General features: G+C 43.8%; 2 protein-coding genes across 2 annotated transcripts; both read left to right on the top strand.

Moving 5' to 3' along the window:
* Window positions 1-30,877: 30,877 nt before the first annotated feature.
* Window positions 30,878-49,888, top strand: LOC148477230 (indolethylamine N-methyltransferase-like). Its single transcript, XM_088457044.1, has 4 exons — window positions 30,878-31,025; window positions 40,932-41,139; window positions 41,440-41,945; window positions 49,731-49,888. Exons 1-4 carry the CDS (start codon window positions 30,878-30,880, stop codon window positions 49,886-49,888), a joined length of 1,020 nt encoding a protein of 339 aa, XP_088313170.1.
* Window positions 49,889-51,837: 1,949 nt separating this feature from the next.
* LOC148477229 (nicotinamide N-methyltransferase-like) lies at window positions 51,838-60,617 on the top strand. Its single transcript, XM_088457043.1, has 4 exons — window positions 51,838-51,985; window positions 55,753-55,960; window positions 56,284-56,789; window positions 60,484-60,617. The coding sequence occupies exons 1-4, from the start codon at window positions 51,838-51,840 to the stop codon at window positions 60,615-60,617; spliced, it is 996 nt and encodes a 331-aa protein (XP_088313169.1).
* Window positions 60,618-72,089: the final 11,472 nt, after the last annotated feature.

Raw genomic sequence — 72,089 nt, 5'->3', positions numbered from 1 at the left:
TATGTGTATGTTGAAATCAGCAGTAACAGGTAAAGGCAATCGGCAAAATCCCCAAAAGTGTAGCCAAAAACCCCAAAAAAAGGAACCACACATGATTACATACAAACAGTTTGTGTCGATAAAAAATCGCAAAGAAAAACATACCGGAAGATACAATGCCAGCTCCGGAAGGCCCTCCATCGTCCTCCTCGGAGGTGCCTCCATTCCCCAAAGATCGGGGCAGGGTAATTACCGACTCCGGGGAGGGGGTAATTCTAAGAGGGGTGGTTGGAGGAGAGGGGGAATTGGGATGGAGGGGAAGGAGCCCCAAAATTTCAGCCAGAGGGTCTTGGAAGGCTGGGGAGGAGTGGGGAATAGGGGAATTAGTGGTAGTGGAGTGTTGGCTGGGGGTTGGGGAGAGTGGCCGTGAGCGCCGTCTGGCCGGACGATGACGGCGTAGTCTTCGCTGGGCCCCTAAAAGATGTGAAACAAATTGTGGTTAGTTTCAACACAAATCCGCGAAAAACACCATTTTCGAATCCCCCCCCCAAAAAAAGGACCATGCAGATATGAGTACAATGAATAAATATGAAATACAGGGAAAACATGGCCATGCAGATATGAGTACAATGAATAAATATGAAATACAGGGAAAACATGGCCATGCAGATATGAGTACAATGAATAAATATGAAATACAGGGAAAACATGGCCATGCAGATATGAGTACAATGAATAAATATGAAATACAGGGAAAACATGGCCATGCAGATATGAGTACAATGAATAAATATGAAATACAGAGAAAACATGCACACGCAGTTAGGGCCACAAAAACAAACATGAAAACCACAGTCCATAAAACTTACTTTCGGCGATCTGCATGCGAAAGCATGCCAGCAAGCGGGGCGTCCGCCGTTGCAGGTCCGACCACCTGCGCTCCAGCTGCCCGATCCGGCGGCGTGAGCCGAAGGACCGCAGGCGGGCCCGTACCTCCGCATATGCGGAACGCTTTTCGCGGTTGGTGATGGGTGGAGGCTGGCTGGTGATCTGCCTATCCATGACCTCCGTTTGCACCAGCAGCTCGCGCCTGGTGAATGCGGAGGCTCTCATGATGGCAATGGTGTTTTTAATAAAAATCATTTTTAATAAAGTGCCCCAAAATTTTTTGATTGGCTAATGTATTTGGGTAATTAACAGGACCAATTCTATTGGTTAGTGTATGAGTCATGTGTTCAACAGGGCCAGAAATCTCTTGAGACTTATGATAGGCTTGATGCAGTGACATGTGTAAGCAAATTTAAATAAAGAAATGAACTCCGGGAAATATGCGGATAGAAAAACAAATAGAACAATTATTTAATTTGGGGCTAACATGTATTTTGACAATTAAAAGCGAATGTTTAAGCCGTACGTATTCTGCGGGTAAACACAAACACGGACATGAATAAAGTTTATTGCATTGTGTTAAAAAAAAAAAAAAAACTAATTTAGCAAATTGATATATTGATTGGCATGATACGATTTAGGGAGGTAGGCAGAATAAACGAGCAGTTAATCGAAATCTGACAGTCCAACTTCCGGGTAGTACTAGTGCGTGCGTTCCCTTCAAGCCACTTCGGGGATGTACGCTCGCTATTTGGCACGCTCGTTAGTTAGAGGAGGGGTCGCTTGAGTTTGGGGAGGATGTTTGGCTGCGTGCGAAAATACGAGCGAGTGCTTGAATTTAAATATTTTTTTACGTACGCCGAACGTACGAACGGCCACTTGCGTCCGGGTCTGAATGAGGGCCAATGTTTGGAGTTGGATACACATATCACAATACAGGTAATGTCTCTAGACACTTGAAAGCCATATTAACCAGCCTACTTGCTGTAGTAAGTAATACAAATTTTAAATGAACCTTAAGGACATCCGGATGAAAGGGCATTCTAGATGGCCGATATTTACTTCAGTTTTGCTCTTTATAGATGAAACCTGCAACTGATACTACTGATTCAGTCAACAAGTGACCGTTACTATATCACCATACTCTCTGTAGTACATCTCTGTCTCTTGTTCATCTATTGACTGCATTTAATCTCCCTCCTAGTCCCATAACGGTGCTAGTCTACCATCTGGGATCATCAACCAGCAACAAAGTGACAGCAGCTGGCAGAGACCCTGAGATCTCCAAAGATTTCTATGTGAGGTGAGAACCTGACAGTTCCCTTGTGGTTCTAATCCTGACCATTGTGGAAATCTTCAGCTGACTACACTGGCTAGAGCCTTTTCTGCCTTCCCTGCTACTGCTGTGGCTATTAAATGTCTGCCATTGTCCTGCTACAGTATTTTAGTTGTGCAGCCTCTAAAGCAGGACCCGCTCTGCTGCTATAGACTTTGGGCTATATCCTCCTTATTTCCATGAAGTTATACAAATTGGTCTTGTGGCTCTTTCAGCACATAGGGGCATATTTGTTAATTATCGGCTTTTAGACTTGATAATTATAATTCCTTATCACAGCAATAAAAGATTAAAGATCACAGGGATCTACCACTGATCACATCCCAGGACATCACTGTGATGTGTAAAAGAAAAGAGATAGATAATTACTTTCTCCCTCTGGTGACTGTCATGGGCATGTGCAGTTAGCAGGCCACGCATGTCGTGGAGGGATTATACAGATCCCTCTCCTGATAAACGATTAAATATATAGCCCATAGTTTACAAAGGTAAATGCTGTGTAAAGATGAGGTTACAGTAGCTACCGAGGCCAAGCTAATAAAACTCATTAACAGCAGCCCCCATACAAACCTATGAGAGCTGCTATTGTGCTAAAGACTTTTCTCCCCAAGATACATTAAGGGTATACGTTAAATTTGTGGATATCACCTGCAAATTTAATTTGATAATAAATAGGCCCAATAATGAGCCTCAGTGATCATCCTGAAGAGCTGCTGCCCTACTAACTTTGCCGGTCTTGTCTTGTACTTCCTTACCACCGTATGTCACCTGTCCTTCATCCCTTACCTGCTGTTCCATTGCTGCATTGCCTTGAATAACAAGCTCCTTCTCTAAGTACCCACTCGTCCATTCCTAGTGGTGTTACTGCGGGGGCTGAGGACTCCTGTCAACTATTCGCTACTGCCTTTGTTGTATGGGAATTAATCAGAGGTGTTTCCGGAAACTCTGCAGACTGCCCTTCTTACCCAAATGTATCATGTTCTGTCCCACGCAGTTTGTGTTTTCTTACATCTGTAACCAAGAAACTTGTGGCTGTGTTTTCCCCTATGTTTATTCTTCATTCCCCCCATTTCCCTTCTGCTCCCTCCTTACCCATGTGTGTCCTTCCTTACTCCCCTTCCAAAGCCCTATCTTTGTTCCCTTTTTACCCATAATATTTACAGAGAGTCCCAACTGTTTTGGATTCTCTGTCTATTCTGTATCAGGGTGAGAGGGTGATGTCCCCTTGTGCATCTGAGTTCCTGGGTCTTACCTACCTGGAAGAGGCTTTCACCAACTATCTCCTGTGTTTATATGGAGAAGAAATATTTGGACTGAAAAATATTATTTGTTTTTGGTTTTCATGTAATTATTCCTACTGCTAACTTATTTGACTATTGTTTTTTATTTTTGTCAGTACATCTCAATTGCTATTTTATTATTGTATTTTGAATAGTAGGCTTTTATGGCCATCTAGTGGTCTCTTTTCCCCAAGGTCATTTCCCACAGTAATAGATTTAGACCTTTGCATTTCTCCTGTTATATAGTGCATTTATTTAGTATAATTCTTACAATTAGTCATACCTGTAATTTAGAGGAAGACCATTTCTTATCTCCAAGTCATTCTTAGTGCCATTATTTGTGTGTTTAATGTTTTTGATTTTTAAGTTGAATGCACTTCAGGGCTGCAGACCTGATTATAATTACCTACATACTTGGACTGGTTAAGTCTACAATATTTTACCCTATTTTATATAGGATAGTACTAACAATTTCCAATGCACTTTACCACGGCTGATAGAATCTGGATTTACCTGGAAAAGGAATTTAAATGTTCCAGATTATTTGTCATAAAGTTTATTCCAGTTTTTTATGTTATATTACTGAACAGTGTTAGTATTGTTTATTTATCTTTTTATTTGTTGCTTAATAACATTTTTTTGTAATCAACATGGATTATGTTTTATATAGATAATTTTGTGTTCCTTAATTATTTGTGATATCATTCTTTGAAGTTAATGATTTTAGATGCCATGTACAGTAATACTGTTTTTGTTTTCTTGATAGCACATCTAATTACACTGTTAGGGGTATATTTACTAAAGTTAGGGATTTTAGAAATGGAGATGTTGCCCCTAGCAACCAATCAGATTCTAGCTATTATCTTCTAGAAGGTTCTAGATAAATGTTAAGCAGAAACTTTTGACCTGGTGTGTGTATGGAATCGGTATGAATTACCGCCGAACCCCTGCCCGGCTGTTGGAATCCCGACACCAGGAGGCCGACAGAGGAGGAAATCTCGATCGTCTAAGGTAAGTATTTGCTAACCTAATTCTAACCCCCTAACCCTAACCTTCCCCCCCTAGCCTAACCCTAATCCCCCTCTAAGTGCTTAAACCTAACCCCCACTTCCCCGCTGCCTAAACCCCCCGGGGGGGTGCCTAACTCTAAGTCCCCCCCGGGGGTGCCTAACCCTCCCTCCCCCTAGCCTAACCCTAACCCTCCCAGGGGGGTGCCTAACCCTAAGTACCCACCAGGACCCTAAACCTAACCCCCCCGTGGCTGTCCGCTCGCGGTGCCCAGCATCCATTCGATCGGGATGCCGGGCGCCTCTCTCCCGACATCAGGAAAATGACAGGCGACTAGATATAGATGCCTGTCATTTAACCCATGCCGGGATAAAGCAGTCGGTAAGCCGGCTGTCGGTATTAAGGCAGCCGGTTTCCCGATTGCATCCCATGTATAAGGTTTCCAATGCGGCTTGTCCACGGCTGTGATCGGCAAGGTGTATTGCGCAGTTAGCTGATTTAAAAGGTTTCTTCCCCGGCTGGGGATTTCTTTAATGTGGATCCCGACAATTAATGGCTTTCTTTTGGGGATTGCTACAAAATTATTTGGTGATTAATTTTTCACATTACTATTTATTACCAACATCAAATAACCTATTCAGCCAAACGCGGCTAACTGCTTAACAAGCTCTAAGGTTCTGTGGATTATAGTACATATATTTCTTCAACCACAACAATAAAAGAACCAATTCCAGGAGAACTTCTATTGTGACCCTTAACAAAAGGGTCTTCAGCAACCAGCTGAAACAATGTATTAATGTGTGATTATTAATATTTTACTTTGATATTTAGGTTTATACATTGTATACATGTTTTAAGCAATTAGAATTAATACATGTATTCATTTATTTGTCTATATTTACATTAAATATATATTTTTTAAAGTAATTGTTACACGGCGCTGATGTTTTGTAACACATTAGAGCGCGGTTATTGTTTTCTTTATTCTTAAAAAAACATTTTGCAGCGGTGCTGCACGCTGGCAAGGGGGGCGCAGTGAGTGCCATCAGCCTGGAGCATAACCAGTGGGGGGGCTTGATCAGCTTGATCACTCCCCCCACAGGCATAGGAGACTGCTTAGCAGCCGCAAGCAGTCTCCCAGTGCAGCCCAGTACACAGCAGCATGTGCTGGGCTGCTGTGATGTAAGAGGTGGGGAGCTGTGCCGGACCCGGGCCCCCGCTGGGCCCCTCCAGCAAGCCCAGGCCTGGATAATTAGTACCCGCTCCCCCCCCCTCTTGGCACCCCTGACCTATACTACTACATCAGGACACAGACTTTTGGATCCACCCTCGTACATGACCTAAAACTGAGATACTTAAAAACTAATGGCGCTGCTGACTCAAACCACAGCACACGCCTGCAGCTGTCTCAGGATAATGCTATTCCCAACAAACGCAAAAAAAAAAAAAGAATAACAGCGCTGGATACAGTATGTGGAAAAAGTAGAATCCAATCATTATAAAAATTAAAAGTGAATCATTAGCAATAAAACAATAGATAAAAGTTTAAGCGCTTAATGTTGGCTGAGAGGACAAAAACAAACAAATGACATTTATATGTTTATACTCTTTTGGATAAATTGTGAGAGTTTGAGGCTTGCTGGTAACTTGCCAGCACTTCTTTAGGTGATAGTCAGTGTATTGGTTTCTATCCTAACTTTCCCTTACTCTACCTGAGAGTGTCCAGTAGTTGCGGCGATCTTTTCCCTTGCACGGGGGTGCCTTCTACTTCCAGGTCCAACTCTGCATGCCACCATGTGAAGATGACAGCAGCCACTGGTTGAGGCGATCTTCTCCCTCGCACGGGGGGCCTTCTCCTTCCGGATCTCACTCTGCAAGCCGCGCTGTGAAGATGACAGCGGCAGCAGGGTATCGAGCGGGCTCGAACGGATGGGAACTGCTCCACGTGACCTCACACTCTCCTGCTCCTACGCATTTCAGACCTCGCTGGGTCCTTTGTCAAGGATAGAAACGAGGCTGCTTGTCGCCTCTATTTGTACTATTCTTTATTGAACAATTGATTTAAAACAGGAAGTCTCAAAACGGAACTTCCTCCTTCTTTTTGGTGGCAACCATATGGTTCCATAAAGATAAAATAAAATACATTTGACAACATACATTTGTCATTCGCTTATTTCTGTCAGTTATCCGCTCATTCTAAATTGTATAGATATATGCAAAAATTATGATAAACATAAATCTATGTGTAAAATAACATGTCTATGTCTAAAAATTTTACAAGTTCTTTACTGTAAACTGACGTGAATTCTAGATTCAAAGTGTTTGTGTTCATCATTAAGTGGAAATCAGACAGTTCTTCTTTTGTGCCGTCCCATATGAAATAAATGTCATCTATATATCTTCGCCATATTTTAATTTTATCTAAGAATGGATTATTCTGCCAAATGTGATTGTCCTCCCACCAAGCTACAAAAAGATTTGCGTAGGTTGGTTCCAATGATGTACCCATGGCAGTACCTTTTACTTGCAGGAAGAAGGTGTCCTCATACCAAAAATAGTTATTTCTTAGAATAAAATCTATGCTGTCCATGATGAAATTTATCTGCCTGTTTGGAATTTGTGTCACTGTCGATAAGTGGTGTTGGGTTGCGTTGCAGCCATCTTGATGGTTAATTACTGTGTATAGCGACTTAATGTCGCTCGTACATAGTATGTAGTTGTTTTTCCATACTACGGTATCTAGTATATGAAAGATGTGCATGGTGTCTTTAAGGAAACATTTTTATTGTGATACTAGATGTTGCAAGTAGTGATCTACATATTTGGATAAGTTGGCCGTCAATGATCCAATGCCCGACATGATAGGTCTTCCCGATGGTTTTTCTAAGCATTTATGGATCTTCGGTAGATGATAAAAAGTAGGGATCCTCGGATGTTCTATATTGATGAAGTCATATTCCTTTCTTGTTAAAATGTCCAATTGTAAGCCTTCATCCAATTATAATTCAAGGATTTCTTTGAATTCCTTCATAGGGTCCTTTTTAAGTTGGATGTAAGTTTTTGTGTCAGAGAGGAGGTTGCTTGCTTCCTCTTTGTATTTTTCCACATCCATAATTACTACACCTCCTCCCTTGTCTGCTGATTTTATCATAATTGTGTCATCTTCTTTTAGTTCTTTTAGGCTTTTTATTTCTTCTATTGTAAAATTATAAGATATTTGTTGTTTTTCCGGAAGATTTGTAATTTCCTCTTCTATTAATTTTTGAAATGCAGTTATGTGTGGTCCTTTCACATGTGCCGGAAAAAGCATTGATGGAGGTTTATAGTCCGTGTGTATATATTTCCTTGTTTGACTGGTAATTTCTCTTGAGGGAGCATCTTTCCAAAAAAAAAATTCAAACAGTTTTCTAATGAATTTCTGTGTATCAATAAATTAATTACATTTATTGTTACTTGACTGAGGCACAAATTTTAGTCCTTTTTTTAGGACGTTGGTTTGATCTATTGTTAGTTTTTTCTTACTTAGATTGAAAATATTTTATTTTATATTTGTTTCGTAATTCCTTATTATTCTGGAGGATTATATTCTTTTATATTCTCCTCTTGTACCTCGTTTAATTTTGTTGAGTTGTTTCATCTCTTTTTGTGTTGAGTATGTGCATAATCTGGTGGTTTTTCTACTCCCCAGCTCATGTCTAAAAAATTAACATCATCATCGCTTTCCAGATCTTCTGTGTAATTCCTTTTTAATATATTCTTTCTTGGTATTTGTTCTTTCTTTTCCTCTTTGGTCTGCAATAATGTCCAATAGTTATTATGTTCTTCTTGTTTTGCTTCTTGTGTCCCCCTTTGATACAAGTCTATTATTATTTTATATGGATTGGGTTCATTATAAGTGAAGTTCCTCCAATTATATGGTTGATAGTTTCTCTGAGTTCTTTGTGTTTGTGGTATGTGTTTAAATAATGGTTCCTTTTTCTTATGATTAACTTGTGTTCTTGTTTGCTGTTCAATTTTTTTCTTTTGGATCTGTTTTCTATTTTCCCCTATTTTCTGGTCTCTTCTTTAATTTTTCGTTCGGGTGTACATTTCTTTTTCCTCCAAATATCTCAGAAATTTTCTTTTTTTATGTTGGATTATGTTTTCCTCTAGTTTTGTAAATTTATTATTTGTCATCTCTGTCAATTTTCTATAATCCTCCATGTTTTGGAGGGGTTAAAATTTTCTCTCCAATTTGTCTATTTGATCATAAATGCTTCCTAATGAAAGTTGTCGATCTTCAATAATAAGCTTTATAAGGTCTTGTGAACATTTGTCCAAGACATTGTTCCATTGTTGATAGAAGTCGATTTTGCATAGTTCAAACGTGGTTTTTTCTAATATCCTCAATCCCCTAGGAATCAATCCTTGTTCCAAATATTTGGAAAGGGTTGTGATCTCCCACCACTGTCTCGTCTCTTGTATATAATATTTTTCTAATTTCATAAATTGATTGCAAAAACAATCTTCTTCTATTTCAGGTTCAATTATAATTGATGTTGAAAATATTTCTTCTAATTTGTTTCTTTTTTGATTATGTGTAATGTAACATGAAGTATATGTCATAGCTGCAATACCACTCAATATAAATATAAATGTAAAAGAATAGAGTGTCTGCGCTTGACTAGCTACTTAAATAAACATTGAAATGAATAGAAAAAATTTTAAGCACTTAATGTTGGCTGAGCGGACAAACAAACAAACAAATGTCATTTATATGTTTATACTCTTTTGGATAAATTGTGAGAGTTTGAGGCTTGCTGGTAACTTCCCTGCGCTTCTATAGGTGATAGTCAGTGTATTGGTTCCTATCCTAACTTTCCCTTACTCTACCTGAGAGTGTCCGGTAGTTGCGGCGATCTTCTCCCTTGCACGGGGGTGCCTTCTCCTTCCAGAACCAACTCTGTGTGCCACGATGTAAAGATGACAGCAGCCGCTGGTTGTGGCGATCTTCTCCCTCGCACGGGGTGCCTTCTCCTTCCGGATCTCACTCTGCAAGCCGCGCTGTGAAGATGACAGCGGCAGCTGGGTATCGAGCAGGCTCGAATGGATGGGACTTGCTCAACGTGACCTCACACTCTCCTGCTCTTATGCATTTCAGACCTCACTGTGTCCTTTGTCAAGGATAGAAATGAGGCTGCTTGTCGCCTCTATTTGTACTATTCTTTATTGAACATTTGATTTAAAACAGGAAGTCTCAAAATCGGAAATTCCTTCTTCTTTTTGGTGGCAACCATATGGTTCCATAAAGATAAAATAAAATACATTTGACAACATATACATTTGTCATTCACTTATTTCTGTCAGTTATCCGCTCATTCTAAATTGTATATATATTTGCAAAAATTATGATAAACATAAATCTATGTGTAAAATAAGATTTGTATGTCAATATTTAAGATATTTTTTTTAAAAAATTATAAAAATGCTTTCAGCTCAATATCTATATAGAGTCCGTATGGATCCAAAGTTCTCAAAGCATATATCCATTTTGTCTCATTTTTTTTTAATAAAGTTACTATGTTTTCACCCCTCCAGTTTGGGGTTACTTTTTGGATCTCCAAAAATGTCAAACCTTTCGGATTCCTATTGTTATGTTCACTGAAATGTGCTGAGACACTGTGGATCATCAATCCCTTCTTGATATTGTTAATATGTTCGTAAATTCATGTTTTTATTTTTCTCTTTGTTTGTCCCATGTATTGTGTGCCGCACGGACATTCCAATAAGTATATGGCCCCCTCTGTTTCACAGGAAATTGCATTCATAATTTTGTGTTGTTTTTTAGTTGCTTTTGAGGTAAATTCAAAAATAGCTTTTGTGTTTGTTTGATTCTTCAGCCTATACATTTCGTGCAGTAATGGAAACCTTTTTTTCTCTTTGTTTCTTGTGTTATTAATGTTTGTAGGTAGGAAACTTCTAGTCAATTGTTGTTTAAGATTTCTTGCTTTAGTATATATTATTCTCGGTTTTTCGGGAAGTATCTTTTTTGCATCTTTATCTAAGAGCAAAGTCTTCTAATGCTTATGCAGAATCCTTTCAAAAATTGTATGGTTACTGTTATATTGTGTGATGAATGATAATGGTCCATTATCATCTTGATTTTTTGGCTTATATTTTATAAGATCTTTTCTATTAAGTTTGGACACCTTATCGATTTCAGATTCTAGTTGTTCTTCTTTGTATCCTTTTTGAACAAAATTTCTCTTCATTTCAATGCTCTGTTGTCTGAAGGTATTCTCTTCCGTACAATTTCTTCTGAGACGACAAAATTGTCCACCCGGAATATTCCTGATCCAATTTTTATGATGATTGCTTTGTGCTGATAAGATGTTATTGCCATTCACCACTTTTACATGATTCCTTGTTTGCAGTTGATTATCCTTAACAAGGATTTACAAATCTAAAAAAATTACAAGTTCTTTACTATAAAGCGACGTGAATTCTAGATTCAAAGTGTTTGTGTTTATCATTAAGAGGAAATCAGACAGTTCTTTTTTGTGCCGTCCCATATGAAAAAAAAGTCATCTATATATCTTCGCCATATTTTGATTTTATCTAAGAATGGATTATTCTGCCAAATGTGATTGTCCTCCCACCAAGCTACAAAAAGATTTGCGTAGCTTGGTGCAAGTGATGTACCCATGGCAGTACCTTTTAATTGCAGGAAGAAGGTGTCCTCATGCCAAAAATATTTATTTGTTAGAATGAAATCTATGCTGTCCATGATGAAATTTATCTGCCTGTTTGGAATTTGTGTCAATCTCGATAAGTAGTGTTGGGTTGCGTTGCAGCCATCTTGATGGTTAATTACTGTGTATAGTGACTTTATGGCGCTCGTACATAGTATGTAGTTGTTTTTCCATACTACGGTATCTAGTATCTGAAGGATGTGCATAGTGTCTTTAAGGAAACTTTTTTGTTGTGATACTAGAGGTTGCAAGTAGTGATCTACATATTTGGATAAGTTGGCCGTCAATGATCCAATGCCCGACATGATAGGTCTTCCCGATGGTTTCTCTAAGCATTAATGGATCTTCGGTAGATGATAAAAAGTAGGGATCCTCGGATATTCTATAGTGATGAAGTCATATTCCTTTCTTGTTGAAATGTCCAATTGTAAGCCATCATCCAATTGTAATTCAAGGATTTCTTTGAATTCCTTCGTAGGGTCCTTTTTAAGTTGGATGTAAGCTTTTGTGTCAGAGAGGAGGTTGCTTGCTTCATCTTTGTATTTTTCCACATCCATAATTACTACACCTCCTCCCTTGTCTGCTTATTTCATCACAATTGTGTCATCTTCTTTTAGTTCTTTTAGGCTTTTTATTTCTTCTTTTGTAAAATTATAAGATATTTGTTGTTTTTCCGGTAGATTTGTAATCTCCTCTTGTATTAATTTTAGAAATGTAGTTATGTGTGGTCCTTTCACATGTGCTGGAAAAAAAGTTGATGGAGGTTTATAGTCCATGTGTAAATATTTCCTTGTTTGACTGGTAATTTCTCTTGTGGGAGCATCTTTCAAAAAATATTTTTTCAAACAGAGTTTTCTAATGAATTTCTGTGTATCAATAATAAATAAAATTTATTGTTACTTGACTGAGGCGCAAATTTTAGTCCTTATTTTTAGGATGTTGGTTTAATCTATTGTTAGTTTTTTCTTACCTAGATTGAAAATAGTTTCTTTTATATTTGTTTCATCGTTCCTTATTATTCTGGAGGATTTTTTGTTCTTTTATTTCCTCCTCTTGTACCTCGTTTTCTTTTGTTGAGTTGTTTCATCTCTTTTTGTGTTGAGTATGTGCATAATCTGGTGGTTTTTCTACTCCCCAGCTCATGTCTAAAAAATTAACATCATCATCGCTTTCCAGATCTTCTGTGTAATTCCTTTTTAATATATTCTTTCTTGGTGTTTGTTCTTTCTTTTCCTCTATGGTCTGCAATAATGTCCGATAGTTATTATGTTCTTTTTGTTTTGCTTCAAGTGCCCCCTTTTGATATGAGTCTCTTATTATTTTATATGGATTGGGTTCATTATAAGTGAAGTTCCTCCAATTATATGGTTGATAGTTTCTCTGAGTTCTTTGTGTTTGTGGTATGTGTTTAAATAATGGGTCCTTTTTTTTCAGATCCAAGTCAGGCGGGAAAAGTCGAGCCTGACTCGGATATGGCTCGGATCGGGGGGGCTCGGGGGGGTTCGGATTTCAGAAATCCGAACCTGCTCATCCCTAGTATTTATCGTTGTGCTTTGGTTTTGGTTTTTCAAAACTACCCTCAAGTGTTTTTGTTTTGGTTTTTGATCTGGATTTTAAAATTAAAAAAAAGTTTTTGAAAACAGCTGAAATCACGTAATGTTTGCAATCCAAAATGTAAAATCCAAATTCCGAACCATTGGAAGATCAGAACCGCGATTTGGATTTATCCAGATCTCCTCAGGAGATTAGAACCGCAACTCAGATCTGTCTGGATCCACGAAATTCGCCTGGGTCCGGATTTCTGGAGAACTGAACTGCACATCTTATACGCTGTATTACCATCTGATGCATATACTGTATGTGTACCCCACTCACCCTGTGATATTAACATCTTCAGCACACATTTACAAATACATACTGTACAATCCCTTCACTTTAAAAACAAATCATGACAAATAAACAGCCACATGTGTACAAAGCAAACAAACATATTTTTCTAGAAACAAAATCAATTAATTAAAAAACGAAAAGATGCAGAAAGCAAAACAAAATTACTTTATGTGTTGAATCTAGAGATGTGCACTGACCCTCGTGTTTTGCATTTGGTTTTGGTTATGGATCTGGGTCTCCCCTGGTTTTGGATCTGGATGGGTTTTGCCTAAAACCTCACCTCCGTATTTTGTTTTTCGGTTCTGGATCTGGGTCTCCCCTGGTTTTGGATCTGGATTTTTCTTAAGAAATCATAAAAACAGTTAAAAACACAAACTGGACTTTTTTGTTCCTACAGTATTATTAACTTCAATGACATTTATTTCCACAAGTTTCCAGTCAATTTTGACCACCTCACAGCTCACAATAATGATTTTTTCATCTAGTCAAAGGCCTAACGCTTGCATCCAGCTAGCTGGCTCAAAACTGAGTGATAAATACAGTTGAGGACTGTGCAAAGATGAGGATTGAAGAATTGATAGTTGGTGTAGCCCCTGGCTGAAGAATTAATAATTGGTGCAGAAACTGGCTGATAAAATTAATTGATAATTGGTGCAGGCCCTGGCTGAAATGATAATTGGTGCAGCCCCTAGCTGGCTGAAGAATTAATAATTGGTGCAGCCCCTGGCTGAAGAATTGATAATTGGTGCAGCCCCTGGCTGAAGAATTAATAATTGGTGCTGCCACTGTCTGAAGAATTAATAATTGGTGCAGTTACTGGCTGAAGAATTGATAATTGGTACAGCCCCTGGCTGGCTGAAGAAATGATAATTGGTGCAGCCCCTGGCTGAATTGATAATTGGTGCAGCCCCTGGCTGAAGAATTGATAATTGGTGCAGCCCCTGGCTGGATGAAGAATTGATAATTGGTGCAGCTCCTGGCTGAATTAATAATTGGTGCAGCCCCTGGCTGAAAAATTGATAATTGCTGTAGCCCCTGGCTGAAGAATTGATAATTGGTGCAGTCGATGGCTGGCTGGACTTGATAATTGGTGCAGCCCCTGGCTGAATTGATAATTGGTGCAGCCCCTGGTTGAATTGATAATTGATGCAGCCCCTAGCTGGCTGAAGAATTGATAATTGGTGCAGCTCCTGGCTGGCTGAAGAATTGATAACAGGTGCAGCTCCTGGCTGGCTGAAGAATTGATAATTGGTACAGCCCCTGGCTGAAGATTTGATAATTGGTGGTGCAGCCACTGACTGAAGAAATGATAGTTGATAGTTATTTGTTGATGCAGCCTCCGGGCTGAGTAGTAGTGGAATACAGAGCTATGAATAGGAAGTCTTGGCAAGTTGCGGCCATTACAGCCTTGAGGGCTGGTGAGGAGTGCCCGACAGGTGGCCTTTGGGCCATGTAGCAGGATGCTGCCTTTGGGTCATGTAGCAGCCTTAAGGGCTGAGAACTCTTGGCTGAATGTCACTGTTGTGCGACTTGTGCCATTGGGTTGACACAACAAGCAGCAATTGGTTCAGAATTTTCTTTTTAAAAAATGAAAGGGGGCATGCAGGAGATGCTGTCTGTGGTCATTTCAATTTCTGGACATTCATAAACCATAACATTAAAAATGTCAGGCAGCAATTCCCAAACCAGCACATAAAGGAAAGGAAAAAGGTGCAAGATGGAATTGTCCTTGGGCCCTCCAACCCACTCCTATGTTGTATTTAAAACAGGACATTCACAGTTTAATAAACCAATCACTCCAGTGACAGGAACCTCCACTTGAGGCTAAAATGATTGGTTTGTTTGGACCCCCCACATAAAAAGCTGACAATACGCAGTGGACATTGGTGGCAATGATCCCATACACAAACTGCTCTTACAATACATTAGATGTCATCATCGTCATCCTCATCAGTATGTGCATCCTCCTCTTCTTCATACAATATGAATTTGTCCCCGCTGGAATCCACCATTACAGAGTAACACGCTTCTGTATTTTTTGGACTGAAGTGCTGGTAAAGGTCTTCCTCATGGAATTTGGAATTCATTTTGATGAACATCATCTTTTCCACATTTTGGGGAAGTAACCTCCTACACACTGGAGGGTGGGCAACTTAAGTACAGCAAAGCCAGTTTGTGTAAAGGACCCCAAATTGCCTCTTTTTTTCCTTCCAGTAGTGAAATGGACTATCTGACATGCCTATTTGGATGCTATCCCTAAAATAGTCCTCCACCATTCTCTGAATGGTGACCATATCAAACAAAGTTATGATAGACATGTCACTCATTGTAGGCAGTGCTTTCAGACACAACCAGATGTCATTAGATTTTGCTCGACTGATCTGCATCACCACCAGCAGTGGGTCACTTAGGAAAATGTAGTTTTTTCCTGGCAGCTGTAGAAACTGAAGGAGGAGATGCTGCCGTGTCACATTCTGCTTGAGCTGACAATTTTTTCACCACCAGTTCTTTGCATCTTTTCAGATTTATGTCCATCCGAAAGAAAGACACAGGTATGACTTAAACCTAGGATCAAGTATGGTCGCCAAAATATAGTGATCTGATTTCAAGAGATTGACGACCCTTGGATCCTGTCGAAGCGAATGAAGGGCTTGATCTACAAGTCCCACATACTTAGTGGAATCACTCCGTTTCAGCTCCTTCAGTTTCTCCAGCTGTTTTTGCAAAAGTCTGATGAGGGGAATTAACTGACTCAAGCTGGCAGTGTCTGAACTAAGTTCAAAGGGCTTGAGAACCTTGCACAACACGGAAATTATTCTCCACTGCGCTTGACTAAGGTGCATTCCCACTCCTCTCCCTATGTCATTGGCCGTAGTGTAGCCTTGGATGGCCTTTTCCTGCTCCTCCATCTGCTGAAGCATATAGAGGGTAGAATTCCACCTAGTTACTACCTCTTGCTTCAGCTGATGGCAGGTCAAATTCAACAGTTCTTGCTGGTGCTGCAATCTTCGACACGCAGTTGCTGAATGTCGAAAAATGTCCAGAAAATCTTTTGTGCCACGCAGAGCATCTCCTGCACGCCCCTGTCATTTTTTAAAAATTGTTGCACCTCCAGATTAATTGTGTGAGCAAAACATGGGATGTGATCGAATTTGCCCACATATAATGCTTGCACAATATAGCTGGCATTGTCAGAAATCACAAATACAGAAGAGAGTCCAAGTGGGGTAAGCCATTTTGCAATGATTTCCCTGAGTTTCTCTAAGAGGTTCTCAGCGGTATGCCTCTTAGTGAAACCAGTGATGCATGGAGTAGCCTGTCTCTGAATGAGCTGAAATTTGTTAGATGATGCTGCTGTTGGTGCCACTGAAGGCAATACACCCACCCAATGGGCTGTTACAGTGTTTGCTCTGTTCCACTTGTCCACATACTGTATCTGTGGTTAAGTAGACAGTGGATACAACGGCATTTCTGAGGACATTAATTAAGTTTTTTTTAACATCCCTGTTTTTCTAGTGAAGTAGAATCTAGATGTGATTTGGACACAGAACCTCATTTAACTGTCTAAAACCCACTACATATTGGCAGATATTGGACTCACATCTAATACCAGCATAGATGTGATGGCGGCAGTGATCCGCTGTGCAACTGGGTGACTGCTGTCATACTTCCTCCCCCTTGCAGAAATGTTTATGGCCACAGATGGCTTCCCTGCATGCCCCTTTAATTTTTAAAAATATTCTGAAATACCACGTTATTTTTGTGGGCAAAACAATGGACATATTGTTCACCCATGCTCTCCCCTCCTCCCTCAAAATTTGCTCCTGAATCAAAAAATGAAATAAAATTTACTACGAATCAACCCTTCCTGTCCCTGCCTTCAAATACATACATACTCCATCTCCCATTGGCCTCTTGATGAATGAAAATATATGTTTCCTTATGTGGGGCGTTGAACTGCCACGCATTTGTGCTGCTCACTGCTGCCACTTAGCTTAGTCAGCCAGCTAGCTTGGTGCAAATTTTGGTCCTAAACTGGATGAAAACTATATGAGTTGATCAAAATTGACTGGAATTGAGTGGAAATTAATGTTATGGAGGTTAATAATACTGTAGGAAAGAAAAATGCTTAAATTATGCGAATTTAGCATTTTTTATTCATTTTTGAAAGAAAATACAGATCCAAACCAAAACACGCAAGGGTGGTTTTGGCAAGAGCAAATCTTGATCCAAAACACGAAGGAGATACAGATCCAAAGCCAAAACACGGGGGTCAGCGCACCTCCCTAATTCAGAGTCCAATTGGTGTAAATGTCAACATTTCAACTTAGTATACTGTATAAATGGAAGTTCAAGATGTCATAATGTATATCTCATCTTTACATGATGTATTTCCACTCTAGATCATGCCACTCAAAAGAGAGATAAAACATAGTGCAACCCAAACATAAATGTATTCAATTTAATATTCCATTACACTCACATGAAGGTGGTGAATAAAGTACATATCAATCAAGGTATACAGGGTTCCCCAACATGATGTGCTTGTAACAACAGCAACTTTCATATGAAAGGGGGCTTCAGCCTCTATCACTTTCATATAGTGTAGATTATAGATACCAGGGTGTATGGTTCTTCTGTACACGGTGTGTTTCCACTTTAAACCATGTAACACAAAGAATCCATCTTTCTATCCACATGAAATTTGCTGCTTTGCTTATGTATCCTGTCGGGTGAATCCTGTATGCTTTTATTGATATGCACTTTTTTTACTTCTTTTATGTGAGCACAATGGTTTATTACATTTTACCTACTTTGCCATTTTGAGTTGCACTATGTTTGTCTTCTATCTTTTTTGTGGCATGATCTAGAATGGAAATACATAGTGTAAAGAGGAGATACTGTAAATGCTCTGACATCTCGAATTACCATTTATATATCAAGTTGAAGTCTGGACGTTTACACCAATTGGACTCTGAATACCCTAACAAGGTTGTTTTGTTCCTGTGTTATTTAAATTCTAAGGGAAAGTCATATAACCTGTTTTTTAGCGCCATTAGATTTCACACTTTTATTATATATACTTGTTCAAAGGAGTTGAGAACCTTGATTTAATCTGGATGCTTAAAATAGGCTCATTGCACACAATATAGGGGATTTTTTTCGTCATTTATTTTTCGACATTTACTTCAATACACTTCTCCCATAGATGCTCCAACCTCTTGATTCCATTCAGGAAAAAGTCCAGTGATTGGTCCTCAGACCAAAGCTGTACAGCAGTCATGACATCATCTTCAGACACAAAAGTCTTCCCACGAATGTGTTCTTTGAGTTTGAGTGTGAATTTTCAGAGGTGTCATCTTGCAGATATTTGCAGATATTTATTGATGGCTTCATTTTCAGATTTGTCCATTGTTCAGTATTCTCCATTTTCATTGTCAGGAACCATATGGAAAGTTCTTCAGGTGAGGACAAAAGCCAGGGGGTTAGGGTGGCTAGGGAACAAGCAGGTGAGTGACAGTGCTAGGTCTCCCTATTGCAGCCAATCGATAGATAGTAATCGATAGTTGGTATGAGATGCTGAATGGCTATGGTAGTCGATAGTTGGTATGAGACACTGAGAATCGATGGTAGACAGCACTTGGAATGAGACACTGGGAATCGATGGTAATCAGCACTTGGAATGAGACACTGAGAATCGATGGTATGCGATGCTAAATGGCGATGGTAGTCGATAGTTAGTCGATAGTTGGTAAGAGACACTGAGAATCGATGGTAATCAGCACTTGGAATGAGACACTGAGAATCGATGGTATGCGATGCTAAATGGCGATGGTAATCGATAGTTGGTGTTAGTCACGAGGAGGATTCACTGGGAAGGAGTAATGCAGTACCTGAGATGCAGTCACAGTAGAAACCACTATAGCAGCAAAGTAAACACAGGGATGCAGCTAGACAGCTAAATTAGTAATTAGCTTGAAGGCTGACACATGTAACACAGAGAGGCAGCTTGAGAGCTGAGCAGCACACTGTAAGACAACACAGGATCTGTTACATGATACACTGGAGTTCATTGAGAGAGCTGAAGTAGCACGCTGAAAATTAGTATGGGAACTAATACAAGTAACACTGGAAGTCAGCATGAGGGCTGAAACAACACACGGGAGATACTTAACGGAAAACACCGGAGAGCATAACAATCACTGGAACAGTGAAGTTGAACAGCAGTTTCCTGTTCCTGGAGTCAGACTTAAATACCCTTTGGAAGCTGTTCATTGAATCAGAGGATGAGCTGAGTGACCGCGGGACTACAATTGGGAGAGACAAGTCACGTGATATGGACCAACATGGCTGCGCCCATGCCCGGCACCCCGGGAACCAGGACACATGCACAGGAATACTCAGTCACCACTCACCTCCACTCCCAGCAACTAAACACCTAAGCTCAAGGACGCCGGCGCAGAGGTGAGTAGCGGCCGATCCCCATCCACATTCTGACATTCATCTTTTAGTGATGTTGTTCTGTTTATTATTAAATATCTGCCAAATAAAAACATAATTGTGCTGTAATTTTCCACAGGGTTCTACTGTGACCTCTAGTACATACATACATACAGAGAATTAATATGGGGTGACCTCTACTACTACATCAGGACACAGACTTTTAAATCCACCCTTGTAAATTACCTAAAACTGAAATACTTAAAAACTAATGGCGCTGCTGACTCAGACCACATCACACGCCTGCAGCTGTATCAGGATAATGCTATTCCCAACAAACGCAAATAAAATAAGAAGAATCCAATCACTATAAAAATTAAAGTGCATCATCAGCAATAAATCTAAAATGTTTGGTACCAGAAGTCTATAATTTGGAATATGTACATAGCATAATGAGATATCATGGGAATGGGACCCAAATCTAAACACCGAATGCATGTTTCATATAAACCTTATACACACAGCCTGCAGGTAATTTTATACAATATCTATAGTCATTTTGTGCACCAAACAAAGTTTGTGTACATACACAGAATTAATTTATGTTTCATATGTAAACACCTCATGCACAATGCCTGAAGATAATTTTATAATAAACAAAGTTTCTGTATATTGAACCTCGGGAAAGCAAAGGTTTCGTCCTCAAAAAATTCTATATTTTGAAATATTTGGATATAGGAGACTCAACCTGTATTTACTATACAGTATAATCAGCACGGATAATAATTGACATCACTACACCTGTCATTTTTAATACTTTTGAATCCTGTGAGTTGTGTGATTATTATGATTATATTAAAGGTTATACAGTACCATATACATACATATAGACCATACTTGCCTATCCTCCCGATTTGGTCGGGAGCCTCCCAAAAATCGGGTGCTGCTCCCGGCCTCCCGGTAAGGCAGGCAAGCCTTCTGTAAGCTGCCGACCCCTCCTGCCCCCCCCCGTGATTCGTGATGCGATTCACATTGAATCGCGTAATTTTGGCCCCGCCCCCTGCTTCACAATGCCGGGATTATTGACATTGTGTAGCAGGGGTGGGGCAAAAATTATACGAGTGCATGTCCACGCCCCCAACTCCACCCACAACAGCCAGCAACACCCCGAAATTTTGCCAATCTGGCTACCCCCTCCCAGAAGAGCCAGCCAGAATGTCGGCATCTCACGATATAGACATGTGTCTTTGACATTATTTGCATTTATTATTAGAGATGTGCACTGACCCCGTGTTTTGGTTACTGGATCTGTATTTATTAGGGGTGTGCACCAGCCACTTTTCGTGTTTTGGTTTTGGATCTGGATCTTTCTTCATGTTTTGGATCTGGATTGGTTTTGCCAAGACCACCCTTCCGTGTTTTGGGTTCTGGTTTTTGAGTTTTGGATCTACATTTTTTTTTAAAAAGCATAAAAACAGCTAAAATCACAGAATTTGTGGGTTTTTCTGCTCCTATGCTATTATTAACCTCAATAACCTTAATTTCCACTCATTTCCAGTCTATTCTGAACACCTCACACCTCACAATAGTGTTTTTATGTCCAAAAGGTTGCACCGAGGTAGCTGGATGGCTATGCTAAGCGACACGAGTGGGCGGCACAAACACATGGCCCATCTAGGAGTGACACTGCAGTGGCAGACAGGATGGCAGTTTGAAAAACTAGGCCCCAAACAGTACATAATGCAAAGAAAAAAAAGAGGTGCAAGATGGAATTGTCCTTGGGCCCTCCCACCCACCCTTATATTGTATAAACAGGACATGCACACTTTAACAAACCAATCATTTCAGTGCCAGGGTCTGCCACACGACTGTGGCTAAAATGATTGGTTCATTTGGGCCGCCACAAAACAAGCTGGCAATTAATCTGTCCCTGCACAAACTGGCTCTACAGAGGCAAGATATCATCCTCATCCTCCTCATCCACCGATTCCTCACCCTTTTCAGTGTTGTGTACATCCTCATCCTCACAGAGTATTAATTCGTCCCCACTGGAATCCACCACCACAGGTCCCTCTGTACGTTCTGGAGGCTGGTCTCCCTGGAAGAGTTGATAATTCATTTTTATGAACATCATCTTCTCCACACTTTGTGGAAGCAACCTCCTACGCCTTTTGCTGACAAGGTTCCCGGCTGCTCTAAACACTCTTTCGGAGTACACACTGGAGGGTGGGCAACTCAGGTAAAATAGAGCCAGTTTGTACAGGGGCCTCCAAATTGCCTCTTTTTCCTGTCTGTAAAGGTACGGACTGTCTGACATCCCTACTTGGATGATGTCACCAATGTAATCCTCCACCATTCTGTCAGTGGTGACAGTATCATATGCAGTGACAGTAGATATGTGAGAAATTGTTTTCACTTGGCGCTGCTGCTGTGTTGATGCACATGCGGCTGCTGCGCATACATTTCGCACACAAACACATAAAAAAAAGAATTGTTTATTTTTTGTGGAGCGCACTTTGGGGGTTACACTACCCTTTAACAGACTTATGGGACACAGGCGCACGCTTGGCGCTGCTCCTTTGTTGATGCACGTACAGTGCACACAATTCACAAACACAGAAGAAAATGTTTTATTTTTGTTGGAGCGCACTTTGGGGGTTAAACCACCCTTTAACAGACTTATGGGACACAGGTGCATGCTTGGCACTGCTGCTTTGAAGGTGCATGTACAGTGCACACAATTCACAAACACAGAAGAAAATGTTTTATTTTTGTTGAAGTGCACTTTGGTGGTTACACCACCCTTTAACAGACAGACGCATGCTTGGTGCTGCTGCTTTGAGGATGCACGTACAGTGCACACAATTATTTTTGTTGGAGTGCACTTTGGGGGTTACACCACCCTTTAAGAGATGAGCCAGCCGGCCCTTTACTTATGGAACACAGGCACACGCTGGGCGCTGCTCCTTTGTTGATGCACGTGCGGCTACTGCTCATACATTTCGCACACAAACAGTTTATTTTTTGTGGAGCGCACTTTGGGGGTTACACACCCTTTAACAGACTTACGACACAGGCGCACGCTTGGCGCTGCTCCCTTGTTGATGCACATGTAACCACATTGCACACAATTCACAAACACAGAAAATTATTTTTAATTTTGTTTGGAGTGCACTTTGGGGGTTACACCACCCTTTAAGAGATGAGCCAGCCAGCACTTTACTTATGGAACACAGGCACACGCTTGGCGCTGCTTCTTTGTTGATGCACGTGCAACCACAGTGCACACAATATCACAACACAGAAAAGAAGAATTTTTAAGTTTTGTTGGAGTGCACTTTGGGGGTTACACCACCGTTTAAGAGATGAGCCAGCCGGCCCTTTACTTATGGGACACAGGCGCACGCTTGGCGCTGCTCCTTTGTTGATGCACGTGCGGCTACTGCGCATACATTTCACAAACAAACATAGAAAAAAAAGTAGAATTGTTTATTTTTTGTGGAGAGCACTTTGGGGGTTACACCACCCTTTAAGAGATGAGCCAGCCGGCCCTTTACTTATGACACAGGCGCACGCTTGACGCTACCTTGTTGATGCACGTGTGGCTACTGTGCACACAATTCACAAACACAAAAAATATTTTTTTTAATTTTTTTTGGAGTGCACTTTGGGGGTTACAGCACCCTTTAACGGACAAGCCAGCTGGCCCTTTACTTATGGGACACAGGCGCACGCTTGGCGCTGCTCCTTTGTAAATGCACGTGCAGCCACAGTGCACACAATTCATAAACACAGAAAATAATTTTTTATTTTGTTTGGAGTGCACTTTGGGGGTTACAGCACCCTTTAACGGTCAAGCCAGCCGGCCCTTGATTTATGACTCAGGCGCATGCTTGGCACTACTTTGTTGATGCACGTGCGGCTACTGCGCACACAATTCACAAACACAGAAAAAAAATATATATATTTTGGAGTGCACTTTGGGGGAGCACCCTTGATGAACAGATCACCCCCTGGACAACACTACAGCACCCCTCTAGGACTACAGCCTTTATGGGAAACTGCACAACACAGTCCAGCCAGCCCCTATAGACTTCGGAGTGGACACAGCCCCTATGGACAACTGACTGTACAACACAGCCCAGCCAGCCACTATGACAGCAGTACAACACAGCCCAGCCAGCCCCTATGGACAACAGCAGCACAACACAGCCCAGTCAGCCCCTATGGACTGAGTGGACACAGCCCCTATGGACAACAGCAGCACAACACAGCTCAGCCAGCCCTAGTTCCCACCCTCCCTCTTCACTGTCCACAGCCAGAGTGAGAAATGGCACCAACCTTTTATAGAATCCAAAACCCACGAGATCCGGAAGGCAGGATGATGACGTTTTGCCTCGATTTCAGATCCGAGTCAGGCGGAAAAAGTCGAGCCTGACTCGGATATGACTTGGATCGGGGGGGCTCGGGGGGGTTCGGATTTCAGAAATCCGAACCCGCTCATCCCTAGTATTTATCGTTGTGCTTTGGTTTTGGTTTTTCAAAACTACCCTCAAGTGTTTTTGTTTTTGATCTGGATTTTAAAGTTAAAAAAAAGTTTTTGAAAACAGCTAAAATCACGTAATGTTTGCAATCCAAAATGTAAAATCTGAATTCAGAACCATTGGAAGATCAGAACCACGATTTGGATTTATCCAGATCTCCTCAGGAGATTAGAACCACAACTCAGATCTGTCTGGATCCATGAAATTCACCTGGGTCCGGATTTCTGGAGAACTGAACTGCACATCTTATAAGCTGTATTACCATCTGATGCATATACTGTATGTGTACCCCACTCACCCTGTGATATTAACATCTTCAGCACACATTTACAAATACATACTATACATTCCCTTCACTTTAAAAACAAATCATGATAAATAAACAGCCACATGTGTACAAAGCAAACAAACATTTTTTTCTACAAACAAAATAATTGAATTAAAAAACGAAAAGATGCAAAAAACAAAACAAAATTACTTGATGTGTTGGATCTAGAGATGTGCACTGACCCTCGTGTTTTGGTTTTGGATCTGGATGTTCCCTGGATTTGGATCTGGATGGGTTTTGCCAAAACCTCACCTCCTTGTTTTGTTGTTTGGTTTTGGTTTTGGATCTGGATTTTTTCTTAAAAATCATAAAAACAGCTAATTTTACATAAAATGGGCCTTTTTTGTTCCTACAGTATTATTAACCTCAATGATATTTATTTCCACTAGTTTCCTGTCAATTTTGACCACCTCACAGCTCACAATAATGATTTTTTTCATCTAGTTAAGGGACTAACAGTTGCATCCAGCTAGCTGGCTCAAAACTGAGTGATAAATAGAGTTGAAGACTGTGCAAAGATGAGGATTGAAGAATTGATAATTGGTGCAGCCCCTGCCTGAAGAATTAATAATTGGTGCAGCCCCTGGCTGAATTGATAATTGGTGGTGCAGCCACTGACTGAAGAATTGATAGTTGATAGTTATTTGTTGATGCAGCCTCCGGGCTGAGTAGTAGTGGAATACAAAGCTATGATTAGGAAGGAACCAGTCCTGCAACAGCCTTGAGGCCTGGAACTCTTGGCAAGTTGCAGCCATTACAGCCTTGAGGGCTTGTGAGGAGTGACGACAGATGGCCTTTGGGCCATGTAGCAGGATGCTGCCTTTGGGCCGTGTAGCAGCCTTAAGGGCTGTGAACTCTTGGATGAATGTCTCTGTTGTGCAACTTGCACCGTTGGGTTGACACAACAAGCAGCAATTGGTTCAGAATTTTTTTTTAAAAAAATGAAAGGGGGCACGCAGGAGATGCTGTCTGTGGTCATTCCAATTTCTGGACATTCATAAACCATGACATTAAAAATGTCAGGCAGCAATGCCCCAACCAGCACATAATGGAAAGGAAAAAGATGCAATATGGAATTGTCCTTGGACCCTCCAACCCACTCCAATGTTGTAAATGAAACAGGACATTCACAGTTTAATAAACCAATCACTTCAGCGACAAGGACTGCCACTTGCGACTGAAATTATTGGTTTGTTTGGACCCCCACAAATAAAGCTGACAATGCGCAATGGACATTGGTGGCAATGATCCCATACACAAATTGACTTTACAAAACATTAGATGTCATCATCATCATCCTCATCAGTGTGTGCATCCTCCTCTTCTTCACACAATATGAATTTGTCCCCACTGGAATCCACCATTACAGAGTCAGACGCTTCTGTATTTTTTGGACTTAAGTGCTGGTAGGTCTTCCGCGTGGAATTTGGAATTCATTTTGATGAACATCATCTTTTCCACATTTTGGGGAAGTAACCTCCTACACACTGGAGGGTGGGCAACTTAAGTACAGCAAAACCAGTTCGTGTAAAGTACTCCAAATTGCCTCTTTTTCCTTCCAGTAGTGAAATGGACTATCTGACATGCCTATTTGTATGCTATCCCTAAAATAGTCATCCACCATTCTCTGAATGGTGACTGTATCAAAGTCACGGTAGACATTGTCACTCATTGTAGGCAGTTCTTTCAGACCCAACCAGATGTGATTAGATTTTGCTGACTGATCAGCATCACCACCAGCAGTGGGTCTCTTAGGAAAATGTAGTTTTTTCCTGACAGCTGTAGAAACTGAAGGAGGAGATACTCCCGTGTCAAATTTGCTTGAGCTGACAATTTTTTCACCACCAGTTCTTTGCATCTTCTCAGATTTATGTCCATCGGAAAGGAAGACACAGGTATGTCTTAAACCTAGGATCAAGTATGGTCACCAAAATATAGTGATCTGATTTCAAGAGATTGACGACCCTTGGATCCTGTCGAAGCGAATGAAGAGCTTGATCTATAAGTCCCACATACTTAGCGGAATTGCTCCGTTTCAGCTCCTTCAGTTTCTCCAGCTGCTTTTGCAAAAGTCTGATGAGGGGAATGACCTGACTCAAGCTGGCAGTGTCTGAACTAACTTCACGTGTGGCAAGTTCAAAGGGTTTGAGAACATTGCACAACATGGAAATTATTCTTCACTGCGCTTGACTAAGGTGCATTCCCTCTCCACTCCCTATGTCATTGGCCGTAGTGTAGCCTTGGATGGCCTTTTTCTGCTCCTCCATCCGCTGAAGTATATAGAGAGTAGAATTCCACCAAGTTGCTACCTCTTGCTTCAGCTGATGGCAGGGCAAATTCAACAGTTCTTGCTGGTGCTGCAATCTTCGACACACAGTTGCTGAATGTCGAAAATGTCCAGAAAATCTGTCGTGCCACGGAGAGCATCTCCTGCACGCCCATGTCATTTTTTAAAAAATGTACCACCAGATTACTTGTATGAGCAAAACATGGGATGTGATCGAATTTGCCCACATGTAATGCTCGCACAATATTGCTGGCATTGTCAGAAATCACAAATATTAAGGAGAGTCCAAGTGGGGTAAGCCATTTTGCAATGATTTCCCTGAGTTTCTCTAAGAGGTTCTCAGCTGTATGCCTCTTAGTGAAACCGGTAATGCACAGAGTAGCCTGCCTCTGAATGAGCTGACATTTGTTAGATGCTGCTGTTGCTGTTTGCACAGTTGGAGGCAATACACCTACCCAATGGGCTGTCACAGTCATGTAATCTTTAGTTTGCCCTGTCCCACTCATCCACATATCTGTGGTTAAGTGGACAGTGGGCACAATGGCAATTCGGAGGACATTAATAAGTTTTTATTTAATGCTCTTGTACAGATTGGGAATTGCTATTCTAGAGAAGTGGAATCTAGAAGGCACATTGTAGTGGGGACACAGGACCTCCATTAACTGGGTTAAACCCACTACATTAATGGTGGATACTGGACGCACATCTAATACCAGCACAGCTGTGCAGCTGGGTGTTTCCTGCCATACTTGTTTGCCAATGCAAGGGACTGTGTGATAGTCAATTGTTTTGTTGAACTTCCTGAACTACTAAAATTAGTCTTCCTCCTGGTGCCCTTCTGGGATGAAGATCCACTTATAGCAACGGCAGCAGCAGAAGTAACACTCAAGCATCCTTCTGAGGAAGAATGGATAGGAGAGGAGTCAGTCCTTAGTATATTGGATGCAGGACTACTTCCAATCACGAATGAGAATGTCGATGATGATGCAGGTGTTGGTGGTGAATATTGCAGGTGCTTGGATCCATATAGAAGGGAGCAGCTTTGTGACACTGGACTGATTGTTGTTGTTTTTTTGTCCCCAAAGTTTCTGTACCCTTTACAATTTGATGAATGCGCTTCAAGTGACGTAACACAGAGGAGGTTCCAAGATGGTTATGGTCCTTACCTCTACTCACTGGTACTTGGCTATGGTTACAAATGGCTTGGCAAAGGTTGTCCGGATTTGGGTGGAAATAATTCCACACATGAGAAGTGGATTTTTTGGTCCTTTGCCCAGGCATGGCAACAATGGGATATTTCCCACCATGGGCAACAACTGTTGCCTGATTTACAGTTTTTACACAAACATCCTCGCCATCAACATCCTCATCATCAGCAACATCCTCATTATCCTTGTTGTTATCGCCAACTACATAAATATCCTCCACATCCTCCTCATGCAATTCCACAGAAGCATCCTTGATTTCTACGTCAGAAGGCACACAAATGGTGGAAGGAGGATCCTCTTCAAGTACAGTACCAGAAAGGTCAGGCTCACATATGGCAACCATGGACACACTTGTACTATCCTCTGGGATTTCTGATTTTTCCGAGCACACAGTTGGTTCCGGTGTCTTACTCGTCTTAACAATTGTCTTTTTTTGTACCTCTCCTACAAGCAGAGGGGCTTAAATTATCTCTAGAACTATCAGTCATAAATACAGGCCAATACATTATTCTTTCCTTGCCACTTCATGTAGTGAATGGCATTTTGCCAATTTTTTGTTTCTCTAAAGTTGACTTAATTGATGCTTTAACAGGGTAAAAGTTGATTTTTTTAGCCTGACTTTTTGGCCTGACTTAAGCTCTGGTAGATCAGCCTTCGAAGATGACGTTGACAACCTTACATCATCATCATGACTGCTGCCGGCAGCTACAAGACTGGTATGTGGATCCTGCTCTCCGGTCATGTGACTGTCCTCCATACTTACTATGCACACAACCACACACACAAAAAAATGTTGGTTTTATTTTTATTATTTTGGACAGCAGCCACTCGATAGACAGGAGCACAGCACCCCTGCACACCTATGCCAATAACAGGTGTGGCTAACACGCACACAAATATTTGTATTATTTTGGCCAGCAGCCCCTCGACAGACAGGAGCACAGCACCCCTTATGCAGCTATACCGATGACAGTGACAGCCAGGTGTGGCTGACACGCAAACAAAAAATATATATATTTTTGGAGCAGCAGCCCCTCGACAGACAGCAGCACAGCACCCCTGTGCACCTATGTCAATGACAGGTGTGGCTAACAAGCCACACACAAAAAATTATTTATTTATTTTAACACTGGGGTGAACCCCTGAAAAGAGGCAGCAGCCCCTTAACAGACAGCAGCACAGCACCCCTGCACTGATGACAAATGTGGCTAACATAAAAAAATTTTTTTCCCACTGGGGGTGGGTGAAGAGCACCCCTGTAGGAAAGAGCACCCCCTGGACAACACAGCAATACAGCCAGCCAGCCCCTATGGACAGGACAAATACAACAGCCAGCCCTTATGGACAGAGCAATGACAGCCAGACAGCCCCTATGGACAGGACAACGACAGCCAGCAGCCCCTATGGACACGACAACAGATAGCCAGCCCCTCTATAGACAACAGCCAGCCCTTATGGACAACAGTAGCCAGTATTAAGCATTAACAACAACACAGCACAGCTCCCAGCTCCCTCTCTCTTCACTCTCCACAGTCGGAATTAATAATGATGGCGAATCGCAGGACATTTACAGAATCCAAAATCCACGAGAATCCAACAGTGGGATGATGATGTTTTGCCTCGTTTTCAGATCCGAGACAGGTGGGAAAATCCAAACCGACTGGTATCAGCCTCGGATCCCCGTAATTCGGGTGGGTTCGGTTCTCAGGGAACCATACCCGCTCATCTCTAGTTGAATCATGGTTTCTATACTCCTGCTGATGCTAATACTCCCACACATAACCCCATTCCTACACAGCTCTAACTGTAAAACAGGAGCTAATGTCGTGACCAAAAATGTAGGGGCAGGGGGGAATTTTTAGTTTAAAGACAAATATCTAATGGGTCTTTTCAAGCGTACTTATACCCCTTTCACACTGCCAGCAATTACCTGGGTTAGTGCACGTGAACACGCATGCAAACCGGGTTATTGCTCAGTGTGAAAGGACTAGGTTGAAATAACCCAGAATTTCAACTAGGGATGTGCGCCAACCCCCGTGTTTTGATTTTGGTTTTGGTTTTGGATCTATATCTCCTTTAAGGTTTTGGATCTGGATTTGGTTTTGCAAAACCACCCTCAACTGTTTTGGCTTTGGCTTTGGATTTTTTGGTTAAAAAAATAGATAAAAAGTTTTAAAAACAGCTAAAATCATGTAATTTACACAATCCAAAACCCGAAATTCGGATTTAAATCCGAAATCCGAGCCACAAAAAGATCAGACCGCGAACCAGATTTATCCAGATCTCCTCAGGAGATCAGAACCTCAACTCAGATTTACCCGGATTCCCAAAATTCTGTTGGATTCGGATTTCTGGAGAACCGAACCGCACATCTCTAATTTCAATCCATTTAACAACCAGGGTTGAACATGTGTTTAATCGGCTCACGGTGCAATGTGAATGGCTAACCTCCGTCGATGCGACCCGGGTCCCGTTCTCAGCATAGGAAGAGCCAGCACTTGGAAGTGATCTCATTTCCAAGTGCTGGCTCAGCAAGTGATGGCGGTGATGTCATGGACGTGGCAATTAGCCGGGTCGGGCCACCAGTCTGAAAGGGATCTCACCTGGGATGGACCCGTGTACAAAATTCTGGGTGCGACCCAGGAGAGCGGTGTGAAAGGGGTATAAGATGGAGTGTATAGGGTTAGTAATAAACAGAAACAAATACTGATGATTCAAAACACACTATATCATTGTAACATTATCACATGGAGAGGCAAAATATTTAATCATCATTAATAATTGTCATATGATTTCTGCACATATTGATACATTTATAGTCAGCTGTGTATGAGAATGTTATAATGAGAGTAAATAACTATAGGATTCTGCTGTATATAAAGAGACCAGTCATACATATTACTATAAGGCTACAGATACAGAGACTCATCCCGTCCTGTGTGACAGAAGACTAGAGAATGGAAGCCAGACCCAAGTTGAAGCTTTATCATGTGCATGGGATGGATTCCAGGGATTTCCTTAAATGTTATTTTGATTCAGAAAGTGCATTCAGAGAAGAGACAGTGGTGTTTATTATGGAGAAGCTGCACAGCGCATTAGTAACAGGTTTGTACCCAGGATAAATTGTTGCTTTATCTATATAATATGGTTATTCTGAGCACAAGAACAATGAAATGGGTGACTTTACAGTGTACAGGCAGGGGTGTAGTGTGGGCAAAACCGGTTGAGCTGCTGATCCGGTGCTTTTTTTTTTCTTTAAGAATTTAAAAAGTAAACTGCCATGATCGCCCAGGATGTAGTTAATTTACCTCCACATGGAATACCGGCAGTGGAACACTGCCACCGGAATCCCGACATCAGTTGAGATGCCAGTGCTGGAATCCTGACAGCCGGCATTCCGAACATATGTATAGCGGGCCAGGTTAACTTTTAGCCGCGGGGGAGGGTTAGGTTTAGACACCACCAAGGGGGGTTAGGTTTAAGCTGCGGGGGGGGGAGATAGGGTTAGGCTGCGGGGGGTTATGGTTAGGCACCACCAGCAGGAGTTTAGGGTTAGGCACTAACCCTAAACTAATGGTTTAGGGTTAGGCACTAACCGGGAGAAAGGCTGGGTACACACCTAAAAGACCGGCAATTGTGTTGATGTTCAGGGTGATTAGCCTGCACCCTTGACATCGCATGATTGCCGGTACACACTTAAAGATTTAATGAAAGATGGAACGATCACTGGGCCTGATTCAGAGCCGGACGCTATTTGCGGACGGTCGTTCCAAAAAAGGGGCCGGCTATTTAAATTGATCGCTCGCTCATTGCAGTTTGTTGACGCCTCTATGTCTGAGCGAGCGAACAAAATATGCGCTCGCTATTTTGTAAAGACGCCCCTTTGCCGTTCGCATCACACGTCATCTCCGGTATTTATTTGATTAGTCGGGTACATCGAAAGGCATCTGAACTGCTCGCAGTGCTTGTGGTAGGTTTTTCGTACCGCTATCACTGCGAGCAGTTCAGGCTAAAAGACAACTAAGTGATGTTGTGGTCGATGATGCTCCTTTACTAATTATGCACTCCCATTAAACGCCATTTTTACCGATAGGCACGCCTGTGTTCGGATCTCCACTCCCCCGTTTTCAAGCACCTTCCCCAGTTACCACCCATAAACGGTATATTCTGTCAATCAAATTAGCAGCCCCTCGCTGTTTTGCGAGCGCTCGATTTCTGACCACCATGACTGGTTTGCGCATGCGCATTAAGACCCATACGCATGCGCAGTTGTGCAAACATCGCTCATAGCGAACGAGCAGCCGCTTACGAGCGGCTCTGGATCAGCCCACTGTTCCGTCCTTCATTAACATGTACAGCCTCACATGCAATATCGTGTAATTGATTGTGCAGCACAGCCAATCACACAATATTGCATGCAACCGTGGGAACGCTCAAATGGGGCATACACACTGCACGATATGGCTGATTTGTTGTTCCGATTTGGCTAAATCGACCAAATTGGGCCGATAATGTGCAGGTGTGTATGCACTCTTAGGGTTAGGGTGCGGGGGGGTTAGGATGCCGGAATAGAGGGTTAGGGGGAGAAGGGGGGAAGGTTAGGATACATACCTAGCCCCTGCTGGGATTCTGAGCATCGGGATGCCGTTGTCTGTGTTTTCCCAGCCTGCATCCCGACTGCTAGTCTCCCATACCCAACCCATTGGCCAGTCCACTGGTCCCAAATGGAACTGCAGATGTACAGAGAAATAATGCTGGCACTGTGCTCAGGGCCAGGGAAACTCACACTCTGCTAATGGTCTGACACTGCACCACTGGAGGAGTGCAGTAACCAGCCACACGGATGCAACACTGAGGAAAGGAAGATATCAAGGAGTGGAGCAGAGCTGGTAAGAGCTGTAGAAAAGACAGAATAAGGAGACTGACCGGAGAGGTGGGTGTGTGTGTGGGTGTGCTTGTGCGCTTGTGTGTGTAGGGAGTGGAGTAATGATCTTACTTCCATGAGTGTATCAGTGCTCAGGTCCATGTTACTGAAGTGAGACTTTGAGGTAAATGTAATAGGGTTTGAGATTTTTATGTGGGACAAACTCGAACCTTCTCACACATTTAAAGGTCTGAGTTTGTCCCACAACTCATCAACTGTAATAGCTTGTGAACTTGTGAGTTCGAGGCTATTACATTATGCAAGTGTGTGAGAGTTCTCTCCTATGAAAACTCGGACCTTTTAATGCGACTAGCATTATAAGATCTGTTATACAGAAGCCTTGACAGATCAGCGAGACCCATGAAAGCTTCTATGTTAAAGAAATAAAAATAGTAAACAGTAAAAGAAAATGACGTGAAGGTTCCCCCCAAAAACCATAACCAGTAGCAGGCTCTGTTGAGCCTGTCCTGGTTCATAAAATACAGCTGGGAAATGCATAGGGTTCCCCTGTATTTTAGGAACCAGCACAAGGCTCTGTTCAGCCTGTCCTGGTTGTGGAAATACAGGGGACAAAATTAGTAGGTGTCCCCTGTATTTTCCATAAGCAGCAAATGACTCTCTCTAGCAGAGGTGTAATGTCACAGCCGGGGAACCCTTTCACCGGGTCCCCTGGCCAGAGCATTACATCTGACCGCTAGTCAGCCCAGGCCGGAAATCCATGGGGAGGTAGAGACCACCAATAAAGGAGTTCTCTAGCAAGCCTTCCCCACATGCTGGTACTTTGCAGTGGCGTCACAAGGGGTGCGGGGGGTGCGGGCCCACCCGGGTGTCACCCGCCGATTGGGTGACACCAAAGTGCAGACTCCCCCTCTGGTGACAGGAGCCGGGTGCTGCACTGTAGAATTACATGCATCACTCGGCTCCTGTCACAGTGAAGGAGCCAGCACTACAAACACACTGGTCCCCGGGGGCAGCCCGCAACTCCTGGACCCCCCGGAGACACTAAAACCAGGGTTCAGGTGCGCGGCCCCGTCCCCACATGTGAGGCCCTGCCCACTTGTCCTGAGGCCCCACCCCTTTCCCCGGCGCTCCTGCTTGTACACCCGCACCGGGTACAACTAAAGGTGAGGACGCCACTGGTACTTGGAGAACCAAAAATACCAGCATGCGGGACTTTAAGGGCCTGCCGGTACTTGTAGTTCACTTGCCAAAGAAATATTAAAATAAAGACAAGACTCACACTCCTTGAAAGTAAAATTTTAATAAAGCTAAGATGCACATTCTCATTCATGAATACTCACCTAGAATCCCTGTAGTCATTCACATCTACTTGTACAGTAGAATCCACCACCTGTAAAAAAATAAAAATAAAATCAATACTCACCTATTCCTAGTGCAGATCATGTCCTCTTCACTCCAAGTAGACCTCCACGCGGTTAAAAACTAAAAACGCACACCCAAAACCAGGTCGGACAGGAGGAAGGGCACGTGAGTTTTGACATTACAGGATCCACCACCCAGTCAGCAGGCACCTCCGTAGAAGCTTATAGGAAAGGGTCCTGGACTGCACACCCTGAATATATATATAATGGGAGGTGCCACCTGTTGAGACTATTATTGCAGGCACAGAAACATAGGAACTTACCGTTGATTGGCTCTGAGCGGTCAGCCTGTCTGTCACACTTTCCCTCATATACTTCATTGGTGGGAAAGCACCATTGAAATCTATTGTGGGAACCGCTACATTATAGCCTATGATGGGAATCGTAAGTTTAATAGAGGCAGTGCCCACTGATTGGCTGGTGGCTCCTGTAATGACAGGACTCACGTGGGTCCCGATCATTCGTGTGGAGGAAGAGTATGTGTAAACACATACCATTCCTCCTGTCCGACCTGGTTTCGGGTGTGCATTTTTTTTGTTTTAAACCCGATGGATGCCTACTTGGAATGAAGAGGACATGATCTACACTAGGAATTGGTGAGTATTAATTTGTTTTTACAGGTGGATGTGAATGACTACAGGGATTCTAGGTAAGTATGCGTGAATGTGAGTGTGAGTGTGAATGTGAGATGTTTGCTATAATGAAAAGCTCCTGGTTCTTAAAATACAGGGGCCCCTACACATTTTTCCTCCTATATTTTAAGAACCAGGACAGACTCAACAGAGCCCGGGGCTGGTTATGCTTGTGGTGGGGGGGAACGTGCACATAATTTTATTTAAATTTTTTCACAGACAGAAACATGCATGGATTTCACGGATCAGTGCATCTTTCTGTGTTAATCAGACCTGCTGAGGATAGACTCAGTAGCCTGAAGCAGGTCTGTTTTCTCTCAAGTTGTCAGGAAGTGATAGTGTACGAGTTAAACACTCGCACTTTATTACATTGCCCAACTTTATGCTCAAAATGGCAAAAACCTCTGGATGCGGGTTTTGCCACTGTGAGTTGCAGGGGTGTGAGAAACATGTGAGTTTGCATGTTCACCCACCCTATTACATAGGGTGAGTTCTGAAAAAGAGTATAGCTCTATATTTGCACATTTTTCAAACTCGGACCCTATTACATTTATCCCTAGGTCTCAGTCTGTCCATAGCCTCACACCCTGTAGTAGCCTGCAGTAGCCTCTGTCTTACAGAACCATCCTGTTATCTCATGGCCTCTCTCCCTTAACTATTTGTCCAAAAGAAAATCACCAGGTACCACCATCTCACCTGTCCCTGATACCTCACCATAGGTGTGCGCAGACTCAGGCAAAGGGGTGTGTGAAACAAAACCCCTCCCCCCCATCACAGGCTAACCCACCCTACCCCCCTGGGACAAACACTACTGCCCTAACCACACCCCCAGTGACATACACTACCCGCCCTACTCTTAACCCCAGTGACATACACTACCCACCCTACCCTTGACCCCAGTGAAATACACTACCTGCCCTACCCTCCGGCTCCACTGACATATACAACCCATGCTATCCCCCCTACCCCGGCACCAGGGATATACACTACCTGACCTACCCCTCTGGCTCAAGAGAGATACACTACCCACCCTACCCCCAGACCCCAAAATATACAGTACCCACCCCCAGCCCAGACTAATACACTACCCACCCTGCCCCTTGGATCATACACTACCCACCCTAGCAGACCAAGGAACATATACTACCAGCCCTACCCCCATCCACAAGGACATAAACTATCCATCCTACCCTCCCAGTGACAGGGACATACACTATCCGCCCTGTCACCTCAGCCCCAGGAGCCTACACTATTCACCCTACATCCCCATGCTCCAGACACATACATTATCCACCCTACAACCCATGCCCATACATTATCCGCCCTATAACCCTCCCCCTCAGGACCCAGGGACATACACTACCCACCCTACCCTCAGACCCTAAAAATAGCAATACCCCCATCCCTGGGATCCAGGATATACATTAAAACCCCCAGTCCCCCTTCTCCTTGAACACATACATTTTGTCTGCAAGGTTGAGAATATAATTAAATAAAAAAATTACTCCTTAATTAGTGCTGTCCTTTCTGTACACTTGCTGCAACTTTGCCCCATGTGCTGACTACACCCAATCCCCAGACACACTTCTATACTGCAGGATGGGGGGCACCATAGCATGTGCCTGCTCTGGGTGCCGCAGCTCCATGCAGCACCTCTGTGTACAGGGATAACTACATCTGCCTTGCGTAATGGGAACAGGTGACACTTTCCCTGCTCACAGAGAGATGTCATTTACAGACGTCACTTCCATTCACGGTGCTTTGTCTCTCAGGTGGAAGAGAGCTAACCCATTATGCACACAGCAGGTGTGATATGTGTTACCGGCGGGCGCATGGCCGGCGGTTCAATTCCTGACAACGGCTGGCCGACAGCGCTGGAAATCCTGATCATCCTAAAGGTAAGTATCAACTAACCTAACCTAACCCCCCTAACCCTAACCCTCCTTAGGTGTGCCTAACCCTAACCTCCCCCCTGTGCCTAACCCTAACCCCCCCTCTAAGTGCCTAAACCTAACCCCCCCTTCCCCGCTGCCTAAACCTAAGTCCCCCGGGGGGGTGCCTAACCCTAACATCCCCCAGGAGTGCCTAACCCTAACATCCCCTGGGGGTGCCTAACCCTAACCCTCCCTCCCCCTAGCCTAACCCTAAACTCCCAGGGGGGTGCCTAACCCTAAGTCCCCACCGGGAGCCCTAAACCTAACACTCCCCCCCGCGCGGCTGCCCGCTGTGGCACCCGGCATCCGCTCGATCGGGATGCTGGGCGCCGGGGGTAATAGTGTGGTATATAGCTCCAAACTATTGTATTTTACAGTGGAACTACAGGTGTCAGCATGCCTGTCGTTTGGCACTTGTGGAACTACAAGTGCCAGCAGGTGGCCGGTACCCATAAACCCACAGTAAAATAAATAGTTTAAAAAATACAGTACACACACACCATATACAGTACAACTTTATTACAATCACCTACCTCACGCACACATACTTACCTACTGCCAGCTGATGTGTCCACTTGTCCCATAAAATCCAATGGGAGTACCTGGAATAAAGATCTTATACTCACTGCCATCCTCTCTGTAGCATCCCCGGACTTGGCAACAAAACAAACCGACTGACCCGAAACCATACGGACAAGTATTGGTTGCATTGTCACACATACCAATACTTCGCAAATGTCAGCTGACGAGCTACTGCGGACATGGCCCGCCAGCCAATCAGAGGCTGCTTTACATATAGTAGCCACTCATTGGCTGGGACCCACATGTAACCAGCCAATGAGCGGCCGCAACATGTAAAGCGGCCTCTGATTGGCTGGTGGGCTGTGGGATTTCCCAAAGAGGCCCATCAGCTGGCATTTGCAAAGTATTGGTTTGTGTGACAATGCATACCAATATTTGTCCGTATGGCTTCGGGTCAGTTAGTTTGTTTGTTGCCAAGTCCAGGGACGCAACAGAGATCACCGCGAGGATGGAGGTGAGTATGGGATCTTTATTCCAGTTACTCCCATTGGATTCTACATGGACAAGGGGACACACCAGCTAGCAGTAGGTAAGTATGTGTGACCCGGTAATAGGGTCTCCTGGCTGTTGCCTTACTGACTGGTAGGTTTGGGTACTGTGCTGGTTTAAAATATAGGGGAGCCCTATGCATTTTTTCCCCCTATATTTAAAATTAGGACTGGCCCTGCAGCCAGGTGCTGGTTCCTAAATTACGGTGGAACCATACACTTTTTTTCCATGTTATTTTAGATCCAGAACTGGCAGAGCAGTCAGGGGCTGGTTTTGTGATTTTTTGGGGGCCCACGTAATTTTTTTTGAAATTAGCACTTAAAACAAACTTTCCATTATTAAACATACACAAATCACACTGATCTGTGTATGTTTGATGGAAACTTACAGCTCAGGAGGTGGTACATTTGCATCTTCTATTGACTCCCCAATTGTGCTGCAAAAATGGCCAAATAGAGCAAAACGAATAATGGTCAATTATGCTGAAGTGAATGAAAAGTACTTCCGATTTGAGCCGATGGTGTATTCATTTCTAGTTCAAAAAAAGCAGAGTTTGCTGTATTAACCAACCTGATTTCACCCCCAAAAAATGAAAAAATTACCAGAGTTTAATAGTAATTTCCCGATAAGCAAAAAAATGATATTTTCACCCGAGATTGCAATCTCTCACCAACATGAATCTTAGTAAATTTACCCCTATGGGGTGTAGTCAAATGAGGACGAGAATAGCAAAAAACAGCCCCTCCAGAGCATGACCAATTTTTCCTAAAATCCACAATTTTAGGAAAAAAAATTGGGAAATGCTCTTAGACCCCGACAGCACCCCTTCTTAAGACTAATTAAGCAATTGGAAGTTTCCATTTTGCTTAATTAGTCAGTAATGCTCACCTTCCAAAGTGCTGTCTTCTGCATCCAGCGTCAGGACCCCGTCTCCTGCAACAGTGGTGAGTATGTCAGTATGTGTCAGTGTTTGTCAGTCTGTATGAGTGAGTGTGTGACCCCCGGCGTATGTGTGTGTCCCCCCAGTGTCAGTGTGCCCCTCCCCCGTAGTAGGCGCTGGGAGAACTACATCTCCCAGCAGCCCTTGTGCCTCCCTGCAGCCCCCGGCACTCCCAGTAGCCCCCTCTCCAGTGAGGAGAGGGAGGGGATGCCACCGGGAGCCACAGATACCACCGGAGACCCCCAGGCAGGTAAGTGAAGAATTTTTATTTAATTTTTTTATGCAGCGTAGGGTTTTCAGCTCTGAAAACCCCACGGACACTTTTTTTTACTTGGATACCGCAGGTATCGGGAGCGGGCATAACTGCGATAATCCAAAATTGGGCGTGAGGTTTCTTCTCGCTAAACCTCGCGCCCAATTGAATATGTCCCTAAGTGTGTGTATTTTCTATTTCTATGCTTGAATGTATGTATACCTATATTTCTGCATATATTATGAATATATGTGCAAATATGTACATGGGGGTCTCTATGTTGGTGTTTTTATATGTTTATGAGTATATGTTTATGAGTATATGTTTATGAGTATATGTATATGAGTATATGTGTACCTATGTCATTTATTATTATTTATTTATTAACATACTACTTATATAGCGCAGCAAATTCCGTTGCGCGTTACAATTTAAAGCAACATTAACATTTTACTGGGTTGTAAAAGACAGACAGACAGACAGACATATGTAAAAGACATACAATAAGGTAAGAGGGCCCTGCTCGCAAGCCTACAATCTATAGGCAAGCTTACAATGTAATGTATAGTACAAACAGGTGGCATGTTTTCCACAATTAAAGGGAATATTATACAAAAAACTTATATACTTAAAGAACTGTTGCAATAATTTTATAAGTTTCTGATTTAATATACATGTACTTGCACAATAAACTAAGATAAAAATTTTAGTAAATTTTCATTATGTACTTGAAAAACTTTGTCAATTATATTATACGTTTTAAAATGTATTTTCAGTCAATAAACTGAGAAATTAAATGTGAATTATGGGCCTGATTCAGAGCCGGTCGCTATTTGCGGTCGTTCGTTCAAAACAAAGGGGTGGCTATTCAAATGAACCGTTCGCTCTTTGCGGTCTGTTCACGCCTCTAGGTATGAACGAGCGAACAAAACTTGCGGTCGTTTTTTTGGAAACTACGCCCCCTGGCCGCTCACATCCTACGTCATGTCCGCTATTTATTAGATTAATCGAGTACATTGACCAGCGTATGAACTGCTCGCTATTCTTGTGGTTGGTTTTTGCTACCACAATTTTGCGAGCAGTTCTGGCTATAAAATAACCCAGTGACGTGGTCAATGACGCTGCTGTATTAATTATGCACACCCATAAAACGCCGGTTTTGACCTTTAAGCACAACTGCGTGCTTAATTCCACTCCCCGTTTTCAAGCACCTTCCGCTGTTACCACCCACATACGCCTCCTCATGTCACTCAGATTATCAGGCATTTGCTATTTTGCGAGCACATGAATTTCGACCACACTGACTGGTTCGCGCATGCGTATAACGATCCGTACGCATGCGCAGTTGGGCAAACATCGCTCGGAGCGAACGAGAGGCCGCTTACGAGCGGCTCTGAATCAGGCCCTATGTTTCAAACTCATCTTTTATTACCCGATTCCATCGTATTAACATACAATCTAGTGATTTTCTAGTGAAGCATTTTTCGTAGGTATGTTCTATGTACAAATTGGCAAAATCTTTGCCACGGGCATACTAGTTGAGGAAAAATATATAATGTATCGGGTATATAGATATATAACATGTCACACAGGTGCTATTTTGTTATACTTGCTTTTTTTGCCAACACAATGTCTCATGTATACCATGTGCCCATTACAGTCACACAGCAGTGGGAAATGCATTAACTCTCAGATTGCCAGTTATTTATTTCATTGGCATAGATGAAGGCACCCAGGATTATGCCAGGAAACATACACCATGAGATCTGTATCAGTATATGACCAATGCTGTGACTCACATTATCTATCTTTGCCGCTATCTCACTGTAACTATATAGAATGTTACATTTCTTCTTATCTGAATCTTCCCTGCAGGTCGTATTAAAGGAGAAACTTTGATTGACATCAGTATCGGATCCATCGTTCATCATCTTTTTGTTATCAGTGAATTTTTTAAAGAGATCACTATACTAAAATTAAAAGAGTCCTGTATTATGGAACTCAACAAATGGGTGAACACCCGCACTGGGGCTTTTGATTGGACCCATGCATCTAAGATTGTTACTGAGCTGGGAGGCATCAGGTAAAATATGATTCTAAACATAAAAGATGAGACTATTTAAAAAATAATAACAAAAATGTAACTTTAAAAAAATGACTGTTTTAGTTTTAAATGGAGATCAGGGAGATAGACGACAATAGTGAATATTTCCTAGTTGGCGGCTGGTATTCCTCCTGATTCAAGAGTTCCAGTTGTGCGTGTTATTTTCTTTTTGTCTGTTTGGTTTGTTTTGTGGTATAAAAAAACTGAAGTGAAACACACAATTCTGCAATGACCCTTGAACCTGCTGTATTATATAATATAATGGTGTTATTATTTTAGTGTGGAAGAACAGGAAAAGGAAGAAAAGTTGAAGGAAACAATTAAGCGCATTGTGCAATTTGACTTCAGCAAAGAAAACTTCACGGATCCGGTGATGTTACCACAAGCCGACTGTATAGTCACTGCGTGGTTGCTGGATGTGGTTTGTCTGGACCAACAAGATTTTATCAAAATCCTGAGGAATATGTTAAAGCTGCTTAAACCTGGGGGATACTTTATTATAATTGGGTGCCTAAATATCACATATTACACTGCTGGTAATGATAGGCTACATGCATTTACTTATGATGACATATTTGTAAAAAAGACCCTCACTGATGAAGGATTTGAAATCAGCTCCTGTGAGTTACTTGATGGTAAAGTAAAGACTGATATAATAGATTATAAGCAATTGATGGTCCTCACTGCTGTCAAAGGGGGTTGGGTATGCGATCCCAGCACACACAATGCTGGCAGACAGAATCCCAGTGCTGGAGTCACGACACTGGAAATTCCAACGCATACAGGTAAGTAATTTAACACTTCCCATAACCCTACCCCTAATTTAGCCCTCCCCTTCTGCAACCTAACTCTAACCCTCACCTCCTGCAGCCTAACCCTAACCATCATCTCCTGAAGCCTAACCCTAACCCTCCCCCCAACAGCCTAACCCTAACCCTCCCCTTCTGCAACCTAACTCTAACCCTCACCTCCTGCAGCCTAACCCTAACCATCGTCTCCTGAAACTTAACCCTAACCCTCCCTTCCTGCAGCCTAACCCTAACCCTCATCTCCTGAAGCCGAACCCTAACCATCCTCTCCTGCAGCCTATCCCTAACCCTCCCCTCCCACAGTCTAACCCTAACCCTCCCTCCCACAGCCTAACCCTAACCCTCCCCTCCTGCAGCCTAACCCTCCTCTACTGCAGCCTAAACCTAATCCTTCCCTCCTGCAGCCTAACCCTCCTCTACTGCAGCCTACCCTAACCCTCCCCTCCTGCAGCCTAACCCTAACGCTCCCCTCCTGCAGCCTAATCCTAACCCTCCTCTCCTGCAGCCTAACCCTAACCCTGCCCTCCTGCAGCCTAACCTAACCCTCCCTTCCTTCCTGCAGCCTATCCCTCCTCTCCTGCAGCCTAACCCTAACCCTCCCCCCTGCAGCCTAACCCTAACCCTGCCCTCCAGCAGCCTAACCTAACCCTCCCTTCCTTCCTGCAGCCTATCCCTCCTCTCCTGCAGCCTAACCCTAACCCTCCCCTCCTGCGGCCTAACCCTAACCCTCCCCTCCTGCAGCCTAACCCTAACCCTGCCCTCCTGCAGCCTAACCCTAACCCTCCCTTCCTTCCTGCAGCCTATCCCTCCTCTCCTGCAGCCTAACCCTAACCCTCCCCTCCAGCGGCCTAATCCTAACCCTCCCCTCCTGCAACCTAACCCTAACCCTCCCCTCCTGCAGCCTAACTCTTACCCTCCCCTCCTGCAGCCTAACCCTAACCCTCCCAACCAGCAGCCTAACCCTCCCCCTAATGCCTGACCACTAAACCTAAAACCCACTGTTGGGATTGCAGTTGCCAGGATTATGACTCCTTTCAGGATTCCAGAACTGGGATTCTGGGCACCGGCACTGTGTGCTCTGGGATACCAACTACATGCATTCAAAGGGAATACTTAGGTTGTTGGAGTTGTGGCCATTGGCTGGAGGGATGATTTCTTCATAAGCTTCCTAATAACTACTGATCTACCTTAGTTATTATTACCTTCTATAACTCTCAGCCATTTACTAAATCTTACATACTGAACAGCTCTTAACATGTGACATATATAAACTTTTTAGTTAAGTAATTTTCAGTAAATGTTAATTGTATTTTTCCTCATGTTTCTAATAATCCAAAATTATAAAAAAAAATTACCAAAATGGTTTGATTTTGTGTTTTTTATTCAAGCAAGGAGTATATACTGGGTAGAGGTTCTGCTACTATAATGAAAAGGTGCCAGCCAGGTTCGTATCTCACTCGTCTTTGTACAGATGTGTCCTGCTACATCTTTGCTGCGTACACGGAAAATCGCACCATGCATGGCGCGAGGCATGCGCCCACGAGCAGATTCGCGCACTGCATTCGCACCCACGACTCCATAGGATTGCATTGCGTGTCATAGCATTCCATAACGCATGCTGCTACGGGTGATTGCATGGCACGATGCGTGCGCACATAGTACGATCGGCAAGGATGTAAGAGGACACATCTATAGAAGTTAAAATGGACTAGTCTAGTGACACAAGCTCCAGGTAGGACTAATATTCTATAGCAAGATTATGGTAGAATAATTAACTGTTTTGGAAGAAAAAAAAACATATCTATACCCTCCCACTGTTTTGCTTTCTCTGTCTATACTGTATCAGGGTAAAATGAGGAAACATTTGGACTGAAAAATATTATTTGTTTTTGTGTTTTGTGTAATTAGTCCTACTGCAAACTTATTTGACCAGTGTGTTTTATTTTTGTCAGTACTTCTCAATTGCTATATTATTATTGAATTTTAAATAGTAGGCTTTTATGGCCATCTAGTGGCCTCTCTTTATAATTGCAATGTCAGTTTCCACAGTAATAGATCTTTGCATTTCTCCTGTTCGTAAGAACCCTAACCTTCTCCTCTCCCCCTCCTAACCCTAACCCTCCCTTAGTGGTGCCTAACCCTAAAACTCTCGGGGTGGTGCCTAACCTGAATTCCCCCCTGTGGTGCCTAACCCTAAAACTCCTAGGGTGGTGCATAACCCTAAGACTCCTGGGGTGGTGCCTAAGTCCCCCAAAGTGGTGCCTAACCCTAAAGCTGGCCACACACTAGAACAACTTACATCCAACCAGCCAACTTGTTGATTGGTTGGAATGAAAATCTGGTAAGGAATGGGAGTAAATGATGATCAGAAATTTACTCCTAAATGCCAGAAAACAGATGAAAATGGTAGTCAGACAAGTTTGTTAAATGTTTGATTTAAACTATTTGTTTATACAACAGTTTTGGTCCATTTTTCAGCGTCTGGGAGCAAGTTGCTGATTGTATTCCTTACCAGATTTTCATTCCAACCAATCTACTAGTTGGCTGGTTGGACAGATAATCTTTAGATGTGTGGCCAGCTTAACCCTCTCTTATTGGTGCCTAACCCTAACCCTCTCTTATTGGTGCCTAACCCTAAGACTCCCGGGGTGGTGCCTAACCCTAAGTCCCCCTGTGGTTCCTAAACCTAACCTCCCCCGTGGCTAAGTGCTTCCATTTGTCACTTACCTTCATGCGGGATGGAGGCTAGTCGGAATTTCAGCACCTGGATCCAAACACCTGTCGGTATTTGGGCGCCTGCATTTAGACACCTATCGGGGCTTTAACCGTCTGCATTTTGTCTGGCGGTATTAGCAGCGGTGGTATGCTAACTACATACTGTTATAATTACCTACATACTTGGGCTGTCTATTTTATCCTACTTTATATAGGAAAATACCCCACATTTTCCAATGCACTTTACCATACCTGAAAGAGTCTCAATTTAGCTGGAAAAGGAACATAAATGTAGATTATTTGTCATACACTTTTTTCCAGCATTTATGTTATATTTACTGAACAGTGTTAAAATTGCTTATGTAACACACCTTTCACCTCTAAAAGGACTTTAGGTTCCCAATTTGCTTTACTGTCTAGAATGTACCCATCATTAACATCCCGTTAAGTCATACTTACCTACTCCCCCGAAATGGTCGGAAGCCTCCTGAAAATCGTGTGGTGCCCAAGAACACCTGAATGGCTAGGCAAGTCTCCTGGAACCAGCCGCCGCCGGCCTGCAACCCCCGTGCCGCCCACACTCCCCCTGTGATCGCCCACTTACTGTATAGCATGGACAGACCTCAGCACCAACCGGGAGTGATGTGCAGCGTGAGCGGACCTCTGTGCTATCTGGGAGAGATGCACAGCGCGAGTGGACCTAAATGCTAGCCTGGACAGACACCGGAAAGGTAAGAAAGTGGTTTTTAAGGACAGGAGAGTGACGATATCTAAGTGGGTTGGGTGAAGCAGACATGTGATCTATGGTCTCTGGATAGTCCTGTGACCTCACTGAGATTAGTAAGGAAGCTCGTTCTGGCTCCAAAGATGTTAGCAGCACCGCCAACCCCTGCAATAAATCTGCAGATGTATTGTCCAAATGTGAAAATATGATCAATAGCAAATGTCTGTTAGTGGGAAAATGCGTTTCCCCGATATGATCATCAGTTTCTTCAGAAGGCAAATGAATTGCTATTCGCAATCTGTACAAGGAAGAAAGTTCAACATACATGACAGCTGCTTACTATACCCTCAGGGCCATGGAGAGATATTTTTGTGGACCTTATTCCTGATCTACTGTCTTCAAATAGGTTTACCACCATCCTAGTGTTCGTTGACTGCTTTGGCCCATATTATGTCACCGACCAAATTAACCACCACATCACAGATACCTCACTTATTCATCATAAACATCTACTGACTTCATGGATGTCCTGATACCATCACTTCTGACTGAGATTCCCATATCATCGCCGGGATATGACTCACAAACAATTTAGCAAACTGTAGGTTAATCAATCTCTGGAGCAAATCTTACATATCTTTAGTAATGGGCAACAGGAAACTTGGTCACATTTCCCACCATTAGCAGAGTTTGCTTATAACAATGCTCAGCATTCTATAGTGTTGTTTAGATCATCTTTTATTAATTAGGGATATCATCCTCTAACTCTTCCCATGTCCGATTGTTCGGAAAATGTACCAGCAGTCCTAGAATTGCATGCTGCGTCAAAGGAAACATCGAAGCTGAACACCAACATGAGGTACAGAAGGTGGTTCCAGCATTTTCCTTGTTTGGATGCTTTCTCCAAATAAGTGTCCTGGAAAATGTGGGAGAGAAAGTGCAATATAGTGCATACAGTAATGATAAAGGAGATTATATGTAACCTCAACCTTGATGAATAGGAAGCAAACATTGGACAAACTCACACCCTTGTTCTAGGGTGGCTGCATAAGCAATGTGGAACACTATGGGGTACATTAACTAGGGTCGATTTTGGTATATTTTAAAATGTTGCACAATTTGCTTTCTAGTTTGCAATTCAGAGATTTACGAGAGTCAAAACTGACCAAAAAAATGACTTTAGAACATCGGACAAACAATCGATACTTTCACATAGACGACATTACAAACTGGAGATTTACAAACGGTTGGTTTGTATAGCAACTAGGGGTGTGCACCGGCCACTTTTCGTGTTTTGTGTTTTGGTTTTGGATCTGGATCTTTCTTCGTGTTTTGGATCTGGATTGGTTTTGCCAAAACCACCCTTCCGTGTTTTGGGTTCTGGGTTTTGTGTTTTGGATCTGTATTTTTTTGAAAAAAAGCATAAAAACAGCTAAAATCACAGAATTTGTAGGTTTTTCTGCTCCTATGCTATTAACCTCAATAACCTTAATTTCCACTCATTTCCAGTCTATTCTGAATACCTCACACCTCACAATAGTGTTTTTATGTCCAAAAGGTTGCACCGAGGTAGCTGGATGACTATGCTAAGCGACACGAGTGGGCGGCACAAACACGTGACCCATCTAGGCGTGAAACTGCAGTGGCAGACAGGATGGCATTGAAAAACTAGGCCCCAAACTGTACATAATGCAAAGAAAAAAAAGAGGTGCAAGATGGAATTGTCCTTGGGCCCTCCCACCCACCCTTATGTTGTATAAACAGGACATGCACACTTTAACAAACCAATCATTTCAGCGCCAGGGTCAGCCACACAACTGTGGCTGAAATGATTGGTTCGTTTGGGCCCCCACAAAACAAGCTGGCAATTTATCTGTCCCTGCACAAACTGGCTCTACGGAGGCAAGATGTCATCCTCATCCTCCTCATCCACCGATTCCTCACCCTCTTCAGTGTGTACATCCTCATCCTCACAGAGTATTAATTCGTCCCTGCTGGAACCACAGGTCCCTCTGTACGTTCTGGAGGCTGGTCTCCCTGGAAGAGTTGATAATTCATTTTATGAACATCATCTTCTCCACATTTTGTGGAAGCAACCTCCTATGCCTTTCGCTGACAAGGTTCCCGGCTGCACTAAACACTCTTTCGGAGTACACACTGGAGGGGGGGCAACTCAGGTAAAATAGAGCCAGTTTGTACAGGGACCTCCAAATTGCTTCTTTTTCCTGCCAGTACAGGTACGGACTGTCTGACATCCCTTCTTGGATGCTGTCACCGATGTAATCCTTTAACAGACAGACGCACGTTTGTCACTTCTGCTTTGAGGATTCAAGTGCGGCTACAGCCCACACAATTCACAAAGACAGAAAAAAAAAAAGAATATTTTTATTGTTTGTGTAGAACACTTTGAGGGTGTCACCACCCTTTAACAGACAGACGCACGCTTGTCGCTGCTGCTTTAAGGATGCAGGTGCGGCTACAGCCCACACAATTCACATAGACAGAAAAAAAAAGAACAATATTTTAATTGTTTGTGTAGCACACTTTGAGGGTGTCACCACCCTTTAACAGACAGATGCACGCTTGTCGCTGCTGCTTTAAGGATGCAGGTGCGGCTACAGCCCACACAATTCACAAAGACAGAAAAAAGAAGAAGAATATTTTTATTGTTTGTGTAGCACACTTTGAGGGTGTCACCACCCTTTAACAGACAGACGCACGCTTGTTGCTGCTGCTTTGAGGATGCAGGTGGAATCTAGACGGGATTTGGAACCGAGGACACACTACCTCCATCAATTGTCTAAATCCCACTGCACTAATGTCGGATACCGGACGCACGTCTAACACCAACATAGCAGTCAAGGCCTCAGTTATACGTTTTGCTTCAGGATGACTGCTGTCGTACTTCATCCTCATCGCTAGGGACTGTTGGAGGGTCAATTGTTTAGTAAAAGTAGTGATGTTCCTACAGCAGCAACAGCACTAGGAGGAAGTGGTTCTTGATCTTTCCCTATTTTATTTTTATCGGAGAAAGTTTGGTCCTCCATTTATGTTATATTGATCTATATACGTGCGGCAAAAGCGCACACAAACACAGAAAATATTTTTTTATTTTTGCTGGAGAGTAGTGCACTTTGTGGGTTACACCACCCTTTAAGAAATGAGCCAGCCGGCTCTTTACTTATGGGACACAGGCGCATGCTTGGCGCTGCTCCTTTGTTGATGCACGTGCAGCCACAGTGCACACAAGTCACAAACACAGAAAATATATATTTTTTTGGTTTAGAGTGTACTTTCGGGGGTTACAGCACCCTTTAATGGTCTAGCCAGCCGGCCCTTTACTTATGACACAGGCGCACGCTTGGCACTACTTTGTTGATGCACGTGCGGCTACTGCGCACACAATTCACAAACACAGAAAATAATTTTTTTTTTGGTTTGGACTGGAGTGTACTTTCGGGGGTTACAGCACCCTTAACGGTCAAGCCAGCCGGCCCTTTACTTATGACACAGGCGCACGCTTGGCACTACTTTGTTGATGCACGTGCGGCTACTGCGCACACAATTCACAAACACAGAAAATATATTATTTTTTTAGCACTTGGGGGGAGCACCCCTGATGGACAGAGCACCCCCTGGACAACACTACAGCACCCCTTTAGGACTGGGACACTGCACAGGACTTTGGAGTGGACACAGCCCCTATGGAGAACTGACTGCACAACACAGTCCAGCCAGCCCCTATGGACTTTGAAGTAGTGGACACAGCCCCTATTAACAACAGCAGCACAGCACAACACAGCCAGCCCCTATGGACTTTGAAGTAGTGGACAACAGCAGCACTACACTACACTACACTACACAGCCCTAACTCCCATCCTCCCTCTTCACTGTCCACAGCCGAGTGAGAAAATGGCGCCGACGCGGGTACCTTATATAGGATCCAAAACCCGCGAGACTCGGAAGGCGGGATGATGACGTTTTGCCTCGATTTCAGATCCGAGTCAGGCGGGAAAAGTTGAGCCTGATTCGGATCGGACTCGGATCGGGGGGGCTCGGGGGGGTTCGGATTTCAGAAATCCGAACCCGCTCACCCCTAATAGCAACCAAAAACGATATTGCCATTTTCGACCGATTGGAATGACATATCGTTTAAAAAGTGCCCCCAAAAGCACAACCAGTCCTGGGCTTTGGAGAACCAGTACTGGTTGTGCTAAATAGCGACATAAGCACAACCAACACCGTGCTATTCAGAGCCAGCCCTGGTTGCCAAAATACAGGGGACAACATAGGGGCCCCTTGTATTTTAGTTACCTTTGCAGTTCTCCCCATTGACTTTAATGGTGGGAACCGCTCATTGTCTGAGAGGCGGAAGACTCGCCTCTCTCAGTCAATGAAAGTTCAGAACTGGGATTTCTATAGTGAAATTCTGCCACTGAGCTATCATTCGGGTAGTACCATCCTTAGAGGACAATACTAATGTCCACTGGTTCAGGTTTTTTGATTTGCCAAGCCCGTGGATGCCTACATGGAAAGAAGAGATCATGCTCCACAAATAGGAAGAGGTGGATAACAAATTATTTTTGCAGGAAACTATGGATTCCTCTTTGGAGAGGTGGACATGAATGGCTTCAGGGATACTAGGTGAGTATGTGAGATAGTGAGTGCGAGTGTACATGCGAGTGTGCATGTATGTTTTATTAAACATTTACTTTTCAAGGTGTGCGTGTACTGACTTTTTTTATTTTACAGTGGAACTACAGGTACCAGCGGGTCTGTAATGCTCCACATTGCTGGTACTTGTGGTTCTCCAAGTACAAGCATGTTGGGGAGGCTTTCTGGGACCTGTAGTTCCACTACAAAAGACAATAATTTTAACTCTCTCATTTACACCACACTACACTATCAACCCAGAACCCACCGCTTCAGGGGTGCCGAAAATAGCCCCGGGCTATCAGCCCAGGCCTGAGGTGCCCTGGGGAGGGAGACCCCTTTATTATAGGGGGGTCCCCAACTCCCCAGGGATCCCCAGCCTTGGATGACTAGTGGTCAGGGGTAATGCTTTGGCCGGGGGATCTGGTGGAAGGGTTCCCCTGTCTGTGGCATTACCTCCTCACTAGAAATAGCCGGGTGCTGGTTATGGATAATACAGGGGACCTCTATGCATTTTGTCCCCTGTATATCCACAACAAGGCCAGCTCAGAGCCCAATGCATGTTGCGCTAAATACAGGGGACCCCTACATCATTTGTCCCCTGTATTTCGCACAACCAGTACTGTGTCTCCAAAGTCTTGAGCTGTTTGTGCTTTTTTTGGGGGTGGGGGGGGCATGCCATTATTTTTTTATATTTGCCCCTGTTTTACTTTATTTAACACAGAAGCACAGATGGTTCAATGTGTCCGATTTTTACACACAGATACATGCACCCCGGGTCTCCCTGATCCATGCGTGTATCTGTGTCAGCCATGACATCGCTCATCATGCATACACATGGAATGATGTGTGGCATATCGTGAAAGATAGCTCAGTGATCTTTCTGCATGTTGAAGAAATCACCGACCAACGACCACCTAGAGCGCGCATCGGCATCGTTATTGTCCCTACACATGGCACTTTTTAAATTATATGTCATTCCAATCGGTCAAAAACGGCAATATCATTTTCAAAAATCGTACTATCTGTGGGGTCTTTAACTGTAAAACAGGAGCTAATGTCATGACCGATAATGTAGGGGGAGAAAGGTATTTTTAATTTAAAGACAAATATCTAATGGGTCTTTTCAAGCTTACTTATGCCCCTTTCACACTGCCAGCAATTGCCCGGGTTAGTGCACGTGAACATGTAGCAACCCGAGTTATTGCTCAGTGTGATAGGACCAGGTTGAAATAACCCAGCATTTAATCCCAGGTAACGAGCAGGTAACACGTGTTCAACCCGGCTCGCGGTACAATGTGAACGGGTAACCTGGGTCGATTCGGAAGAGCCAGCACTTGGAGGTAATCTCATCTCCAAGCGCTGGCTCAGCAAGTGATAACAGTGATGTCATGGACGTGGAAATTATCCGGGTCGGGCAACCAGTATGAAAGGGATCTCACCCTGGAAGGACCCGTGTTCAAAATTCTGGGTGCGATCGAGGAGAGTGGTGTAAAAGGGGTATAAGATGGAGTGTAGAGGGTTAGTCATAATGATAAACAAAATACTGTTGATTCAATATACATTGTAGCGTTGTAGCATTATCACCTGGTTAGGTCAAATATTTACTTATCATAATAATTATCATAAGATCTCTGCACATAGTCAGCTGTGTATAATGAGTGTAAATAACTATAGGATTCTTCTGTATATAAAGAGAACAGCCATACGTATTACTATAAGGCTACAGATACAGATCAGAGACTCATCCCGTCCTGTGTGACAGAAGACAAGAGAATGGAAGCCAGACCCAAGTTGAAGCTTTATCATGTGCATGGGATGGATTCCAGGGAGAACCTTAAATGTTATTTTGATTCAGAAAGTGCATTCAGAGATGAGACAGTGGTGTTTATTATGGAGAAGCTGCACAGCGCATTAGTGACAGGTGTGTATTCAGGATAAATTGCTGCTTTAGCTATATAATATGGTTATTCTGAGCACCAGAAGAATTAAATGGGTGACCTTATAGTGTACAGACAGGGGTGTAGTGTGGGCAGAACTGGTGGAGCTCATGCACAGGTGCTGGCTACGGCAGGGGACACTAAGGGCGGTGGATCAGCAGTGTTTTTTTTTTTTTTTTTAAACATTTAATAAATAGACTGCCATAATAGCCTGGAATGTAATTAATTTACCTCTGCACGGAATGGCGGCGGTCAAACACTGTCACCGGAATCCCGACATCATTTGAGATGCTGATACTGGAATACTGACAGCTGGCATACCGAACATAAGTATAGTAAGCCAGGTTAGCTTTTACCCACAGGTTATGTTTAGGCACTGTTGTAGGCTGCGGACAGGGGGGGGTTAGGGTTAGGCTCAACTGGGGGGGGGTTAGGGTTAGGCACTAAAGGGGGAGGGTTAGGTGTAAGCACTAAACGAGAGAGTTAGGGTTAGGGTGCAAGGGGAGGTTAAATACTGAGCATCGGGATGCCGCTGTCTGTGATGGCCGGCATCCAAACTGCCAGTCTCCCACACCCAACCCATTTCCCAGTCCCCTGGTCCCAAATGGAACTGCAGATGCGTAGAAATAATGCTGGCACTGTGCTCCTGGCCACAGAAGCTCACACTCTGCCAATGGTCTTACACTGCACTACTGGAGGAGTCCAGTAACCAGCCACACGGATACAACACTGAAGAAAGGAAGACATCAAGGAGCGGAGCAGAGCTGGTAAGAGCTGTAGAAAAGACAGAATAAGGAGACTGGGTGGAGAGGGAGAGGTAGGTGTGTGTGTGGGATTCGGTGCGATACAGCGCCAGCCTGACATGGAAGGAAATCCCGATCGTCTAGAAGGTAAGTATATACTACCCTAACTCTACCCCCTAACCCTCCTTTAGGGGTGCCTAACCCTAATCCCCCCTCTAAGTGCCTAAACATAACCCCCCCTTTCCCCGCTGCCTAAACCTAAGTCCCCCGGGGGGGTGCCTAACCCTAACCTTCCCCCGGGGAGTGCCTAACCCTCCCTCCCCCTAGCCTAAACCTAACATCCCGATTGGGATGCCGGGCGCCGGTCTCCAGGCGTAGGTTAGTTAACCCTCTCCGGGATTCTGTAGTCTAGATGCCGGCGGTCGGCATTGTGACCGCCGGCATCATAAACGTATACCTGTGTGTGTTTAGTAGGGTTTGAATTTTTCATGCGGGACAAACGCGGACCTTCTCGCACATTTAAAGGTCTGATTTTGTCCACAACTCACCAAATCTAATAGCCTGCGAACTCATGATTGCAAGTTATCTTGTATTTTGCATAGTCAGCACCAGACTCTTTCTAGCGGAGGAAGGGCATTTACTCATACCCTTCCTCCGTGCGAATGACCGAGACCCACCTGAGGTTTGTCATTACAGGAACCACCAGCCAATCAGCGTGCACCTCCGTAGGAGCTGCACGCTGATTGGTTCTTAGCAGTCAGCCTGTATGTCACACTTTTCCCCATAGACGTGATTGGTGGGAAAGCGCCATTGAAGTCTATGGTGGGAATCGCTACATTGCTGCCTATGATGGGAACCGCAAAGTTAATAGAGGTGGCGCCGACTGATTGGCTGCTGGCTCCTGTAATGACAGTACTCACGTGGGTCCCGGTCATTCATGTGGAGGAAGGGTATGTGTAATCCCTTTCTGACCTGGTTTCGGGTGTGCGGTTTTTTTTGTTTTTAACCCCATGAATGCCTACTTGGAACAAAGAGGACATAATATACACTAGGAGTTGGCGAGTATTGATTTTTTTTTACAGGTGTTGTGGATTCTACTGGACAAGTGGATGTGAATGACTGCAGGGATTCTAGATAAGTATGTGTGAATGTGAGTGTGAATGTTTGCTTTAATAAAAAGCTTGGTCTTGGTTCTTAAAATACAGGGGACCACTATGCATTTTCCCCTCTATATTTTAAGAACCAGGACAGGCTCAACAGAGCCCGGGGCTGGTTATGCTTGTAGTGGGGGAGGGACACACGTTACAGGTTTTTTTTTACACACAGAAACAGGCATGGATTTCACGGATCAGTGCATCTTTCTGTGTTATTTGGACCTGCTGAGTTTTCAGGCGGTGATAGAGTACAAGTTAAACATTTGCACTTTTTTACTTTGCCCAACTTGTATGTTCACAATGGCAATACATCTGGATGCGTGTTTTGCCATTGTGAGTTGCATGGGGTTTGAGAAACATGCGAGTTTGCATGTTCACCCAACCTAGCAGACCAAGGGACATACACTAACCACCCACCCCCGCCCACAAGCACATAAACTATCCTCCCTACCGTCCCAGTGACAGGCACATACACTACCCGTCTTGTCCTCTCAGCCCCAGGAGCCTACACTAGCCGCCCTACCCCCAGGCCCATACATTATCCAACCTATAACCCTCGATCCAGGGACAAACACTACCTACCCAACCCTCAGACCCTGAAACATATAGTACCCCCATCCCTTATGTCCAGGTCATACATTAAAACTCCCAGTCCTCCTTTCCCCCGAAAACCTTCATGGCTTCTATACGGTTTTGTATTGATCATGTTCTATTTTCATTTATAAATACAATGCATTGTGTTTGCTTGTTTGAGAATATAATTAAATTCAAAAAATGACTCCATAATAGGTGCTGCCCATCCTGTACACTATCTGCATATCAGCCCCATGTGCTGGCTATGCCTAGTCCCCAGATACACCTCTGTACTGCAGGATGGGGGGCGCCATAGCATGTACCTGCTATGGGCACCAGGGGCGTTTCTAGAGAGGAGGGGGCCCGTGTGCAGTCTCCGACACGGGCCCCTACCTCTCTGCCCGGCAGCGCACTGAGTTGTGTGCGGCCAGCGCTGGAGTTATAGACTCTGGGGACTAGAGTGTGCCCAGAGTCTATAGTGTCTGCACAGGTCACCGGGAAAATGGCCGCCACGGCCATTTTCCCTGTACGGCGCATGCGCAAACGATGGGAAAATGGCCACTGCGGACATTTTCCAGTCTATTACAGCGCCGGACGCTCACACCGACGTGGGATTCCAGAGAGGTAAGTAATATTATGGGTGCAGGGTGTGCGGTGCGGGGCCCCCCTGGACCCAGGGGCCCGTGTTCCCCGCACACCCTGCACCCTTTATAGATACACCCCTGATGGGCACCTCAGCTCCACATTACACCTCTGTATACAGGACATAATGGGAACAGGTTACAGTTTCCCTGCTCACAGAGAGATGTCAGCTACAGACGTCACTTTCATCCATGGTGCTTTGGAATAGAATTAACCCACCAAACGTTCTACACACAGCACAGAAATGGCGACAGACTCGGGAATCATAGAAATATCTTCCTTATGCATCACAGAAAATTGAGGAATAATATATAATGTTTGGGTACAGTATATAGATATAAAACATGTGACACAGATGCTATTATTTTTATTTTTGATTTTATTGCCAACACAGTGTCTCATATATACCATGTGTCCATTACAGTCACACAGCTGTGGGAAATGTATTAACTCACAAATTCCCAATAATATATTTCATTGGCATAGATGAAGGCACCCAGTATTATGCCATGACACATAAATCATGAGATCCGTTCCAGTATGTGCCCAATGCTGGGACTCACATTATCTTTCTTTGCCATTAACTCATTGTAACTTTATAGAATGTTGAATTTCTTCTTATCTGATTCCTCTTTGCAGGTCGCATTAAAGGAGAAACTATGATTGACATCAGTATCGGATCCATGGTTCATCCACTTTTTGTTATAAGTGAATTTTTTAAAGAAATTACTATATTAAAATTAAAAGAGTCCTGTATTATGGAACTCAACAAATGGGTGAACACCCGCACTGGGGCTTTCGATTGGACTCATGCATCTAAGATTGTTACCGAGCTGGGAGGCATCAGGTAAAATGTGATTCTAAACATACAGTAAAAGAACATTTAATAAAAATTATAAACAAAAATGGAAATTAAATGTAATAAAAAAATGACTGTTTTAGTTTTAAATGGAGATCAGAGAGTTAGAGGACAATAGTGAATATTTCCTAGTTGGTGGCCGGTATTCCTACCAATTCAACAGTTCCAGTTGTGCATGTTATTTTCTTTTCGTTTTTTTTTTTTTTTTTTTTGTGGCTGAGGTATAAAAAAAAACTGAAGTGGAACATATAATTCGGCACTGACACTTGAACCTGCTGTATTATATAATGTAATTGGTGTTATTATTTTAGTGTGGAAGAACAGGAAAAGGAAGAAAAGTTGAAGGAAACCATTAAGCGCATTGTGCAATTTGACTTCAGCAAAGAAAACCTCACGGATCCGGTGGTGTTACCACAAGCTGACTGTCTACTCACAGCGTGGGTGCTGGATGCGGTTTGTCAGGACCAACAAGATTTCATCAAAAACTTGAGGAAGATGTCAAAGCTGCTTAAGGCTGGGGGGTACTTTATTATAATTGGGGGCATAAACATCACATATTACACTGTTGGTAATGACAGGATGCATGCATTGACTTATGATGACATATTTGTAAGAAAGACCCTCACCGATGAAGGATTTGAAATTGATTCCTGTGAGCTACTTGATAGAAAAGTAAAGAGTGATCTTATAGATTACAAGCAATTGATGGTCCTCACTGCTGTCAAAGGGGGTTGGGTATGCGATTCCAGCACAAACAATGCTGGCGGTCAGAACCCCGGTGCCGAAGTCACGATGGTGGAAATTCCGATGCATACAGGTAAGTAATCTAACCCTTCCCGTAATCCTACCATAACCCACCATTCCCACAGCCTAACCATAACCCTCCCCCCCACCGCCTAACAATAACCCTCCCCTCCTGCAACCTAACCATAACCCTCACCCTAATGCCTAACCCTAAACCCAAAAACCAACTGTTGGGATCACAGCCGCCGGGATTCTGGATACTGTTGAGGGTTTTGGAAGGAAACATATAAGATATTTATTGTTGCCATCTTTCTCCCATTCAACCCCAATGACACTGACACTTACTTACATATGGGAATGTTTAGTAAGAAATGACACTGATATATCTTTTATTATCTTAAGTATCAGACCACAAATGTTTCATAGCCAGTCTAAAGTCAGTACACAGCTAGCAGGGACAAGGGTTAGGTAAAGTGACATCCAATGACAGGCTGAATGGTCTGGCATAAGAGCAGGCAATAGAAACAGGCAGGGAAAAAGCAACCATGTACAGTAATACAAAAGCAAGTCCATTGTTCAGGACATAACAACGGTAATAACACGGTATAAGCAAAGCTGGTTCAGATAAAAGCCAGGTTAGCATGTGATCATTATCAAGCAATCAAGAAGGAAGCCGATGTTTATTCAAAGTTTCCGGAGTTTGCGCAAGGCCAAGTTCACAGAACAATCACCTAGCACTGACTGTTAGGTGAGATCTCACTAAAAGTGCTGGTTAATTGGTAGCAAATGTGCAGACCATTTCAAACAATGCTGGGAGCTGGATACGCATCTCACCCTACAGACAATGTCTCCAAACACACGAAAGCTATATCAACCAGCTAACTTGCTGTAGTAATACAAATTTTAAGTTAACCCTAAGGACATCCAGTTGGTACAGCATCCTAGATGGCAGTGGCGTAAAATGGCCCCAGTAGAGCTCTTGGTGGCTTGGGGACCATTGCTATGCCACTGCAACTGTGAACACTGGCCTCTGAAGTGATCAGGTGACATCATGATGTCACCCACATTGTGAGGAGCCTGCGCGGCCTCACCTTTTGGATCAAGTTAGCGGACACTGATCAGGATTCCAGCTCCGGGACTTTGTCAGTCGGCATCCCGGCAGTCGGTCAATCCTTAGTCAGAGGTCACATCCCAGGAGGAAGAGACCTCTGACAAAGCCGTGGGTGGAGCGACGGGCAAGCGCATCAGGTGATTGTGATAGGGCGACAAAATATGTGATGGACAACATCTGGATATCACAGGAGTCAACTGCATTTGGGGAGAATGAGTCCTGCCCAAAAATCACACAGCAGTAAGCATTATGAATGCATCAATTGCGCTTGTCATTGTATCCAGGATACAGATTTCTTTATTACAATACACAAAGGAAAACTGTAGAATAAGACCTAGATATTATTCAATTCTACATGTGCTGCATCTGTAATTACCATGCACATTGCTCATATATCAATTAATAAAAAAATAGAAATATTTATATAAAAAAGGGTATATGATTGATTATATATATATATATATATATATATATATATAGCACCAAAATAGAATACTTTATTGTGCACTGTATAGTTATTCCACTGATGTAGTCATAAATATTTATTTGCTATGAAATGTAGACTATGAAGTTTACTGCATATTAAATGTACAATAAAGTACTAAAATTGCCTCATGGTGTTTTTCTGTAGCATCCACTTGGGAAAGATGTTGGACTTCTTAGTTGTGTAATAAAATAGATCAATACAATATATGTCAATAGAAAAAAAAAAATATATAGATATGAAAATATAAAAATATAGAAAATATGTATTTAGATATAAATATAAAATATTTAGGGTCGTATTCGATTAGAGGATTTTTGGGACGACCAAATCTTCTTAAATGGTTAAATGTAGTTGTTCCATAGAAACATAAAAACAGAAAAATATATAGAATATTGTATTAGAAAATAATCTAAATCAAATGATCTGTCAGCAAGACCTCAGAAAAGGAAACCGGAGAGACCCTTCACACAGTAGTCCTCATGTGACAGGCAGGAATCTTAACACCCCACACAGTGTCTTGCTAAGGTAACAAATGCTCACATGATTGTTACCTGTGAACAATGTGAATGAATCACTTCAAGGTTTCTTTACCCAGACACATATATGATGACAGAACATGGGATGCTCACATAGAGGCTGACTTGAAACTGGTATGATGAAAACTTATAAAGGTTTCTTTTCTTCTTAAATCATAAGTGATACCAATAGGCTCCCAAAAATAGGAAACAAACTGAATATTGGGCCTGATTCAGACCCGCTCGCAAGCGGGTCGATGGTGGCCCAGTGCGCATGCATGAGCCCCGGAGCGAGTGCAAAAAGCACTTGCTCCGGGACTCACTACAAAAGGGGTGGCTGTCGATGTTGATCGACAGCTCGCCCCATTTTGTAGGCATGGCGGTGGGGTTGGCTTCACAAACGGAGGCGTTCCCATGCGAACACCTGCCGTTTGTGGGCAGCCCCACTGACATCACCAGTGATGTCAGTGGGAGAGCTTCCAGCTCTATTTGAGCCAGAAGCTGTCTGGGGCTTGCGGCCATGAGACCCTACCACAAGGGTCTCATCGCAAGCCCGATGGTCGCGATGGTCTTGACCATCGCGACCATCATCATGGCTGCTCACTATAGCTGTGGGTGGTCACCCACAACTGTGCGAGCAGCCAGGAGGCCACTCCTAAAATAACCAGAGGCATTCGCAAAAAGCGAGCGCTCGCTTTTTGCGAACGCCTCTGAATCAGGCCCATAGTGTAGTATGTCTTAACAAAAATGTAATAAACATTAAGAACAAATATAAACTTAAAAAGTGGGGATTAGCCTTCATACCAGATAGATGGTAAACAGCGTTCACATTGGTATGCATTCAAAGTGGGGGGAAAAGACACCCGGTGGTGCGCTATTAACCATCTATCTGCTCCTTCAGAACATAGGGGCATATTTATAAATTATCAGGTTTTAGACCCAATAATTAGCTTATTGCAACTTATCACAGCAATAAGAAATTAAAGATCACAGGGATGTACCATTGATCATTTGGGTTCCAATTGAAGCCCATCCCTTGTTGTGTAAAATTAAAGTGATCAATAATTACTTTCTCCTTTGGGTGACTGTCATGGTACTGCCCGTGCGCGGTTAGCAGACCACCCTTTTGAGTATGTGCGGTCAGCAGGCCATGCAAGTGTGAGCAGCTATTGCCGTGGAGGGATTATACAGGGATTTACCAGGGATTTACTCCTGATAAACTTTGAAATAGGTAGCCCATAAGTTACAATGGTAAATGCTGTCTAAAGATGGTGTTACAGTAGCTACCGGGGGCAAGCTCATAGATCTCAGTAATAGCAGCCCCCATACAAACCTATGAGAGCTGCTATTGTGCTCAAAAACTGGGGACTGCAAAAGACCCCCCTCCCGATACATTCAGGGGATACTTAAAATTTTCAGATATCACCTGAAACCTGTGTTTTCTGGGGGATATCCTGCAAATTTAATTTCATAGTATGAAAATAGGCCCCATAGTGAGCATCAGTGATCACCCTGCAGAGTTACTGCCCTACTAACTTTCCTGGTCTTGTCTGAATCTGGAGATACACTTCCCTACCTCAGTATGTCACCTGACCTTCATCCCTTACCTGCTACCTCCATTGATGCGTTGCCTTGAATAACAACTTCTATACAGAGGAAACATGTCAGGACCTGGACTGTCAGACTACGGTTGAGGTCCCGGGCAACTGTGCTCCACGTGTCCAGATTCAGGTGTCCTCTCTGGTATGCCCGCTCTCCACGCAGCCATGCACGGCATCGGACGCGTGAAGTCATCTAAACACTGCCTGAATATCTAAATGTCCACTCCTGCAGGTGCGGGTTTTTTGCCATTCAATTAGGTGCGTGATTTTTTTTTTTCATGCCGGGAGGTTTTTATTCACGCACCTCCAGAGCAAGCGTGATTTTTCCTAAAATCATTATTTTTAGGAAAAATCAGTGGGTCTTGCTCTGGCACCCCGGCAGCACCCCCGCCTTAGAACTAATTAAGCAATTGGAAGTTTCCAATTAGCTCAATTAGTCCTTAATTAGTGACTGTGTGTGTGCATGAGTGTGTATGTGTGTCCCCCCCAGTGTTAGTGTGGCCCCTCAGAATGGGCACTGGGAGAACTACATTTCCCAGCAGCCCTTGCCCCTCCCACCAGCCCCTGGAGCCCAATGAACATATTCTCAGTTTTGTGCTATACTAATTAACTCCAGACAACCTCACAAGAGATAACCTGTATGAGAAATGTATGGATGCTCTATGAGCAATACATCACTATGTTATCTGATCTGTTTCTAGAATAATGTATGTGGAAGTATTACAAATTGCCACCCTGATAATTATATGAGAGATAGAGTAAGTGCTTTTGGAATTCCCAAACAATCAATAGGATTATAGGGCCTGATTCAGACCCACTCGCGAGTGGCTGTCCGCTCGCTAGTGGGTCGATGTTCTGGACTGAGCATGCGCACGACGGAGGGAGCTCCGTCGTGCGCATGCGCCAGACGCGACGAGCGAAGGAAAGTCCTTCGCTCGTTGTGTCTGATCAAAGGGGGCGTGCTGTCGATGTTGCTTGACAGCACGCCCCCTTTGGTAGGCGTGCCGGGGGCGTGCTTCCCTGACGGGGGCGTTCCCATGGGAACGCCTCCCGTCAGAAGCCGGCCCACTGACATCACTAGTGATGTCAGTGGGAGTGATTTTGGCTCAGATAGAGCCAAAATCACTCCGGAGCTTGAGGTTGAAAACCTCAACCGCAGGCTCCGGCTCGCAGTTTCGATGGTCGCGATGGTCACGACCATCGCGGCCATCAAACTGCACGCTCGTATAGCCTGTGGGTGGTGACACACAGCTATACGAGCGTCCAGGAGGACGCTCCATTCTCATGGAGGCCAGCCCTCATTCAGAGCGTGCGCTCTGCTCAGAGCGTACGGCTCTGAATGAGGGCCATAGTCCGTATTTGCACTGTGATAACTACTGTATATGATAAATAAGTGCTCTTTGAATGAATATTATAAGTAGGGTTTGTGAGAGAGTGAATACTGAAATAAATCAATCACTTTGATCTCTGAAACCTGGCTCAAGAAACTTTGATACTGTATATTGACATACGGGGATTGCAACATTGAGTGCAATTCTCCTTATAATGGATACAAAACGTAACAAGGTCACATCATAATAAGACTGAGAAATAGCACGTTGGAGAGCAAGATCAGTATTATTTGTGTGATTTTTTTATTCACAAAAAAAAATTGTTTAGACGCATGACTGATTTTAATATTTCACTGGAGTTGCATATTATTTTATTGAAATTAATAAAAGTTATGTTTTAATATGATTTTTCTAGTGCGCCAGCAAAGAGACATTCTATCTTCTTTTCACAATGCTTAAATGTCAATTTGAATCTGAATGGTTGCTATTGGCAACATCTAAACTTCCAAAAACTCTCACGTTAGTAAATATACCTCAAAGACTCAGCTACTGTGCTTACTGCATCCATCTCTAAGTCAGGCCCAATATTTCAAAACATAATACACAGCAAATGCTACTAACTACTAAATCATATTAAATGTCATTTATTACATAGTGTAATAATGTTTATTAAAACGTTCCCAGCACCTATTGTACTAAAATATTAAGTAATTGCAACAAATAATACATCAAAGCAGCGGCTGGAAGTTTGCAAGGACACAGGTATTGCAACATGAATATTTTCACACTGGAATTTCTCACAGAAAATCCTTACAGATATCCTGGACTTTTACCTCTGAACAATTTGTCTTAAGGTTGCCATCTGTCTAGGTTTGCTCTGGACAGCCTAGAAATTAGGACATCTGTCCGCTGTACGGAGCTTTAACAATCCCAGACAGATTTACTAAGAATCATGTTTTGGTCAAGTTTAAAGACGATTGGCATCATTGGAATTTCAGAGAATTTTTTAAGATCAAAAACTCAAATTTACTAAGAATCGTGTTTGACAGAATCATGATTTCCAATGGTGTTTGCAAGTGCATTTGTCTTTTCTCCCCCATGTTAACTCTGTCTGAACACTCCCGAACATGAAGCCTGCACAGATCAGTGAAATCCATGCTGGATTCTGTGTGTATAAAAATATTAAAAAAAACATGGTGTGGGGTCCCCCAAAGCATAACCAGCACCAGGCTTTTTGAACTGGTCCTGGTTCAGCAAAAACGAGGGAAAAAAATTATGAGGGGTTCCCATATTTCTTTCAACAAGCACCAGGCTCTTATTAGCAGGGGTGTAATGGCACAGCCATGGGTCACACTTGACTGGATCCCCCTGGCAAAGCATTAACCCCCACTAATTATTCAGCACACGCCAATAAAAGGATCCCCCCTCTCCAGGTAACCACAAGCCAGGGCTGAAGGTGGGTGTGGGGTTGATAGTTGTAAAGAATAGATTTAAAGTGTCGTTTACATTAGGACTACAAGTCCCAGCGAGCCTGCTCCACATGCTGGTACTTGAAGAAACACAAATACCAGCATGCAGGGAATTAAGGGCCCGCCAGTGCCTATAGTCCCCCTGTAAAGGAAATATAAAAATAAAGATAGTACACGCACACTGTACAAAAGTAAAAAATGTAATACATACTGTAACATGACCAGATTAGGGGTCCCTCTCCTGGGGTAGATGGACTCCCTCTTCACACACACAGCAGCCGGAAAAATAGTACACCAGTCTGGGGTCTCGTACCAGCTGGTTGGTACCAGTCTTTATTGTGCAAAAAGGAAAACAAAACATAAAAGTAAACGCTAGCCCGTCTGGGCGCTAACTAGACAAGAGGTTCCCTCTCTACAGAAATAGTGGGGCCTACTGCCTCCACCATCAAGACAAGCGTATGCACAAGACTTTACAGGTTGTTTTCACCAAGTGTCTCTGAGCCAGCCAGTCTGCTTGCTCTCCCAGGTATGAGACACTAGCTTACAATCAGACACAGCCTATATTAGCCAGTTCCAGGTGCAGACCCTAATGAGCCTGCTAACAGACCAAGAAGGTCAAAACCTGGAGTGGCCTGTGGATGGAGCCCTCCCTCTCCTCACATCCACACCCCCAAGACCCAAACTAGCTTTTCAAAAAGCCGACACTCAAATCTGCTTCACTGCAGACTTTTCTCCTGGGGGTTTTTAGAACACATAGGTCAAAAACCTAAGACAAATGTATCTACCACTGACCACTTTACCAGTGTTCCTATCACAATACTCACATTATACTCAGTGAATCCCGCTACATGGTTACAAAAAATAAACATACTCACCTAACCCTTGCTGCAGATCCCTCGTCTTCTCCAGTATCATCCCTGGGCCATTTAAAATAACAAATCATGGTATCGAGTTATAACGGACACAGAAGAGCTGTGTGTATTGTGATAGAAGCACTGGAGAAGTGTGGAATGGCTTCTATGTATGTCCTAGGTTCCTGTCATATGTGTTCTGAAACCCCCAGTAGAAGTCTGTTTGGGAAAAACAGACTAGAAATGTCGGCTTTAGAGAAAAGCCGGTTTGGGTCCTGGGGGTGTGGATGTGAGGAGAGGGAGGGCTCCATCCACAGGACACTCCAGGTTTTGGGCCTCTCAGCCTGGTAACAGGCTCATTAGGGCTTGCAGCTGGAAATGGCTAATATAAGCTGGGTTTGTTTGTGGCTGAGTGTCTCACACCTGGGAGAGCAGGCAGACTAGCCTGTTCAGAAACACTTGGTGATAATCCTTGAAAGTACTGTGCATGTGTTTTGTTGATGGTGAGGGCAATAGGCCCTACCATTATTATAGAGAGGGAATCTGCTGTGTAGCTAGTGCCCAGCCTTGCTAGGACTTATGTTTATGTTTTGTTTATGTTTATATTAATTTTACACAGTAAAGACTGGCACCGACCAGTTTGTATGAGAACTCCTGACTTGTATCCTATTTCTATGGCTGCTGTGTGTGTAAAGTGGGAGTCCATCTACCCCAGGAGAGGGACCCCTATCACGACTGTGTTACAGTACACACACACACAGCTCATCTCCACAAGTGACAGGACCAACAAGGTTTCCTGCACTTACAGAGCTGCCAGCCAACCAGCGGCCACTACTACAGTAACCGGCCAGGTCGCTGATTGGTCTGTCTGTTAGCCAGCTTGATGCTCACATGGAAGGGTGTTTGAAAAGTGTGTTTTGACCCGAGTTAGTGATTTTATGGATGTGTTTAAAAACACGATTCTTGATAAATTTCTGGGAAGTATTGTTTCTTCTGGAAAGTACTTCCGAGCTTGGCCGATGGTGTATTTAGTTCTATTGGGGGATTTTAACACCCGTGTTTTGCAGTTTCAATCTTGTTTTTATTCCCATGTTTGCCTTTAGTAAATCTCTGTGTCAGAAAAACAGGTGCAGTGTTACTTATACACATGCATAGAATAAAAAAAAAATGCTCAACTACGTAAACATTGACAATGCCTCCACCTCTGCGTTGTGCTGGGAGATAGCTTGGTCAGGTCATGAGAGGTATCAGAGAAAGTAGGACAATCTGTAGTGCAAAAAGTAGCAGTTAGCTGTAGATCATTGGGATGTGATCAGAAAGCTGGAGGGGGACAGATTGTAACCTCAGAGATGTTTCTGGATAAAAAATAAGAACACAAGCGACAATACCGGCAACAGACAGACCACAACACAATACATAACTGCTAAAGTGATGAAGACATTTGTGTGACCGCAGCACTTCATGGTGGTTTTCTATAGGGTAAAACACGCCACATGCAATTTCTACATCACAAACCCCCTATAATCTCGCCCCCACCAGAACAAGCACAGCCACATGGTGAGGGTGTAGCATACCTCCCAACATTTTAAAGTCTAATGGTACATGCATTCAAAAGGAGGTGTGGCCTTACGTCCATTAGGCCACAACCCCTGGTGTGATATTTTAGAGGCATGACCACTTTTTGTCTCTATGCTGCTGGCTTGCCCCTAGTCACTCACTACAAAGTGCAGATATGTCATAGTGTCCCCCTGCCCCATGGAACACTGTGGCAACACGGGTGGGACAGTGCCTGATAAGAAGGACTGTCCCGCAGAAATCGGGACATTTGGGAGGCATGTTTGGCGGTTGGAAGTAGTAGGGGAGAGGTGATTTGTTGGAGAGGTTTGGTGAGTGTTCTGTGATTTTTGAAAGTAGTCTTGTCATTTTCTGTGTATTCTTGTATTACAGTTCGTCTTTTTTTCCGTATCTGTTGTCATTTTTATTTTCCGTCTTGTCAGTGTTTATTTGTGTTTGCCTGTGGTGTTATTGTGAGGAGTGTAGTGTTGTAGTGTAGGTTTTACTTTCAGTGTTGAGGGACAGATGTATTAAGCTCTGGAAAGGGGTAACAGTTGGGAAGCTGACGGACGTAATCCCGACCGCCGGCTTCCCGACTGTCTAATCCCGGTAGGGATCTAATAACAGGTGACAAAATCTCGACGCCTGTCATTAGACCTATGCCAGGAGCCCAACACCCGGCATATTGATCGAAGGTAAGCCAGGCGCAGACAGCCGCAGGGGGGAGGGTTAGGTTAGGGTCTACCGGGGGGGATTTAGGGTTAGGCTAGGGGAAGGGGGGGTTAGGGTTAGGCACCCCCGGGTGGAGTTAGGTTTAGACGGTGGGGAAGGGGGGGTTAGGTTTAGGCACTTAGCAGGGGGATTAGGGTTAGGCACTTGGGGGGGAGGTTATGGTCAGGCACCCCTAAGGGAGGGTTAGGGTTAGGGGGTAGAATATGGGTAGTAAATACTTACCTTAGGATGATCAGGATTTTCACCCTTGCCAGGCGGCCATGGTAAATCATACGGATTCCCTGGAAAGTGATAAATTGGAGAGTGATAAACTACCAACCAATCAGCTCCTATCATTTTTCAAACATAACCTGTAACATTCCAAAAAACAAAAGGTTCAGGTTCATAGAGAACTTAAACCAAAAGACTCTATATGGGTGCACTCTACTAATTCAAATGGTAGTAATAAAACATAACTTTTATTATATCTATGACAATTCAATAAAAAGACTTACACAGATAACAAGAATATCTGACAAGAGTAGTGAAAAGAGTGAATTTATTAATCTCAGGTTAGCAATAACCCAGATAAAAGTAGCCGAAATATAGAACAACAAATACTAGACAATACAACATGAAACATGTATTGATAAAAAAAGTAAAAAACACCAGGTCAATAGAAATGAAAAAAATTGTATTCAATTGAATAATAACGTAACAATGTACTCTAATGATTCCCAAGGAGGGTTATTAATAGCAGAAATAGAAAAATGGAAAATAGAAAGTGGGGGATATCAAATTCAATTCCAGGCTCTGCTGCTCCTTTCACACTAAAAAGTGGAGGAAGAGGAGTGAGAGATCTCCTGGCATTGTAACCCCTGAGAACAATAGTCAACAGTGGTCCTGGTCTTCACACCAAATTACTGCTATTTGCTGTCATGCCCATGGTATTGGACCACAAATGAGTGAATTTATCGGTTGAAATAAGGACCTCTGGGAAGATACAGAGTGCTGTAGAGATTGAGTTGTAATCAACTAGAGATGATGAATCTCAAACATAAGTGATCGTATAATTAGATATATCACAGTCATAGAAATGAAAGGCTCTAGTGACATGGTATAATTCCAGGTCAATATATAGGAAATGTCAGTAAACAGAGATATAAAAATAGTAGGGGCTAAAGATTCCACAACCAGGCTCTGCTGCTCAGTCTCATACACAATTGTAGTGGAGGAGGAGTGTGAGGACATGGGATGTGTGTTACAAATTTACTGGCAGCATCTCAGTCATTGCAGAGATCAATTTACTTTTTAGTCCTTTTGTGTCCCCCATCCGTCTCCTAGTGTATGTGTGATCATTCTCAGGACACACATTTTCATTAGCATGTCTATTATGTACTGTAATAATGTAAGTTATTGAAATGTTTAATACTGGATAAGCCTTGATGTTAGCCTGGTCCATATGTCTGTGTTAGAGCAAGGTGACACCTCCCAAAACAAAAGACCCTCTAAGTTAATTCCCACCTCCCCAGGGGACGCTCAGGATTTACTCCTCCTTCCATTTGCCTGTTTTGTGCTTCACGTGAACCTGGTAGACTGAACGGAACCATCCCAGCAGGTGTTCGTCAGGGAAGTAATACCCAGAGGAGGTAGGAGAAAGTGACAGCATAAGGGACTCGCACCAATCAGGAAACGGTGCAACCCCCCCTGGGAGGTCATAATATCGTGGGAAATTGGAAGATTTTAAAACAGATCACTGAAGGTAACTCCACATGTTAGTTGCTGACTTTGGCTAAGAGGCCTCGCTCCGCCAAGGTGCTAGTGGAACGCATCACCAGTTCTGTGGATTTATACTTGGAAATTCTGCAAGGACCTATTCATTGCTGTGTGTTTTGTGATTAGCTTCTACTGCATGGGGTCCTGGAAATGCTTGATTGTACCCAGGGACTATCACTGCTGTGTGATCTCTGATAGTTTCTACGTGTGGGGTCCTGGAAGTGATTGAGTGGACATACGCTATGCACTGCTGCGTGATCAGTGATAGTTTCTACTGTGGGGACTGAGGGTCTCTAGCTATTTTGTGGAATTGTTCTGGGACATTATACTCTACTGGGACTGCCTCTGTCTGGACTGCTACCTGTTTATTGCCCGTTCACTGGATTTACTGCTTGTCCTGACATATTATCTATTTCTGTGTGCTGTGGATAAATAAACCATCACGTTGGTTTCATCTGCTCGGTGTCTGGGTGATTGAGTGAACCCCATATCCTCACATTTGGCGGCAGCGACAGTGGGATCATTCAGACACCAGCTTTCAAGCATAAAGTCATAAAATACAGCAGGGAATGGATCCAGAACCACTATGCTACCGATACCTCAAGAAGGGCCCCCTGCAGGATCTCTGCCGAATAAAACAGATTGAGTTTTATGCGGAGGACACCAGGAAAAAATTAATGGCAAAACTAGCCCAGTGGGACCAAGATCATCCAGCGGAGGAGGACGATGAGGATGATGTACCGGAGCAGACCGAGGGTCAGGGAACCACGGCGACAACGGTTTCCAGGGCAATGCCTACCATGGGAGGGGTAGATCAATTGCGGGAGATGCTGGCAGCGTTAGGACAAGGAGCAGCGGTACTGGGGGCTGCACTGGGAGCACAGACCTACACCCCTGTCCCACCAGTATCAGTAAGTCAGCCAGCCAGGCTGCGATATCGGGACATACCGCCTTTTGATGAGGCCAGCTCGGACATTTATATCCATTTGCAGACGTTTGAATCAATGATGTCTCTGCATAAAATTGAGGCAGCAGAATGGCCTCTATATTTGTTACCCAGTCTGAGAGGACGGGCGCTGGAAGCATGCCAGGCTTTGAGTCCAGAACAGACATTGTCCTATGAGGAGGTCCGGGGGGGTGCTGCTTGCCAGATATGCGGTGACTGCTGAATCATACCGCGCCAAGTTCCGGTCAATGTCATGGAAAGGGGATACCTCATTTACAGAGTTTAAGAACCTGTTGCGGCGGAACTGTGACAGATGGTTGTCCGGAAAGCAGGCACGCACTGTAGTGGAGGTTAAAAACGTTATTATCCTGGAACAGTTGCTTAACAAGATGCCCCCGGAAATTCGAGAGTGGGTGGCGGATCGGAACCCCACCACTCCGGAGAATGCAGCACACCTAGCTGACGAGTTCACAGCTAACAGGCCCCGGTGGAGAGGAGCCAACCCAGTAGAGAGGTCAGCCCCCCGACGGCCCCAACAAGACCAGAATCCCTACCTGGCAACCCAGCGCCCGGCCCCACTACACACCCCAGCTCTGCAAACGGCCAATGCAAGGCCGCGGGGCCCTGCACTTCCAGAGCCTCGGTGGTGTTTCAACTGTCAACAGGTAGGGCATGTGCAGCGAGACTGTCCACGGGGAAGAGGACAATTTCCAGGTGCCCGACCAGCTGTGCCCAGGGTAGCTGTGTGCCAGGAAACAACATTTGGGGGTGGGGAGGGGAACTGCATTCCTGATGCGCCAGAGGTGGAGGAAGTAGCATATCAAGTGGAGGTAGTAGCAGCTATTGGGAAAGCTACCCCGGATAACATGAAAACCCACGTACAGCCTGTTAAAGTCAATGGACAGGAACTGCAAGGATTGAGAGACTCCGGGGCCTCCATTACCCTGGTCCGACCGGAGTTAATCCCCCCCTGCCAACTATTGGAGAAACGGAAAATTAAAATCTCCATGGCCGGAGGGCAGTTCACTGTTATCCCCATGGCCCGGGTACACTTGGATTGGGGCCTGGACTCAGGGGAAGTGGAGTTGGGACTTTTGGGTGGGTTACCCACCCATGTTATCCTGGGAAATGATCTGGGCAGTGGTTTGGCTAGTTATTTTGTGGGAGCTATCACCCGGAGCCAAGCGCAGTTGTTGGCGACAGCACCCGAGGACCCTCTCGGGCCAGCATCGGGGGTCTTGGTGGGATCAATGGCCACAACCCCTGACCTGTCACCGGTGAGTAACACTGAACCAGACTTGTTTGACTGTAATGGGAATCTGGGGGAGCTAGACAGGATGGCATTTAGGGAAGCCCAACGGACAGACCCTTCCCTAGCTAGCCTCCGCAGTGCGGCAGAACAGGCAGATTGGGGACCTCAGGGGGATCGCATCCAGTGGGAGGAGGGGAGACTGTACATGGTGCCTGCAAAAGCAGACCCCTTAGAGCCTGAAGTCCTAAGGAAACAGTTGATTGTTCCCCAGCAGTACCGTACCCGGTTGCTAGCACTTGCCCATGACACTCCCTTAGCAGGCCACTTAGGGGTTCGTAAAACCCGTGCCCGGCTATTACGGCACTTCTTCTGGCCTGGAATAAGCCAAGCAGTAAAACAGTATATGGAATCCTGTGAGGTATGTCAACGCCTCGGGGGGCCCCCACGTCGAGCTCCCCTACAACCCATGCCTGTCATAAGCGAGCCATTTAAGAGAGTGGCCATGGACATTGTTGGGCCTTTTAAGAAGCCGAGCCAAACAGGGAAGAAATACATACTGACCGTAGTTGACTATGCGACTAGATACCCTGAGGCAGTGGCCCTGGCATCCATAGATGCTGAGCATATTGCCCAGGCTCTCATGGACATCTTTAGCCGTGTAGGATTTCCCCAAGAAGTAGTTACCGATCAGGGTACACAATTTCAAGGGGACTTGCTGCAAACAGTATGGGACAAATTTGGGGTCCATCCCATCCGCACGACAGCCTACCATCCCCAGACGAATGGGCTCTGCGAGAGGTTTAATGGGACCCTAAAGCAGTTGCTGCGGGCATATGCTGAATTGGAGGGGGGGGATTGGGAGAAGTCGTTGCAGCAGCTATTATTCGCGTACCGCGAAGTGCCGCAAGATTCCACTGGATTCTCCCCTTTTGAGTTATTATATGCACGAAGGGTACGAGGGCCTCTAGACCTAGTCCGGGAAAGCTGGGAAGGGACATTCCAGGAACCTGAGGTTCCTGTCCTGGAGTATGTAGTCCAAATGAGGGAGAGATTGCAGCGTTTGATGCAGCTTGCACATGACCACATGCTGGGGGCACAGGAACGGCAGAGCCAGTACTACAACCAGCGAGCACATGAAAGGGAGCTAGATGTTGGGCAGAAAGTGATGGTTCTAGTACCTGCCCGAAAGCACAAGTTACAGGCAACCTGGGCAGGGCCCTATACCATCATGGGTCGTCAGGGCCAGGTAGATTATATTGTTGCCCTAGGTCCAACAGGGAAGCGGGTGGGTACCTACCACATAAATCGGTTAAAGGAGTATGTCACTAGAGAAATAGGGGCTGTGGCATTCTGCTGCCCACCTATGGATGACCCAGAGACTGACCCTATCCCTGACATTTTAGCAGCAACCAAAAAGGATCTAGGGGTAGAGGCAGTGCCCATAGGCTCACAGTTAACAGCAACCCAGGCCAGAAAGATGAGGGAGGTGTTGGAGGTAGAGAGACCTCAATTCACAAGCAAACCAGGGCGCACCCATGTAGTGGCCCATCATGTCGACACCGGGGCGGCTCGGCCCATTAGGCAACCCGCATATCGGGTGAGTCCAGAGGTGCTGGACATGATCAAAAAAGAGGTTGATGAAATGCTGGCACTTGGGGTCATTGTACCATCCACTAGTCCCTGGGCAGCCAGTGTAGTCTTAGTGCCTAAGAAGGATGGGAGCACTCGCTTCTGTGTGGACTATAGGAAGCTGAATGAGGTGACTGTGA

This window comes from Taudactylus pleione, unplaced genomic scaffold, assembly GCF_031769625.1.
Source record: "Taudactylus pleione unplaced genomic scaffold, aTauple2 ptg000734l, whole genome shotgun sequence".
NCBI classification, from domain to species: Eukaryota; Metazoa; Chordata; class Amphibia; order Anura; family Myobatrachidae; genus Taudactylus; species Taudactylus pleione.
This window is presented reverse-complemented; position numbering and strand designations above follow the sequence as displayed.

Bases quoted from the DNA above. Each gene is read 5' to 3' on its own strand.
- LOC148477230 (XM_088457044.1), top strand. From the start codon at position 30,878: ATGGAAGCCAGACCCAAGTTGAAGCTTTATCATGTGCATGGGATGGAT. The intron at 41,140-41,439 runs GTAAAATATGAT...TTATTATTTTAG, and splicing joins ACTGAGCTGGGAGGCATCAG to TGTGGAAGAACAGGAAAAGG. The intron at 41,946-49,730 runs GTAAGTAATTTA...TTACCTTTGCAG, and splicing joins GGAAATTCCAACGCATACAG to TTCTCCCCATTGACTTTAAT.
- LOC148477229 (XM_088457043.1), top strand. From the start codon at position 51,838: ATGGAAGCCAGACCCAAGTTGAAGCTTTATCATGTGCATGGGATGGAT. The intron at 55,961-56,283 runs GTAAAATGTGAT...TTATTATTTTAG, and splicing joins ACCGAGCTGGGAGGCATCAG to TGTGGAAGAACAGGAAAAGG. The intron at 56,790-60,483 runs GTAAGTAATCTA...ACTTCTATACAG, and splicing joins GGAAATTCCGATGCATACAG to AGGAAACATGTCAGGACCTG.